Source organism: Talpa occidentalis, unplaced genomic scaffold, assembly GCF_014898055.3.
Source record: "Talpa occidentalis isolate TD23 unplaced genomic scaffold, MPIMG_talOcc4v2.1 talOcc4.3, whole genome shotgun sequence".
In the NCBI taxonomy this organism is placed as follows: domain Eukaryota; kingdom Metazoa; phylum Chordata; class Mammalia; order Eulipotyphla; family Talpidae; genus Talpa; species Talpa occidentalis.
In genome coordinates, this window is record NW_023603184.1 from 18,012,070 (window position 1) to 18,084,158 (window position 72,089).

The 72,089-nt window shown below is 38.8% G+C and overlaps 1 protein-coding gene across 1 annotated transcript; it reads right to left on the reverse strand.

The window, feature by feature from the left end:
• Window positions 1-10,758: 10,758 nt before the first annotated feature.
• On the reverse strand, window positions 10,759-11,147 carry LOC119254547 (acylphosphatase-2). Its single transcript, XM_037521659.2, is given in 2 exon segments — window positions 10,759-10,840; window positions 10,842-11,147. Coding segments are annotated over 2 exon segments (300 nt in total). The 5' UTR covers window positions 11,094-11,147; the 3' UTR covers window positions 10,759-10,792.
• Window positions 11,148-72,089: the final 60,942 nt, after the last annotated feature.

Sequence of the window (72,089 nt, forward strand, 5' to 3'; positions counted from 1 at the left end):
AGTGGCCACCAAACGTGAGAGTCCTCAAGCAAGAACTCAAAACCTCTCATGGAACAGAGACCACAAAACCTAGAAAGCAAACACTGCTGGTATTCCTCTTGATAGCAGATTGAATGGATTCTCAGACAGTTCAATGACTAGCCAGGTGATGTGGCCACCCAGAGACAGAGTTTGTGGTGCCAATCACGTCTTCTGATTCCTTGCAGTGTGTTTCCTTGCTTTATCCCACTCTTTGGTCACCTTTCCATCAGAGCCACAGATATTCAGGTTATTTGCAACAGAGTCTGGGAGCAGGCAGTTTACCAAAGTCACTGCTGCAGTCACTCCCTAGCAATGTCCTCCTCAAAGCTAATTATAGTCTGCTGAGCATCCACTTGTAGCTAGATCTCCCCACTGTGCTGAGTTATGAAAACAGCAACGTGACTTGCTTTCTTCCCAATACCAGCCACTGTGGGCTGAATGGCAAGTAAAGAGCAGGTTCTTGCCTCCGTCATCACTGTGAAATGCCAGCAGCAGGTGAAGCTGGAGTGAGGATTATCTCAATGATGCAATCTGACTAGAAGTTGAACTTCAGCTGCAGAGTGGTTATGAGAAATTAATTTCTCTATTGAGACATAAGAGAAACTTTTACAATACTGCATTACATCCCCAATCACAGCAGTCCTCTAAGTCAGAAAGCCAAAGTGAACAGAGGAGCTGACTTCCTTCAGGAACTTGAATACATCACCCTACATTCTTAAAATATCTAGAGAATCTTCCTAGACCACAGGAGGATAGCCAATGGGGGCTGAAGATGAGAGTGTGAATCGATTTCTTATACTAACTTTCAGGTAACTGCCAGGGAAGACTTTATAAACTAAAGTTATGTAGGAGGCTAAAGTGACCTTCACCCCACCCCTGTTAGTTCATGTCTGCCAAGAATCAGACTTCTAAATAGTCTTAGACCTAACAGAGATGTACTAGGAGAGAACACAAGAAGGTAGAAAGAGCCCTCAGCTCAGGAGGAAGATCAGCCCTTTCAGGAAAGGAAGAAGGAAGAGAACTAGGTAGAAAGAGTCTCAGATGCAGCACTGCTTTAGGAATGTTTCAGCCATGCCACTGGGGAGGTCTCTAGCTAAAGGTGCCCCACTTCTCTCTAGAATATTCCAGAACAGACCACAAGAAGGGTGCCTGAGAATCAGCACAGTGGTAAATGCAGATGAGGGTGTGTTACAGCTGTCAGTCATGCCCTTTTCAGGGGCTCATCTGCACGCACATAGTCCCACACGGCCGTCAGGGCTTGGAGTTCAAAAACCAACAATAATAACAGAAATCAACTTTGGCTAACTCAAGTTTAAAAAAGGAATTGATAGGAAGGTCTTGGGTAATTCACAGATTTATGAAAAAACTGCAGGAAATACTTGGGAAATTGTCAGGAATTAAATTTATGCCTCAGAAAAAGCCAGATCATGTTGGTGCTGTTGCTGTTGCCCCAACTGGACAACAGACTGCACACTGTGGGCTGCATAGTGACACCCTACACGAAATGCTGCTACTGTGACAAGACAAACTCATCTTCAGAATACAGTGAGGGAGCACCCAATGGCCAAACTTCAGTCACAGGTCCTGGCCCCCAGGTAGGGTTGCCAGATTCAGCCAATAAAAATATAAAATGTACAATTAATTTGGAATTTTAGATAAACTGAAATTTTTTAAAAGAAGTATATCCTTTGTAATAGGTAGTACGTTCTTATAATTAAAAAATTTCTGCTTGTTATCTGAAATTCAAACTTGCTGTGTGTTCTTTATTTTTTATTTTTTAAAGATTTATTTATTTATGCATACAAGAACTGGGGTACAGTCCAGAGGTGTGGGAAGAGGGTGAGAGGAGTCACCAGAGACAGAGTGGGGAACAGAACAAGCAGATTAACTGAAATACACTACTGAGGGGAGCAGCGGGAGAGTCAGGAGAGGTCTGCTGTGCCATGTGGAAAGCTCCCTGGTCGGGGAATTGAACTCGTGCTGCAGAGGCTGCGTATAGCTTCATAGCTTGTGTCTTAACCCCTTACGCCACCTGGGAGGTCCTGGGTATTCTTTAATTTATCTGCCAACCCTCCCTCCAGGGCCCAGAAAGAGGGGAGATTAGTCTGACTTTCAGAAGCAAGCACTTAAGGAATTCTACACAGTTTTCCACTCAAATCCATACAATGGTAAATTTTCAAAACGTAGGCAAGAGATTATTATGCTTACTGGCATTAACAGGAATAGCTGCTCTTCAGAGTAAAATTTATGTGGCATCCCTTGTCATAAACAATAATAATAAAACAAGACCCAGCTATTCTAACTACTGAGGGACACATTTTTAACACACATACTTCAAGGACAGAATGAGGTGGCAGAAATCCATGCTTATTCTTTCTTCTCACGTAAACTTGGTTTTTACAGATGTGTATCAAGTACAAAGCGTTGATATTCCGTGTATTTTTTTTAAATCCAAATTGGCTTCATCCGGAGACAATAGCATGCGAGGGGCATAGATCAGCGGGTTCTAGCCACATCTGCCAACTCCACTCTCAGACACGGGCTCTTTGAACAATGTCACAGATACAGAGGGTGCCTTGGGCAGGGGCTATTACCCCAGGGCTTCGAAGAGACAAGGTTGCAGCAATCACCACATGCTCCAGCATTTCAGCAGACCTGGCAGCAGCGTGGCCTCCAAGAACCCAGTCCTACTTCTTATAGAGAGGTGCTTTTCCTGCAACCCCGGAACTAGTCTATGCTGTGACACCTGGACAGGAGTTGTGCCTAGAGGAGAAAGGGCTAGGAGTCTTCTGAAATAGGGCCCCCATAAAGAGGAAGTATATTTTCCTTAAAAAACCCAGTTTCCAGATAACCAGAACCATGTGTCCCCAGCCTGTGGGGCTTTGTTCTCAGTGGGGTGTCAGACGCTGTCCAGCCTTGGAATGTGCTTTCTCCAGGCAACCAGTACCAGGTGCAGGGAAGGATCCTTGCTGAGCGAGTCCCTCCCCCAGGGATTCTCCAGCTTCAAAGTTCCCCCAGGGCAACCAAATCACTTCATCTCTGTCTTTTACACATCCTTCCATCAACCTTTTCCAAACAGCCAAGAGGAAAATGATGTTTTCACAGTGCTACCCCTTCCTCAGTGACACCTAGTCTAGACAGTTTCCAAAAGAGGCTCTTTTGTGTGCTGGGTGGGGAAAGGGAAAATGTTTACTGAAAGTCTCTCTGTGATTTTGCAAAAATGTCTAAGATTATTCTATTTTGTAACCTCTCCCTGCCCCTGGCGTCTACACTCAGACACATATCAGATTTTAAATCACTTGCTAACTCACTTTTATTCACAAATATTTATTAAGTATATTTATCATAAGTGCTTGGTATTCTGCTAAGCACTAGTGAAACAGAGATAAAAAGATAAAGTGATCCCTGCCATCAAGGAGTTTTCTTCTTTATATACCCCACAGAAAATCTTTGCCTATAGTTCATTTCAATTAAACTAGTATTTATTAAGTGAATTAGAATTCCCCAGAATAAAGTCTCTAGGAAAATAAAATCTTATTGAAAGTGTAGTGGCATGTTCTTTCATACAATAAAATTTTCCTGAAAGTTTATCATGTGCCAGATACTATGCCAGAGTCTGGGTGTCCAATTTTTGGGTTCTTGAGTTGTCCAGAAAATAGAAATAATGGAAACTCTAATTCTGCAGGTACCAAACAAGAATTTATTAAAGTGTATGCAATTTATCATAGAGGGAGTCAGTATCAGAGACTTGGTCTTCGTACTGCCCCTGAGAACAGGTGGAGGCTCTATTCAAAGTTTTAACCCAGCATAATTAAAGAGCTAGGGTCCTTTCTCTGCTCTTTTTTCCGTGAGGTCATTCTGTCTCATGATCTTCTCTTGCCTGTGACCTTGGCATGAAGGATTCCATACCATTAGGCTAGAGATTTGTAGCCTAAGGGGCTTGTTAGTGGTGGAAACTTTATTTCACCCAAAGTATGTATTGGAGAGGAGTTCCTTCTTAGAGATAGGGACATTCACTATCAGAGTGAGGGTAAGTGACCTTGCCTGAATCTCCAGTGTGAAAAATGCTACTTTCTACTTTATTACTTGGTGCTTTATGACATTGTACTTTCTACAATGACTTGGTCAGCCTCAGCCTGAGCTAATATCCAGTATCAAGTGTGGAATCTAAGTCATGTGATGTTCCGTGAATTATTGATTATTCCAATGGAAATCGTGCTGATATTTAGATTTTTTTAATTATTAACCATAATTCAAAGAAATAATATATTAACTATGATTTAATTTAGTTAACCTCATCCTGGAAGAGCTGGGAAGAGACTGAAATCTAGCAGGATGTCAGCATCATACACAATTGTGCCAGTAACTTTTTAAAAAAGAAAATGGCCCCAGACATTCCTAATCATGGTAAGTGTCATCAGACTTAGAGCATCCATATGTTGACACAATGATCTTCGTACATTCCTACTTCTCAGAGGACTATGCAGGAAAATGTGAAGTGAAGATAGAAATGTGCAGTCAAGATAGAATCAAAGGGTTTGGTGAACCTCAGATGGCAGAACAAAGGGAAGGTTGGCTTACTCCAGTCAACTTAACAAATACGACCTCTAGGATTTTCCAGGAGACAATGGACACATATATCTGTTTCCTCAGTATGGATAGAAATCTTAACCTTATCAATAACAACACCATCATTTTATAGGGGAGAAAAATCAGAACCCAGAGATAAAAGCATCTCACCCAAAGTCAAAGACCTGGTCTGTCATCAGATATGAAAATGTCCACCAGCATATGCCCTGTGATAGGCAGAATTTTAAGATGGCCCCACTGACTCTTGTCTCTGTATAGTCCTTTCCCATTTAACTGTAGGTGGGACCTGCAAATATGATATTACTCCTCTGTTTGTTACATTTTATAGCAAAAGGGAGATTATCCTGGGTGGGCCTGATGTAAGTAGATGAGCCCATTTAAAGACTGCTCTCTGGCTGGCTGAAAACAGGGAGTCATGTCTAGACGAAAACAAAGTACGTACTTTGAGAATTGTACCACATACTGTCCAATAGCTAACCAAATAATGGGAACCTCAGTCCTACAGCTGCAAGAAACTGAATTGCACTACCAATAAGTAAACTTAGCAGAGGACTCCACCCCTAATTGATAACTGAAGCTCCAGCCAACATCTTGATATCAGACTGGTAAGATATTGAACAGAAAATACAACTACATGATGTTCAGACTTCTGACAACAGAAACTCTAAGGTAATCAAAGGGTGATATTTTCAGCTGCTAAGATTATAGTTATTTTTACACAAAAAAAGAAAATTAATATGCTACCCCATAATTTATCTGGGTAGGATTTGATTGCAGTCAAACACTTTACCCCTCAGCTATAACTCATGTGAGGATCTTGTTTGATACCAAAAAGCCAAAACTTTATCAAACCAGCTTTAGTAGAATAGAATATGGCTGTGGGGGAGGGGAAGTTATACAGTTATAGAGACACAGAAATCTCCTAAGATCCAAAAAAAACAAAAGAGTAAACTGGTTTCTTGTAGAGTCTTCTATAACTGAACCAGTTGCCTCATCCCCTGACATTACTGTGGGCCTGATTGTACCAGTCATTTAAATATTCAGTTATTGAAACATGCTTACCTGTTTCTATGCATAATGCAATTAAGTTTTGTCTTGGGTGCTCCATCTGCTTGACTGGCCACATCCAGAAGGTTATATTAAGGAAGGTTTTGAGACTGATGTTTGGGATCAGCAAGGATAATAAACAAGGATAAAACAACAAGTAATGACTGACTGAACCAATGCGGGGGTGGTAAACTATGTACCATTTATTTTTTTACTCCATTCTTGCCATTGCTGATGTTGTCTATTCAACTCAAAATGACTCTTCCTTACCTATTCTTGCTACTCCTCATTCAAGGCTTCTCCAAGAAGTCTACCTTAATTTCTCCTTGCTCTTATTCATTCACAATTTAGAATTACCCTTTCCCTTCTTCTGACCCCAGAGTACATTCTTCTTTTCTCCGTTTTCAGATTTAATATTGCTATGGGTTTAACTGTGTCCTCCACAAAAACATATGAAATTCTAACACCTAGCACATCAAAACGTGAGCTTGTTTGGAAGTAGGGTTTTTGCAGATCTAATTAGTTAAGATGAGGGTATGCTAGAGTAGAATGCATCATTAACACAAAACAATTAGTATCTTTATAAGAGAAGAAACAGAGACACAGACACAGACACACTATGGAAAAATGGACACACAAAAAGACAGAGGCACAGATTGAAGCTGTACTTTTCAAAAGCAAAGAATGCCTGGGGTTAACTAAAACTGGAAGAGAACAGGAAGGATACACTCCCTGGAGACTTGGAAGGGAGCTGAAGTTGGAGCCCTGTTTAACACCTTAATTTTGGACTTTTAACCTCCAAAACTGTGAGAGAATAAATGTCTATCCATTTTGTGGCTCTTTGTTATGGTAGCCCCAGGGACACTAACAGATATTTGACTGGTTCTGTGAAAATTTCTGTCTTCCTCATTAAATTCCAAACTGCATTCCAGTCATCATTTTATATTTCCTAGCAGATATGTCAGTGATTTTTGGATGGATGGATGGACTGACTGATTGATTGATTAACCCATTTATTCATTCGGCAAATATACACTGAGCCTCTACTCAGTGTTCACTTGTCAGATACAATGCCAGGTCTTTGGGTGTATATCAGATAACATAATAAATTTTTAAATGCTTGACTTCAAGCTTATAATGAAAGATTAAAGATGGATGCATGGATAATGAACAACTGCCAAAAGGATTTTTAGCTCCTCCACTTTGGGTAGGACTGGTTTAGGCATCTGATCTAAAACAAATCTATGGAGTGATTTTAAGAAATTCCATCAATGAACCAAGACTCAGAATTTAAGTAACTTTCCCAAGACTGAACACCTAGTAAGTGGTAATAATAACATTAACTCAGGTCTGCACCCAAAGTTCCTTCCCCCAATTCGCAGTTGCTTTGTTCAGTAAAATCCCCTGCCTTGAAGTTGGAATTGAAGTTGAACTCCCAGGGATAAGGATATCAAATCCCAGTCAGACAAAGTGCTCCTGTGGCCATAGTTAAACTGTCAGGTACTTAAGAGAGCTTTGTAGGAAATATTGGCTTCATAGAGTAGGCAATCCAGTGGCAGGATGGAAACAAAAGCTGGGGGGGAAACTGAAAAAGCAGTGTGAAGATTGAAGATCTGACCCTCCACTATGCCTAAGAACTATGCCTAAGAACCAGATAGAAATATAGGTAATTAAAGGCAATTCTCCAATAATAGAGGAATTCCATAAACTAATGAAAGCATTGTTGCAGGGAAGGAAGAAAACCTGAAATGAAATCATGAGAAACAAAAGCTACAAATACAAAAGATGAACATAAGAAATAACTGAAGAGGGCCTCCCTGATGGCGCAAGGAGTTAAGCACTGCACTATGAAGAAATCCACAGCCTCTGCGGCAAGAGTTCAATCCCCAGCCAGCCAGTGAGATTCCCACATGGTGAGGCAGACCTCTCCTGTCTTGCCTGCTGCTCCCCTCAGCAGTGTACTTTGGCCAGTCTGCCTCTTCTGTTACCCACTCTGTCTCTGGTAAAGCCTCACACTCCCTGCACCTCTGGCCTGTACCCCAGCTTGTATGCATAAATAAATAAATAAATCTTTTTAAAAAATTACTGAAGAAAGATGTTGGAAATGCAGTTTATTTGTTTGTCCATTGAACGGGTATCTAAGTGCCTGTTTTGTACCAGGTACTATGTAAACACTGGATTATACATTGGGGAAAAAATAGATGCTGTCCCTGCTGTCTGAAGCTTAATCAAAATACTGTCCCACAAAAGAGGTGTGTGTGTGTATATGTGTGTGTGTGTACATATATTTAGTCTCAATTACATTTAGAGGCAGTAAGGAGAACAAGAGGCTATTATGCAATTTCTAGTGTCTGTGTATTTTCTTAAATTATGCATCCTGTGTCAGTCTCTTTACATGCTTTCTTCAAGGGTAACAGCATAATGATGATAATGATCTTTTTTCTTGTGTTCAAAAGATTGCTCAGCAACCTATGATGAGGCTTAAGGAGTTGGGGAAAAAAAGAAAAAGAGGGCTGTGTTTGGAGTAGCACATTACAGAAATTATCTGGGAGGATTAAGCTCTTCAGAAACAGAAAGACTCTTTTGAGAGTGACCTAGTTGAAATAATTTAAAATATATCATAGCACTCTAACAATATTATGGCATAATTTTCTTCTTACTCTTCTCATCCCCCTCCCACTGAGCACTTCATAACATGTAGCTTTAAAACAAGCAATGAAGGTAAATGACAGAATATTTGGGAGAGGTCTCTTGATAAATCTATGAAACAGGTAACCTTTTATCTTCCTTCATCTTGTCCATTCATACACAGTGCCAAGAAATGTGGGAGCACACAGTAAGTGCTCATTAAGTATTTGCTGAATGAATGAATGAATTTCTTTTCCTCCAGGTGCTCCTCCCATTTCTCCAGAACAGTCAGTATCTTACCACTTCTTTTTTTTTTAAAATAAATTTTATTTTTATATTCCCCATACAATTGCAACCCCCCCATTCTGACCCCAATCCCTCCCCTCCCGCCCCCCACCCCCAAAAAGTGTCTCTGGTTCATAGTTTTTGTTGATTTTGATTTTCACTTTCTTACAGTTATTCATTTTCCTGGTCCCTTATTTAAGTTTTCTAGATTCCTGCTATGAGTGAGACCATCCGGTATTTTTCTTTTTCTTTTTGGCTTATTTCGCTAAGCATGATCCCTTCCAGCGCCATCCATGTTGCTGCAAATTGCATGTGTTTATCTTTTTTAAATGCTGAGTAATATTCCATGGTGTATATGTACCACATCTTCTTGATCCAGTCATCTATTTTTGGGCATTTGGGCTGTTTCCAAAGCTTAGCTATTGTAAACAGTGCTGCTATAAACACTAATGATAAAGGACTGATCACAAAAATCTACAAAGAGCTGATAAGACTCAACAACAACAAAGAAAATAATCCAGTCAAAAAATGGGCAAAAGAGCTAAAAAGAAACTTCTCTGAAGAGGAAATGCAAATGGCCAACCGGCATATGAAAAAATGTTCAACATCACTTGTCATCAGGGAAATGCAAATCAAAGCTACCATGAGATACCATCTTACACCAGTGAGAATGGCACATATTAAAAAAACTAGCAACAACAAATGTTGGCGAGGGTGTGGAGAAAAAGGAACTCTTCTGCACTGTTGGTGGGAGTGCAAACTGGTCCAACCACTATGGAGAGCTGTGTGGAGATTTCTGGACCTACTAAACATAGAGCTTCCATATGATCCAGCAATTCCACTCCTAGGTACTTACCACTTCTTGATGACTGCAGGATCACCCTTGTAGCTCCTGATGCCAATCATCCAGTCATGTACTTTGTGAGTACTCACTGTGTCTGAGACATCACCAGAAACTTCATGATAGAGCATTATTATAAGTACTGATGTTATTGGGTTACTTAAGGTCTCTCCTAGGACTAGAGGTGCACTTTACAATGGGAGGCATCCATTGTATTTAATGTAATATCTTTCACCAAGAAATTCTTCCTACTAAAAGGCATAGAACTTCCTCATGAAAGAAATGGAATAGAGAATACATTCTGCCAAAAGAACATGTCCTATGGGTACCCCACACTTAAACTCAATTCCAGGAGACAACACAGGCTGATGCAACCCAGAAAGCTCTGGTAAAGAGAGACAGCATCTGTGAGGCCATCTGAACCATCCATCCTCAAGCTAGTAAGGAAAAAGTGCCATGTAGCACTTTTCTTGGTTAAAGGTCTAAAACCAAAGCTCATGATACAATATAATAAATACAATCACTGCATTCTTTTTTTATTGAGATAACAATATAGTATACAACACCAACACCATTCACACCTCTTTGGATATGTTACCACACTACACCCACCACCAAGGCACCCATAGTCCACTGCGCCCCTCCACATTTTGCACGTACTTCCATTACCTTCCCCTTCTAGTAGTTTATATAAATATTACAATTCAACTTCCAAGTTGAATTAAAAGTCCTACAACATTATGCTAGCAAATTCTTGACTCATGACTAGTCAAGGTATTTTCATGTGTAGGACAGAAAATAGGAGAGGAAGAAATCAAACAGGATTCAAACATCATTAACTAATAATTTTATCATCTTTAGAAGTTCCCATTAAGCTCTTTATGTAGATGTTACCTCTGGACTACTATAGAGAGACTTTTAGAGCTAGAATATAGAATGCTTTCTTTTATTTTTTTTCAATGCAGACAACATACCTAGCAATAATTTTTTAATTAATTAATCAATGACATACCCTTATTTTACATTCTTGTTTGTTTTTTCACAATATTAACTTTATCTTATGGCAAGCTAAATAACATACATGCTAAAATTTTCATTAGAACTCAAGATTTCATGAGACAAGCTTAAAATATTCAATGAATTATGTGGTAATGACAATTTTTATTTTAGAATACTGTTTTTTTCTTGTTAAAACATACTTAAATAAAACTATTTCATTATCAGGTATATTTTCAGTAACATATACAATGTAGCTTTCAGAATAGAAAATTCCTTTTTTTTTTTTTTTTACCCTACTCTGCTACTATGGTTCCAGTATATAGACTAAGGAATAATAGTGTATTTTCTACAGCCATAAGCATTCCAGTGTCAGTTTCTCTTCTAATACCGAATACTAAAATTAGAGTAATCAAGTTTAGAGATGGTTTTTTTCATTGGAAAAGTCCGCACGGTCAATTCGAGAATTGGGGCTCCCCACTTTGCTCAGCCAGGACTTCATGGAATTGACTTTCTCTTCCGGGCCTTGGACTTGGCCTGTCACAGTGCCTTTGCTGGTGTTCATCACCCAGCCGACCACGCCTATCTTCTTTGCCTCGCCTTCTGTGTACATTCTGAAGCAAACACCCTGCACTCGCCCAAACACCTCGTAGTCCGCGGATTTGAGAGGCCCGGCGGTAGACATTGCGGCAGCGAGCCCTCTGCCGAGGAGCCGGAGCGGGGTTCGGGGTGCGGCTACTGCGGCTGCCATGAGACTGGAATGCTTTCTTTTAAAAGATTTACTTTTGTTCCACATATTCCATAAGACACATAAGTTACAGAGATACCTAAGATTTTTTTTCCTGCTTCCAAGGAGGGGCTTAAAATCTGATAGATAAGAGATAAGAAAATTGAAGAATTGTGTTACAATATGCTAATATCTGAATGAATTGCTCTTGAAGCAGAAGTCACATTATCTTAGTGTGTTGTACTGTAGTGAGTGTTTTGAAGAATGAATAGGAGTTTGCTAATTAAAGAACCTAGGAGAGAGTTGGGGGAGAAGTTCTTGTGTGACTATCTGGTAGTTCTTGATGAATAATCACAGTCTTGGTAGCAACAGTTAACATTCTTGAGTTTGTTTTTTTTTTTCTCTCTCTCTTTTTTTTTAAAGATTTATTTATTTATTTATACATGCACTGGGTACAGTCAGAAGTGTGGGAGGGTGAGAGAATTCACCAGAGCCAGAGCGGGGAACAGAGCAGGCAGACTGACCAAGTACACTGCTGAGGAGAGCAGTGGGCGCCAGGAGAGGTCTGCTGCGCCATGTGGGATCCTCACCCAGCGGCCGGGGATCGAACCGGCACTGGAGAGGCTGCGGGCAGCTTCGCAACCCAGCGCTCAACCGCTGAGCCACCAGGGAGGTCCTCTTGAGTTTTTTTATATACATACATTGACTGAGAATGTATCCAGAAGAGTTTATTAAAGTATAGAGTCCCACTTTCTCAGGTCCTGTTGTCCTTTAAAATTATGTGATTAGCTAATGCTTAATAAAAGATAATAATTACCTTGCTATTTACTTGCTTCAAGGTCAATATTTTAATTTCTACTCAAAACCCTAGTCCTTTGTCAATAAGATAAATATTTTTAAGTATGGGTGGATTAGTCTATGGGAGAGTTTACTCTTTCTGAAATTATCCCACACAGATGGGTAGACGGGTTGTTAGGAGTTATCAATGGACAAAACATCTTACCAACACCTCAATTATTTTATGTTGTCAGTATACAGGACTATATGCAATTCTGTAAATGTCTATACACTGTTCACTTTCCCACTTGCAGCCAGATTCTATTCCCAAATTACCTCCTCTCTGAAGACATCACCAACTCTCCAAAGAGCCTGCAATCCATCCCTTTCTTAATTCTGTTCCCTTTTTGGTCTTCTCTAATAATACCTAATTCACTATACTGTAGTTTTGTATTTATCTTTCTTCCCTACCACACTATCAGCTCCTTGAATATAGAAATCATGGTGAATCACTCAACTTTGTATTTTCATAACCAACCACCATGTTTTAGACAACGGTGATGTGCAGTTTGGACACTGGAGAGAAATTCTTGAGCCAGAAAATTCTTGACTCACTATCAGGCAAGAGAAAATAGTTGTTTAAATAACAAATCTGGGACACAGGTAATCCTTTCTCCATCCGTACTGGACATCACATTCTAATACTGAAATTTCAAATGTACTAAGCCATTGTGTTTTAAACCTAATTATCAGCCAATTATGTACTCTGAACTCACAAATCTATACCTATTTCATTGTCTCCAAATTTAATGAATGTACCATGAGCCATGCAATTGCCCATACCAGTATATCAAACATGATATAAAGCAGGTGGCTACTATTTATTTCTCCAAATACTTTTTACTCTAAATTTGATAATCTGTTCCCCTTAAAAGAGCCTCAACTGGCCAACTGCCAGCCCAAGTGCTTTGGGAGAGTATGTGCGCATGGGTGGTTCAGTGGTAGAATTCTCGCCTGCCAAGTGCTTTGGGAGAGTAGTCTCTAGGGGAGGTGACAGGACACAGTCCAAGCAAAATCAGACTTTTTATTCCAATGGTCACAATGATTATTCTCAAGAAAGAGAGTGACATTGAATCAAAAGTGTGGGGGTCTCAGTTCCAAGGCTTGTTTGGCCCATTGAAAAGTGGAATTGTCTTTCATGGGACTGGGTGCTGGGATGATGCTAGTTCCTAGGAATAACACAATACACCTTAAAACGGAATCAACCCAGAGGAAACAGTGAGAGACTCTCTGGGGAAAGATAGTCCCCAAAGACAACATTTAAACCCTGAATGAAGTTACATCTGAAGATGGTTCAGTTTAAGCCAAATTGAGTTGGACATTCTGTTATTTGCCACAGAAATTTGCAGCACTAACATGGACTCCTCTCTTATCCATCCAGTCACAAAATCTAATCATTTGTATCTCTTCAATCTCTTGAATTTGTCCATTTTCCTCCACCCCTATACCCCAAAGCCCACCAAAAATTTTCAAACTTACCAGTTCTAAACTATTAGCTTTGTTCTGTCTTTCCTTTCCTCATTAAAGGTTCCAGCCTAAATCTTTGGCCAGCTTCTGTTTCTACTTCCTGGCCACCTGATGTTTTTTCAGGGTGACCCTGCACCCCAGCCATGCCTCCTGTCTCTAGGACCTGTGAGTACCATAAATTTTGTTTTCCCAAGCTCCTCCTCGGTGACCACTCTTGGCTGACCAGCTCATAAAAAAAATATGAGACACAAGTTCTCTACTTCTGTAACTTTAGAGCAACTGTTTTCTTATCTCTGCTCTTCTCTCCAGTCAAGCTGAATTACAGGCTATCCCATTAAAAGCTACCCAAAGGACACAGAATCATTAATTCAAAAGGGCACCTGCACCCCTATGTTTATAGCAGCACTATTTACAATAGCTAAGCTTTGGAAATGACCCAAATGCCCAAAAATAGATGTCTGGATCAAGAAGATGTGGTACATAATACACCATGGAATATTACTCAGCAATCAAGAAAGATAAACACATGCAGTTTGCAGCAACATGGATGGCGCTGGAAGGTATCATGCTCAGCGAAATAAGCCAGAAAGAAAAAGAAAAATGCCGGATGGTCTCACTCATAGCAGGAATCTAGAAAACCAGGTATCTAGAAAATGAAAAATCTAGAAAATAAGGGACCAGGAAAAAGACTAATTATAATAAAGTAAAAATCAAAATCAACAAGCAACTATAAACCAGAGACACACTAAGGGAGGGAGGGGACGAGGGATTAGGGTCAAAATAAGGGGGGTGGGAATTGTATGGAGAATACAACCAAGATGAAAATGCATACATTGTGCAAAAATGAAAACGATGTAAAAAATAAAAAGAAAGCACTATGGGGAGGGCCTTCCTCATGGCGCAAGGAGTTAAGCACAGCACTATGAAGGTATCCACAACCTCTGCAGCATGAGTTTGATCCCCACTCAGCCAGGGAGCTACCCCACATGGTGCAGCAGACCTCTCCTGTCTCACCCACTGCTCCCCTCAGCAGTTTATTTCAGTCAGTCCGCCTGTTCTATTCCCCACTCTGTCTCTGGTGAATCCTCTCTCCCCTCGCACCTCTGGCCTGTACCCAGTTCTTATATGCATAAATAAATAAATCTTTTTTAAAAAAAGCACTATGGCCACTCTTTTCTGATTTTTTTCCATGTGGTTACCTCATTGCGGAAGGATTTCCCTATTGCTTTATTTTTTCCTATCTAATACTACCTAGAATCTTCTACTTCAGCTTTAAATTCTGCTTAAACATTAGTGTATCTGGGAGACTTTCCTGTTGTACTTCCTCCATCTGGTTGAAGTACCATTCCTGGAAGTACGTAATAATTTTCTACATCTCTCAAAGAATTTATCACAGAATTATAATTGCCTGGATTAATTTTTCAATTTCTGGTGTATACAGGAAGTTTTGAGAAGGCAAGGATTGTGTCTTATTCAATGTCATATCCCCGGCATCTGACACCGGCTTGCATAAAATCAGTCTCTAAAAAGTATCTGCTGATTGCAGGAAAAGTGGTATAGTAATTTGAATTAAGAAAAACATTCCATATGAAAGTTGATAAATATTTTCTCTTAAAGATGGGAGTCAACCTTAGCTGTTACCTCCCCCAGAGCTGAGAGCAGGTCTCATTGCAGCAGAGGGAAAAAATAAGCAGGAACAGATGATGCGGCATATGCAGCTCCTTGCTCTTTTCCTGCAGCAAGATTCACTTTCACTTTCAGGTAGGCCCCGGCTGTTGTGCATTCTACTCCATGGCTTCCTCTGGAAGCCCCGAGGAAAGACAACTTGGCACCAAGTGAACGAACTGCATTCTAATTAAGCAGGGAGATATTTTCCCACATCATCAGTTGAGCCACACTACCAAGAGCCTGAATTTTGGGGGTTACTTGGAGAAAGAAGGAAGGCTAATAGACTAGCCCTACTCAGTGGTTCACTGCAGCTTTCAGGAAAGACAGAGAAGCAGATTTACCCTGACCACACACTACAAGGAGGGCAGTGGGGAAAGTGGAGTTAATCTTATCCCAGATCTGAGCAATATAAGCCTTCCTATGCAAATCTATTCAAAGGGTCCCCTTTCTGAGGACCTACCCTAAATCCATCATGTCCATGAGACCTTCCAAATCTCTGACACTCCTATTAGCACTTACTGACCATGCACCCTTAATGGGGCCAAGTCCTGATCAAGCGTCCATAAGCAGCTCTGGCAGAGTTGCCATGAGCGCCTGCATTTTATTCAATCTACAGAAGTAGGTCCTGTCCTACCTCTTCAAATGAACTGAAAGGTCAGGAACCACATTATGTATTTTGTATGTGTCCTTTATATAATCACAACACCAAGAACAGTGCAAAGTTTATGATCGAGATATCAAGACTCACTAAATAGATGAATAATTTTTCAACAGATGAAAATCAAGTCTGATTTATTCATTTATAGAAAGGCTTACACTATGGAGGATTGCTACAGAAGTCAGCTTCTCCTGACCTGAAAACAACAGAGTATCAGTAGCAGATCTTTGCTTTACTCTCAACCAAATGACACTGTATAGACTGGATCAGGTGCTGGAAAATATGAACTTCTCCATGGATCCTTTATCATATGCTACCTCCATTCTTTTATGTCAATAGTTCATTCATAATCTGCAATGCTATCCCCAGAGTTACTGGGGTGAGGGCTAAGTATTGCTGCTACTAGCCCCTATTTGGTTTAAATGGGATCAAATTAAAAGAATTTGGCCTCTGTTCAGTTTACAAGAGAAAACGGACCCACTCTCCTAAACCATGGGGCCCTTGATTAATATTAAAGATACCTACCACATTCAAGGGAAGATGCTAAGAACCCTTAGGGCTTCAATCTGATCAAGATATAAGTCACCACACTCAGAAAGGTTATAGTCTAGAGCTTGTGCTTAGCAAAGGGTTTGTTGACCAGACAATAATAATTCAGAAAAGGGAGCAAACATATCAAAGGAAAAGGACTTTGGTCAAGCCCCAGTAAATATTTGGGATTTAATTAGTGAAAAATTGGATATAAAGTTATTCCAGGCCAAGGAAATGCCAAGGTAGAAATGCAGGGATGAGATGTGCCAAACTTGTCAAGAAATAATATGAAAATCAATCCTTTACAATACAGATATAGAAAAATTTGCCATCGTGATCTCTAAGAAAAGTTGAAATCCATTATTACAGTTGTTTTAGGGAGTTGTTGGAAATGGGCATTCTGTCTCCCAGGTTTTGCAATATGAAGAGACACTGCATTAAGGACCAAGTGGTATAACAATGCTTGTTGGACTGTAATATGCGTATGAGTGATCTGAGGATCACATCAGCATGAAAATTCTGATTTTGTAGAAGCCTCATTTCAGATTAGACATTACTCTAGTTTGGCAAAGAACGGTGAGAGCTTCAAACTCACTGGAAGCAAAGCAAAAAAAAAAAAAAAAAAAAAAAAGAAAGAAAAAGAAAAGAAAAAATTTGAACTGTTCCAGAAAAGAGGCATTTGTCTGGGTGGTCTCCTTGCCTGCAGTGTTAGTCCCAGTTAGCGGATGATGGAGATCAAATGAAATCAGGAAGCACGCATGTTACGGAGGGATGGGGCAAAAGTAAAGTTCACTATGAGTCTGGTAGAAGAAAAAGTGGAGGTCTTCTGAGAGTCGAAGTATAAAATCAACAGAACTTGAATCAAAGTAAAAACATGAGAAGTCATGTCAAAGGTTCAGAAGAGCTCTTTCAGGCCTGTGAGACTTGACACCAACCCAGATGAAATTACTCGCACACTGAAGGCGGGAAACCGTGCCTGAGAACAGATAAGCTCTCAGCAACAGAAGCTGAGGGGGAAAGGCGTGGGGGTTAACACTGGTGCTGCCTATCTTTGCCCAAGTAAGACAAGAGGGTCTACGAGACAAGAGGCTCAGCTCCTCTCTTTCTAGGGATTTCTTTCTCCCTCTCTTCCTCTCTTCTCATTTTCTCTTTCCTATTCTCCCATATACTCTCTCATTACCTCTCTCTTATCTTCCCTCTCTCTTTTCCACAAACATGCATGAACTATCAGTTGGGAATCAGGCCCAATGTGGTAGGGGGTAGGAATACAATGCTTAAAAAATTTGTTTGTTCATCAGGAAGTTTAGATGTCTAGAACTGAAGACAGTCATTAATAAAATAATAGCACATATAAATATATAACTGCTATTAGTAATAACATGATAAATACTACAAAGCAATAGAAAAAGCATATTCTGACCCAGGAACTTTGCACTTTCTGTTCCTCCTATTTGGAGCCACTTTTCCCAGATATCCTTAAAGCCCTCTACTCACTCCTCTACTCACTCCTTTCTCTGTTCAAACATCATTTTATCAGTGGCACCTTCCCTGATAACCTTGTATATAAAACAACAACTTGCTCCTCACCCACCTCCTGTAGGCCATTTTATGTCTTCCCCATCACATTTACCATCTTCAGATATTGCATCTATATTTAAATATGTGTGTACATATGTGTGCTGTGTGTGTATAATGTTATATTTTCTTTTGGTTTTGCTCCCCATCGAAGTCTAGAATGTACACTCCGTAAGGACACAGGTCTTGGTTTGTTCACTGCCCCACTAAATCCCTAGTCCTATAGAAGACAAGAATACATGTCTATTAAAAATGAATAAAACTATGAATGATATACGAGCATATATTATACATTTTTACAGAACAGTGGAAGTTAACTAGACTAAGGCAGTAAAAAGCTACTGCAGGAATAGGGGACTGGGTAAGAGAGCCTCATGGAGGAAAAACAAGTCAAAAGGCTGAGTGAGCATAAAGCAAAATCATGTTGGACTTTATGGAACAAGTTACTTTTCCCCCATTTAATCCAAGAGCAGTTTGAAACCACTGAGGGTTTTAAGCTGAGCGATGATATGTCCTGATTTGCATTTTTAAAATGTCATCCAGGATACCCATTGGATAGTGCTACCAGTGAGATGCCAGAGAACACTTGCGCAAACTCCCTGTAGGGTAAGGAAAAATGTCAGGCTTTTCTGCCCTCCTGCCATCAGGATAGATGATGGATCCTTGCGGTCCTGAATGCATGCCTGATGGCGGGCACCTGGAGTAGGGTGTGGGCATAGGTAGATGGGATTCACCTGGGTTGAGACTGTGCTTTTTAAGGGCGGCGTCACAGGGATGTTAGCAGAAGCTGATGAAGAAGCCAAGAATGAGCAGAAGCCGAGAGAGAAGCAGAAGCCGAGAGAAGGCCGGAGAGCCCACAGAGTGAAGACCTGCCGGGGGCTGGGAGGCCTGCCAGCCTCCCGGCCCCCCAGCACCCCTGCCTGCCATACGCCTGGTGAACTCCAATAAAAACCTGCAAAACCACTGAGGACTCTGACTCCTCCTTTACCCGGTCTGCATGGGATCAGAAAACCTGCACTATGTCCTTCCTGCCCCTACATTCCCCTTTAATGGATTCCATGCACACCAAACTCTTTCTGATAAGGATTTGACTATCTAGAATTTGAGAGAGAACATGACATGCATTTTCTAATGTACATGAGAGCTGCATGAATCAGTATAAAGTGATGAATGCACTGTCTGTGTTTTCCATCTGAGAGATGGATACAGCCTCCCTGAGCTGACAACCCGGTTTCTAAGGCAACAAAGTTGGGGATCTGACCCCTGGACCTTAGCCACTTGACCAATTTTACGCTCACCCATTGTGTCCCACCAGCAGATCTGTCCTGATAAGTCCCTACACTCCAACCCTGTGCTCCTCTCAAATCTTTGGACTGCTTGGCAGAAAATCATATAATTCTGAACCAGGCCTTTGAGGGCTTACATAAAGCTCTGGGCCACTGTAACACTCAGTGTCCTGGAGGCAGACCTCAGAAGATGAAGTCATGTTGAAGGAAATGTGATGTTTCTGCAATTCTGGATTTTCTTGGGGGAATCCCCAATGAACACTTTTAAAGAGCATTCTGGTGGGTGATAACAAAGGTAATCAGTGAGGCGTTTGTGTGAAAACAGATTAAATTGATCACCTTGAGGCTCAGCTGAGCTTATTCGAAATTTGTTTGCTGAAAATGTGAAACAAAGACAATGAACTAACCACACACGCAAAAACACCACAGGAAAGGAATCTGCCAAACAGCAAAGTACTAATGACAATTTCCAAAAAGTAAATAATTTATTCTCTGAATTCAGCTCCAGTTCACCAGGTTTTTCTTGCCTGGACACCTACAGAGGACAGTCGCTGCACAACTCTAAATCTTCTAACACTCTTTCAAATGTGACTGAACTGAAGCTCTCCAGGACAACCGTGTGGTCTGCTCCACCTAAGTTCTTGGCCCATACTGCCCACAACACCCATATCTGTGGGTTCTGCCTTGTAGTTTCTAATGAAAAAAGTCATTTCCTCTCATTTTAACAGCCATTTCCTGGCTGTTAAAAGACATAGTGCTACTCCCAGCTTTGCTACTGACTGGCTAGGGCACCTTGAAAAAAGAGCTGAGCTGTAGTACAAGATATTCATTTGTTTATTCACCCCGAAGCCTTTGATTCCTTACACAATGTCGGGCCCCATGCTATGTTCTTAGGAAATAGAGATGAATAAGAGAAATCCTTCCCCTCAAGTTGCTCCAAGTTCCTTTGGGGAGAAAGGCAAAGAAAGCAAGTGTAACAAGAGCAGCATAATAAACTCTATACCAGAAATATGTACTGGGTATTAAGTGGGCTTAAAGACCAATGCAGCGCTGCCCGAGGGAGGCTGGGAATGCATCCAAGAGGAAGTGGCAGCTGAACTGAGATTTGAAAGAATTGAAGTTCATGAGGGCAGGAGGGTGGGCCTTAGGGAGTGGAGGATATTCTACACCAAGGCACAGCTTGGGCATGGTGTGGAGGTAAAAAAACAAGCATGTTGTTGAGGGATGCTGCAAAAGTTCTGGAAAACCAGGGTGTGGTGTGTTGTACCTGGTGATGAACAAGGTGCAGAAGGTGAAGGATTGAACCTTTCACTGACAGGCGTCTGACCCTGTCTCATTAGCACTTACTGTGTCTGTGCACACTGACTGCTTTCCTACCAACACTGTGACTCTGCCTGGGGGCCTTTTCTGCTTTTAGGAGCATGTGCTGCTCATGTGCAACGCGGACTTAAGTACTGAGGCATTAAAGCCACCAGGCATAGCACATACCACAGTGACACATTATGGTAACTGGCTGATAAATGCCAACAAACTCAGCTTCTGAGAGTTTCTCCACAGTGCCCTGTGGTCTCCAGTGTGCTCATAAGACATATATTAACATCCATCCCTTCCCTGCTTCATGCTACCACTTGCCTATAAATATCGCTTTTTGGGACCACTTCCCTAATAAATATATTACTTGCACTGAAATCTTTGCTTACTTTCGGTTTCCCCCAAAGACTTCAGTGTGTCATTTATCTGGTGATACCCACAGCATTACAGCTTCCCAGTTACTGAATATTCACCTCCGGAGTGTTGGGATAGAATACAAGTGAAAGGGTACACAATAGTGCCAGAATTTTAAAGATATGAAGGCAATATTAATTATAAAGATGGTGATATTGGTTGGCTAGTTTTATTAGAAACAGAACTTTAATGAAAGGATGACAGATCACTCAGCTATCAGCCCAGGGGTACACGTGAAAGGTGGAAGGTCCTCAATGCTGCATTTAAAGGGATGTAATTTCTTGCAGCTGGAAGGCAGGTTATGCTGAGGATCAGGCCCCAGACTTGATTGTAAGAATGACAATGTTATAAAGAAGGCTGAATTTATAGCTCCTGCGTGACTCCTATGTGAAGGTCAGGGCCCCAGAGGGAAGAAGTGAATGGAGTTATTTTGGTGGATATATTTGGGGGCAGTCAAATCTCAGAGTCCCATCAGCCCTGGGGCAAGCAAAGGAAGCTGCTTCCCCACAGAGAAGAGCATCTTCCATCACCTGGAAACATCGCCAAGTCCCCATTTGAGGTGGGCTCATCACAAAATGATACTTACCCTCCTCAGGATCTGTCTTTGTATTTGCCCAATTAGAGGATTTATTTTTGGATTACTTTTTAGCTTATTTGTGTTTCTTACTCTGTACAGTTAAAAAAAAAATCTTTTTTTTAGTATTTTGTATGAATTCACTGGGTTTTAAAATAGATTGTCTTCTAAAGTTTTACAATCCTGTGTTTTATTACACAATGAAGGTGGAAAAAGGGCAAAGATAAGCACAGAATTAATGGGTTTATTTGTCAAATAACTAATGCAATTATGTCAAGATACATAGAACATTTTGCATTACAGAAAATTCACTGGATAGCACTGGCCTATGGTTTCTAGGATATATAGAATCAAGTCTCAGTATGGTCAAGCAGATACTTATTGAAATGAGAAGCAAGACAAAAATTGCAAATGGTAGTCACTTGAGATTTAAGGCAATTACTTATTGACCATAAATGTTCCAGAGGTAGGTAGATAGGCAGCTAACAAGGATACTCTTTGAGTTTTTTAACGAAAATATAAAAATAAAAATATAACTCTCAAAGCTCAAATAATAATTTTCCAATATAACCAATAAAAAATGGACAAAATATTTGGACAGATGTTTTGCCAAAGAAGATATATGGATGGCAAAGAAGTACCCAAAAATATGATCATCCTTGGTCATTAAGAAATGTATATTGACCAAAGGACACAGAAACATTAATTCCAAAGAGCATCTGCACCCCTATGTTTATAGCAGCACTATTTGCAATAGCTAAGATTTGGAAACAACCCAAATGCCCAAAAATAGATGACTGGATCAAGAAGATGTGGTACATATACACAATGGAATATTACTCAGCATTCAAAAAAGATAAACACATGCAATTTGCAGCAACATGGATGGCACTGGAAGGGATCATGCTCAGCGAAATAAGCAAGAAAAAAAAAAAATACCGGATGGTCTCACTCAGAGCAGGAATCTAGAAAACCTAAATAAGGACCAGGAAAAAGAATAACTATAAGAAAGAAAAAACCAAAATCAACAAACAACTATGAACCAGAGACACACTATTGGGTGGGGGGGCGGGGAAAGGAGGGATGGGGGTCAAAATAAGGGAGTTGCAATTGTATGGGGAATATAAAAATAAAAAAAATTGGAACAACAACAAAAAAAGAAATGTATATTGAAACCCTAAGAATATACTACTGCAGACTTATCCAAATAGCTAAAATTAAAAAGACAGATCATAACACATGTTGGAAAAGATGTGAGAGAACTTGGACTTTCATGAAGAGTTGGTTCTTTCTTTAAAAATGAAATACATATCATGCCATGTAATCATATTCCCAGGAAGAAAGAAAGCATATATCCATGCAAAGACTGGTATATTCATTTTTTTATTTTATATATTTTTACACCATTTTTTTTCATTTTTGTACAATGTATGCATTTTCATCTTGGTTATATTCCCATGCAATTCCCACCCCCCCTTGTTTTGATCCTACGCTCCCCCGCCCCCCACAGTGTATCTCTGGTTTATGGTTGCTGGTTGATTTTGATCTTTACTTTATTATTAGTTTTTTTCCTGATCCCTTATTTGGGTCTTCTACATTCCTTCTATATGTGAGACCATCCATATGATGCAGCAATTGCACTCCTCGGTATCTACTCAAAGGACACACACACATTAATTCAAAAGCACAACTGCACCCCTATGTTTACTGGTGAATTCATTTTTAAAGCAATTTCATTTGTGAGAAACAAAACTGGAAACAGCTTAAATTGTCCAAAAACATGTGAAAGGACATATATTTTAAAATGTGACATATCTTTATACTGGAATATTATTCAGCAATTATAAGGTATGAACTATAGATGTACATTGCAACACAGATGAATTTTAAAACAAGCACATTGAGTAAATGAAATGAAGCTATGTCTTTCCCCAAAGAGTTGTCTTGCTTTTTCTTGCTACAAAATATCAAATTACCCATATGTTCTTCAGTTGTGTGGCAAGCCCACTATGTGTCTATTTCCCTCCACATCATTCCCATGGGAACTGAGTAGCATAGTGGCTGGGACAGAGGCTGTACCTGGACTTAAGAGCATGGTGTCCACTCACCATGGCTGATGTAATTCTCTCCCCTACAGAATATTTCACTGCTGGCATCAGATACCAACACTGAACACCTTCCCACAAGATCAACAAACCATTTGTTGGTAAGCAAATTATATCACACTGCATTTTAGAAAGGGCAGTGATCTAATTCTAACTGAAATTGAAACACACTCTGGATACGGATTTTCCTTCCCTACCTAAAGTGGCTTGGCAAGCATCATAATTGTATAGCCCACGGAATGTCTATTTTACTGACCTATGATCTTATATCATCTCAGACTCAGTTTAAGACAAACAAAATCTGAAAATATATCACATGACAGTGAAATCAGCTTTTACTACATTTATTGCTTTACCCAGAAACTGCTATCCTCATACAATATTGGACTAGCCTCTAAAGATGTGGCTAATGTTCAAACTTGGGGGATACCCTCTCCAAAATTGGGATGTTATTTTTCAAAAGGTAGCATATATTTTGAACCAGTGGTGACTATACTGCATTTTTATCTGCTACAATACAATAATTTGGGAACTCAAGGGTGGGAACAAGGGTCTGGGAATAATTACTTCCAATGCTTCTCATTCAATAATTCTAGATTCTGCTGGGTGGAGAAGTTCTTCTATCAGCAAACACAGTAAGACCCTTCTGCCTTTGTTGGCAGTTTCTATACTGTCAAGAGTAATTAACTCTAATTATTATAAGAAGATAAGATTGAGCTCCATATTTGGGATAGTAAGGAGAATATATAAAACTCAGAACATTCACTGTGGTGTCTTGTTATTTTCAGACTGTTGGTAAACACTGAACCATTAATTTCAGCAACCACAGACAGACAAGGACTCAGTAATAAGGAACTTAAACCTTGCAGGGATGATGATCTGGGACACCCTATAAGGCAATCAACCTGAACAAGCAGAATTGCTGATTGAGGATAAGGAGTGTCTGAATGAATGGTAGAGGAAGGAGATGGTAATTGTCAGTAGTAGCTTCAGAACCACCCACAATAGTGGGAACTAGAGCTTATGCCGCTTTATTTTCTTTTTATCTTGTTAAGAAATTGTAATCCACCACACTGAAGACTAGTTATGAGAACTGAACACATTAGTAGAGGGCATTAGGCAATTAGGGACGGGGAAAAGGTGGTCTATAGCAAATGTTATTCACCTCCTATACATATACCTACGACATACATTTTTCACAGGCATGCAGTAGCTTTTTACTGAAATATCTTATGATTTTACCTGAGAGTTTTTTTCTGTATATAGTAACATGCCCAACAACACATAAGTTAGAGTAGAGTTGCTTGAGAATAAACCCCCAGGCACAGACATACCATTGACAAAATGGACAGCAAAATATCTTAGTTTTCTGACTGCTACCAATGTATCAGATCTGAAGCAACTCCAACTGGTCTCCCAGAGGTCCTCTGCGGGACTGGGGGTCAATTGCCAATAGGGGTAACTTTTTATTAGTTAGTTATTTTATTGTCTTCCTTTCCCTCCTATCTTTCTTCCCACTTGATAAGGAAAACAAAAGATGGTACAAAGGATGTAGAACTATATTCCCTTCTATTCTAAAATTCTACGGCTTGAAGATGAAATCCAGGACTCCACCCTTTCAGAACATTTTCCTTCATGAGCTCCTTATCAAATTCAGTAGACCTTAGTTGTCCTGTTTTCTCAATACTGCCAATGTGGATTACTTTAATACAGACTTATTTTGCTTTCCTGTTGTTTTAGAAATGCTTGTCTGGTCTCCCCAACTAGACACCTCTCAAACCATATCATCTTAAGTAGTGAGTTTCCAAGTATTTTATCCTCAAGGCAGTAATAATAACTTCACCCAAGTACTCACAACAATCCCATGAAGTAGGCTCTATTATTATTGTCCTATCTGTAGAAGCATGAGCTAAGACTCAGGGATATTAAGCCATTTCCCCAAGGGCACTCAGCCAGTAAGTGGACGTGGTCAGGCTTTGAACTCAGGCGTGCTGTCTTCTTAACGATTATCCCCTACTACCTCTTGAGGACTATTTTTAATCTTTTTTTTTCTGTCACAAGAAAACTTACTTTGATACATTTGTCTATGTAAACTAATTAGCTACAAACTACTCAATTTTATTAGGTAATTTATTAATTTGATTTTTTTGATTAACCAAAGATATATAGAATTCCCAACCATACAGTTAAGAGTGCAATAACTAAATTTTAAAGTATATGAAAGTAATTTGTTGAATAATAAATAAGTTTATCTTATATAATGTAGGGCATAATGAAACACACTTGATGTTTAAGTTTCTATGTTGTCAGCAGTAATTAACTTATTGCGAGGAGATAAGATTGTTTTATATAATTGGGGTTATAAAGGCAGTGTGGAGTTAGTTTTAGGTTAGGCCAAAATCAAATAGCAAAAACACATTTAAGGATCCCCATTATCTCCTGTGGACTCTAAATCCAAGGATTCAAAATGGTAAAATAATTCTTCATTGGCTATATTTTTCTGTGTAGGCGGGGGAGGGATTCTCATGATATTTTGTGTTTTTAATCCCTTATTCTATTAGAGAGTCTTAGGTTTCTTTGCAAAGGACAAAGGAGATTCCTCAGGAATATTTGGGCCTCAGTGATAAAGAAAAGGGAGCACTAAATCTCACTTGGACTACTCCTTATATAACTGATTTCTCGGATTTCCTGCTTGCCCCAGTGTACCACAAGCATAATGATCACATAAAAATATAAATCAGGGCCTCCCTGGTGGCACAAGGGGTTAAGACACAACCTATGAAGCTGTCTGCAGCCTCTGCAGCACAAGGTCGATCCCTGGCCGGCCACATATGGCGCAGTAGACCTCTCCTGACTTGCCCGCTGTACCCCTCAGCAGTGTATTTCAGTCAGTCTGCCTGTTCTGTTCCCTAGTCAGTCTCTGGTGAATCTTCTCACCCCCCACACCTCTGGCCTGTACCCCAGCTCTTGTGTGCTTAAATAAATAATCTTTAAATATATATATATATATATATATATAAATCAGGCATTATGTCTTTGTAACATAAAACCTCCATGGAGTTGGCCATTATGCATAAAATTAAACCTAAATTCTTTGTCATGGGATATGATATGTTTTCCAGACATAATAATAGGTGATTTTCCCCCCTTGGAAAACTGAACAATTCCCCAGAAAATCCATGACAGTGTGTCTTCAATCAAGAGTATTCCTTCACCATTCAGTCACTTGACAATAGGCCACCAATACATTCCTTAGACATAGAACTTGATTGGTCTCCTAGTGCCTCACCTTAGAACATGAACTAATGGTTAGGATTAGCAGGCATTTTAGGTAAGCATCCAACATGTAAGCAAAAATTCAAACAGGCAAACAAATAGGAAAAAATGAACCTATTTTAATATCACCACAATTAAGAAAAAATATTGATGATTTTGCCTCCAGTAAACAAGAGGATGCCATGATAAAAGGAACAATGCACTCAAGGCGATTAAGAATCGTCAACACAGGGCCTCCCCTGTGGCGCAGCGGTTGAGCGCTGGGTTGCGAAGCTGCCCGCAGCCTCTGCAGCGCCGGTTCGATCCCCAGCTGCTCCCTGGCCACCGGAGGAGGGTCCCACATGGCGCGCAGACCTCTCCTGCTGCCCGCTGCTCCCCTCAGGAGTGTACTTCGGTCCTTCTGCCTGCTCTGCTCCCCGCTCTGGCTCTGGTGAATTCTCTCACCCTCCCGCGCTTCTGACTGTACCCAGTGCATGTATAAACAAAACAAACAAACAAATAAATAAATAAATAAACATGCCTCTATTAAAAAAAAAAAAAAGAATAGTCAACACAAAACATTCAATAGGAGGTGTAGAAGGAAGAATCAAGGAAATCTCAACAAAGTTCAAAAAGGAACAAAGACAAACTAGGAAAGAAGAAAGAAAAACAAACAAGTAGAAAGTCAATACAGAAGGTTCAATATCTCACTAATGTGGACAACAGGGAGATCTGAGAAACAGAGAAATGATGAATCCGTGGACAGATAGAAATTTTTTCAGAGCTGAAAAACACAAAACACCTAAAAGAGAAGAGGGAAGCATATGAGAGTTAAATCTTTGCTCAGTTTCAGACAGTCAGTTAATTGTTACTGTCTAAAATTAACAAGCCAAGAAACAGCAGTATAAGCATGTTATTTAGAAATTTGGAGGTAAATACCAAAAGAAATGCATATGAGAGTTGAGATGAATTCCTCTGAAAAGTAGGTGTGAAGGTTATCTGGAAGGGTATGTATGTGTATGTGTGTGTGTCCATGTAATATACATGCATATTTTAAGACAGCTTAGAGAGTATAAACACACACATACACACACACATGCACACATGAGTATATTTGATATCTTAACATATGCATATGTATTACTTTAGTCTAAAAATAAAGATAAGATATAGTAGATAAACTATCTTTAATGGCATTTTTCCAAGCATAATTTCTCTCCCCTTGGCCTATTGACCTTTCTGTGGAATCTTTTGGGAGCATTTACATCATAATATTCCTTTGGATGTGATAAATATAACCTGGGTATATTCCTGATGTGACTATTATGGAAGTGACCTAAGAGCCATGCTTTGGGAACTGGTCTGTTCCAAAGAATTCCCTGCAACTACAAGCATTGCAGCCTAACCAGATGTACTGGTTGAGTATTCATGTCCCTGGGTACCATCATTTCTTCTGTCTATCCCTTGTAAATATGACTGACATTATCCAACACAGCAGCTTTCTCAGTATTAGCAGCTTAGAATGTACCCAAGAGGTACTTATGAAAAAAGATAAAAAAAAAAGGGGGGGGGGATAAGGAACAGGACAGAAAACAGGAATATGAGGGAAACCACCAACATTTTATGTCTGAGATGCTGTGAAATCAATAATAATCCACTAGATAGAGTTTGAGTCTACATATAGAAAATAGTCTGATTGTTTTGACTTTAATAATAGACCCTCCATCTGTAGTTATTATCTAAGTGGTGTCCAGTGTCAGATGCAAAAAAAAAAAAAAAAAACAAGCAATGACAAATACCCTTAAGTACTTTAAATTTTTCTGGAACACAAAGTTGACAAACATGAAACAAATAACAAACAATTGTGTCATCACCATACAATGCCATACAGGCAACAAGTGCAAAAGGAACTGGATGTTAAACAGGTTAGAAATTAATGGAGAAAAACCATCAAGAAAGGGGCTTGATGATAATAAAAATATCTACTGTATATATGAAGCATTTTACATGGATTCTTTGACAGAGTATTCACAACTACCTTATAAGTATCATCGCCTCCATATTTAAAAGAAAGACTCAGAGAAGTTAATCGCCCTGCTCCCTCTACTTAACAGGACAGCAATGGAACTGGGTTGTCTGATTCTATACTTTCCACATTTGCTCATTTTATTGCATATACTTCTGAAGAGTGGATAAAACTCAGAGAGATGAAGAGGCAGTTTTTGTAAGTGAGAAAAACCAACCTGAAGTGAGATAAAAAACAGCAGAGCCAGCACAGAGGATTGATTGGGAGGGCGCCTGGACTAGTTAAGAAAGTGTGGCTGTTGAAGCCCACAGAGATCACTTACGGCACTTAAGGGCACTTGTGTACGGAAGGTATGGGAGGGGGGTGAAATTCCCAGCCTCTGCTTACTCATCTGTCTCCAAGAATTGTTTGATTATCTCCAAGATTTGTTGGGAAAGAGCACAATGGACTACAGTAAAGGACCATGGGTACCTGGGTGGTGGGTATGTTATGGAGACTACACCTGTAGGGAGAGATCCTATACTTCCAAATACTAACAACCATGTAAACCAGAGGTATGCTAATAAAAATATATATTTTTAAAAAATTGTGAAGTTTTGATGGCACAAGTTATATTTTTTGAAGTGCACCTGGCATAAATTCTTCTTTCTCTTTTCCTGATTGGAGCATAGTATTCCTGATAGTGGAAAATAATGGGAACTTATTGGTCACAGGCACCTGGTCTAATCCATCAGTCCAAACAAACACCTGAACAAGCAGGGCTGTACATTATTCATTGGGTTCTGACAAATTCTTCCATTGTTTTATTTTGACCAGCTCGAGTCAGTACAAACAGTTTGTGCAGCTCTAGGAAATAGGCTGAGTTTGTGCATTTTGGCATCCTGGACCACAAGATCATGGTGGGAGGAGGATGGAAAAGTACCCGGCAGTGCCACCTGACTCCAACATCCTGCTGGTGATATCCACCTCTTGCTAACTCTGAGTCACCAACAGCATGCCTTCCCTCCCCTGCGGCCCAGCTGCCCATTAGGCCCAGCAGCTCTCCTCCGATGCTGACTTCCCTTGCCTGCTCTCTCCCACATGTGTGCTCAAGGTGGAGGCAACCCTAATGAGGAAGCAAGGCAGCTGGTGTAGCACGTGTTTCTTCCTAGGCCAGCAAAGAGGCCTGCAGCAGCCTCACCTGCAGAGCCTGCCTGGATCCACTGCCCTGCAGGGCCCCCCTCAAACAGAGGCTGCCCCTACCCCTGCAACCCAGAACCCTTCCAGAGGATGGGGAGCCATATGAACTCCAATCTGGACTCTCAGAAGCTAAGAGCACCAGGACAGCCTCACAGGTTGGGAAGGAAACTTGCTGAGGATATGTCCCGTGTACCGTCACAGAGAGAAACCTGAAAGTCGTGAGGTGAATAAGCAACAGGAATTTGTTCACCACAAACTCTCCTTGAAATTATTATTTCTCAGGCTGATATTGAGGTTCTCCATAGTCTGCTTTTTCAGTCCAGTTTCCAAAATGTCCCTCTGTTCCTGCTCACTGTTTATTTAGAACTTGCTTAATCAATCAAAAGGCTGCCTGGAACCCTTAATAGTACAGAGACTCCAGGTTTCATCAGATTGGGGTGGACTTTAAGGGGTATCCATATAAGAACACATTGGTGTTGTTACTGACCAGGCGCCTGGGGCCATGATGCCAGCCCACTGGTTTTCAGTGTGTGTGACAGGCAGTCCAAAGTCTCAGTGAGAGAGGTAATTAATTGCAGCAAAGGAAACTCAGAAGATCAAGACACTTCTCTGTGGTGTGTTAGAGTATGTCCCCTGGAAAAATAGGTTGGAGTCCTAACCCTAGTGAATGTGATCTTACTTGGGAATAATAGAGTATTTGTAGATATTTCTTGAGATGTTATCCCTAAATCCTATATGTCCCAGGTCCTATTAGAAGAGGTCATGGAGGTTTGGAAACATGAGAAAGAATGCCTTATAAGGACACAGAGATTGGAATTATGAGGTTTCACACCAAGGAGCACCAAAGATTAACAGCAACCACTAGAAACTTGGAAGAGTAGTCAAGGATTCTCCCAAGAATCTTCAGAGGGGTTTGGCTCTGCTATTTAAGCCTCTCGAACTGTGACAGGATAAATGTTTACCACCACATTGTGGTTATTTGGACATTAACCCACCCTCTCTGGTTGACCTCTCTCACAAACACACATCTACACACATACAGTTTGTCTAGAACAGCTTAGTTATTTTGATTTCTGTTATATTTTGGCATAATCTATTATTTGGAGGAAAAAAAAGAAATTTTACTGCTAACCAAAGTTTGGAAGTCTACGACTTTGCCAAACTGATGCATAAACTATTTCCCAGACACACACTGATATTGTTTGATGCCATATTTTTACTGATGGTTTTGTTAATATGTGGATACTTCTCAGAATTTTCACCTGTTAAAATATTATCCAACAATGAAGCTCGGCTTGAACATGATCTCCCCTCTTCAAGGCCATGCCTGATAGATCTTCAGATTTCCTCTGCTTCTGGAACCAGCTGAATGTTTGCATCTTCTCTCATAAAATCTCCTTACTTGATATTGTCTTCCCACCATGGGAAAAATGCTTTAGTTCTCAACTGGACAGTGTCCGGGACTCCATGTTTTATCCATTTTTTATCTGCTCCCTACCCCGTACCCAGTGCCTTATACTGTGTTGTTCACAGGTTATTTGGTAATAAATAAGCATTTATTTCATAGAATCTGGTGGTAATTTTACTTAAAAAGGCTCTATTTCAGTTCAATGTGCTGCTTAGGTGCGAACGTTTTCTGGTATCCTATATACAGGAAAATGTTATCCATTATTTTGTGAAAACCTAGGGTTTTAAAAAAATCCATATCAATAGGAAAATGAGCCAAGTGTGGATTTCATAAAACAAAGTAGAGGCCCAAAGCCCCGTTATTTGACTGAGTGAAAATAAATACCGAAAGTAAAGAGGGAGGGAAGAAAATATAAAATAGAAGTTTCTCTAACTCTGTAGTCTGCTTTATTAGGAAATTTAAAGGGAGAAAGGAAAATGGAGTCCTATGAAACTATGGTGTGTTAGTCTTCATGCAATATGTCCCACCAATCAAATATAATTCAAAAGTAGCAATTCCAGTGCTTAAAATTTAAGGAAATCACTTGGTGCAATGCAAAGACATTAACAACTACAACTTATTCCATGAGAAAATAAGACTTTTGGTATATTTCCCAAAGGATATTAATCTCAAATTCCCAAACATCTCAAAAACTTTCCCTTGGCCCATTTTCTATGCTAAAATATTTTGTTTTTCTTATTAAAAAATGTTGATTCCATCCTAATAATCCAAGACAATGCATTTTCTGCATTGGAGTCAAGCAAATAATGAAAAAAAAAAAGAATCTAAAGAATGATAAATTGAATTTGATACTAACTTTATTATATTTTAATATCCGCTAAGTTTAACCAACACAAATCTGGCTAACTAGAGCTTCAATATGACATATTTTGTTATCCATATTTAGGAACTGAAGTCTGATGATTCCAAAAAATCTTCTTTTAGGATTCTTAGGTTAGCTTCCAGAATCTGCTGGTTTCAACCTATAGTCATCTCAATATATTTCAGCTTCAATGGTTACCTCTGCTGTTCTGTAAGAACAGGACCCTGATTTAAATCATCCACGTTCACAATAAGTCCTAGTACATTATAATTGCTTGGTGAAAACCTATTGAATGGATCAAGGATTTATTAATCAAAAGAAATTCTGTGCCCCAGCAGGGTATTTGATCATCCATTAGGCTGATAGATAGGAAATTTGTCATTTGTGAAAGAAGACAAACAAATTACTAGAAAGTAGAATTGCTCAGAACCTTCCCATCTTCAAACATTCTGGTTAACTGAGATTTTCTATTACTTGAAGATAATGAAGGAAACTCAAAAAGCCCTCTCGATATGGAGACGTTTCACACCAAAGTGGTGCAGAGGAAGGGGAGGGGGGATTCGATTCTGTTTAATTGGCTAATAGCACCTTCCTTCAGGTATCAAAAATATTATCTATTTAAGTCATCGAATGATCTCCATCAAGTTACCACATCCTGGTGCTATTCTATTTTCGAAAGTGTCCCTCGTCACCAACACATTTCCATCCTTCTTAATATTTCCAATGGCATCGCTTCACTCCACTAACGTAAAAAACAAGCAATCTAAAAATTCCCCTCTGCTGTTTCCCACTCATCCACAGAGAATGAAGTTGCCATTTATGGACACTGGCTGTTGCCATGTTTTTCAGAAAGTTTGCCATTCCACAAGCTGTTTTTAGCCCCCATACCCACGACACTTCTACAGGCATTTAGTATTTCTTTATCTGATGCTTTTCCAAGGCGATTCCTCCGCCTCCTCATTGAATCATGCGGGCTGTCTCGTAATCAAATGATATTTTTTGAAGTGTTTCCTCACTGGAGCCCACAAGGTTGTTTCTCATGTTTCCCCCCACACCTGCTTTGTACACAACCTAAGGAGAACTACTTACGCAGTTTATTGTCCTTATTGGAACAGAAATATGATATTTGTCATTTCCCCATTCTCCACAATCTGGCCCAACTGTTGAAAATACCTAAAAATATCAGCTAATACTTATTTTTCTTGCTCCCCAGAAAATGATATTTTTTTCTCTATTTGTATCTGGTGTTCCACCAAAGATTGGCCAGATTCAAAACTATGTGGTACAGTAAAAACAGCTTGAAAGCTAGCAACAGAAAGATGGGTTCATCTCCCAATTATTAGACATGTGACTTTGAACATAAAAATATCTGAGCCTCAATTTTCTAGCCACAAAAATGGGAAAACAAGAATTTACCTAAGAGAGATGCGTAAGAGTTAAATGAGATATTGCACTTCAGGTTACACAGTGTGATGATGTCTAGGGGTGGGAGCTCTGGGAGGTAATTGGGCTTAGATGAAGTTATAAGAATCAGGTCCTTATCACAAGAGTAGTGCCCTCACACAAAGAGACACCAGGGTTTGCTCTCTCTTCCACTGTGCACATGCTAAGGAAAGCAAGTGAGCATGTGAGCTCAAGTAAGATGGGAGTCATCAACAAGCCAAGGAGAGTGTCCTCACCAGAGTCTGACCCTATTTAGCACCTTGATGTAGGACTTCCAAACTCCAGAACAGTAAAAAAAAAAAAAAAGTCACTCAGTCTATGGCATTTTGGTTGGTAGCCCAAGCACGCTAGGAAATATGACTGAAGCAACTATCCAATTTTGTCACTGTAGTAGGAAAACAGACAATATGTAAACAAATAGGTGTGATTATATGCCAATAAAACTTTATTTACATAAACAAGTGGTTGGTTAGATTTGGCCCATGGACAATAGTTCACAGCTGTGTTAGACCAAGGGTCAACAAATTATCACACAGATCAAATCCAGTAAGCTGCAAGCCAAGAAAGGATTGTGTATTTTTAAATTATTGAATGTTAAATGATTATATAAGTACCTTAATAATGTTCAACATTTTTATAATATACAAAAAGGTATTACAGAGAAAATATTCCAAGAGGCAAAATAAGGGGAAAGATATCTCTGGTAAGGTCATCGGAAAGAGAAAAATTTAAAATTAAGATTCAATCAAAGCACTTTAAAGGAATGCTCAAGTCAGAGTCAAGAGGAAACTATCAAAGTATTAAGTCTAAGATACAGGGCGGGTTCAAGTGGGAACCAGACAGGGAAAGTGAGGGGAGTCTTGAAAATTCCAAAAAGTTCTCTCAAACATCCTTGGCTCACCTCAGTCACTGGCGTGTGTGTGGGCCCTGGGAACGTCAGACTGGCTGAAATAGAGATTCAGGGTCCAAATGTTCCATTTAAATTTCCAGATTGCAGAGTAACATGCAAAACTAATTTCGTTTTGTTGAAAGAGCCCACTCTATTCAGGGAAAGTGCACTATTGAAAGAGTGATGACAGGCTAGAGCTGAGAGGGGGAAATTCCCTGTCAGCTAATATGAATTGAGTCAAAGGGAGCTGAAATGGTTCAGTGAGGACTTTGGATTAGTTAAGTAGAAAGTTATTATATACTGCAATATAGAGGAGCTTCAAAGAGCCAAATGAATGCAAATTTCTAGTTTTTTGCAGAGTTAATATGAGATGAAACAGGATGAAAGTGCTAGAAACTGGCATCTCAGAAAAACCAAGGGCCCTAGAGAGACCTCAACCTTGGGAAGCCATAGTGAGTGTCTATACACTCATGTGTGCAGACACTCTTGATGGAAGAAAGAGAAACTATCCCAAATGGGTATCCCTGTCTACTGTCCCCCAGTGTATCTCAATGGGTGGATGCTACGTCACCAGTTCAACCAATAGAACACAACTAGTAAAGTCTGTATGATAGGAATAGGTAAGATGGCATTTGGGAGCATAATTTAATTTGGTCTCATATTCATAAGAGTCTCAAGTCAACACCAGTGGAATTAACCCTCCATGGTGCTGTTTTTCATGTGTATCAACAAATGAATGTATTTAGTATAAATATTATAAATGTAAAATATAATATTGTAATGTCAAATAACACCATCTTGGCTCTTTTCCCTTATAATATTTTAGGCACATCCAAATCAGAAATGGTTCAGATTTCTCTTAACCACTAAGAATTGATGGTTTCCTACCACATACATGGTCCAAAAGGAGGAAGTAATTTTTCTGTTGTGTATAATATTGGATTAGATGTCTAAGATTCCACCCAACATTGAATTTCATTGATTCTAAATTCTCTAAACTGTATTTCCTTTGTCTGTAAATGAAGGAGGTTGGACTAACTCAGCATTCCTCAAGGTGGATTCTGAAACTACCTACTTATTCCTGTACTGCTCTCTGCCCTCTTCCAACCTGAACCCCATACAAAGCAAATTAGATCAGTCTCTTTTTTCTGGTTTTAATTTGAATGCAATTCCTCAGAGTAAACTTTCCTGGTTTTTCAGAGTAGTTTAAAACCTCTGTTACACATACACCAACCTCACTTAAATTCCATGAAGGGTTAAAAAACACCCTATTATCATGCTAATGTCTGGCACACAGCACAGAACTTTGCCAAAAACAGAGGCTCAAGGAATAGTTATTACATAAATAAACAAATTACTTGGAATATTTAAAGGTGATAAATGAAATAAGCTTTCATGGTCAAATTCATTTGCAAAATACTGAATTAAATATTCTTAACAGAATTCCTTATTACGTTTTTTCAGAATCTCAATATGTGAACAACTACAGAAAAGGTATATACATTGTATTTGCTTAGTTCTAAGATGCGCTTTTAAAAACTTTACATTTCTTAAATTCTTGTGTTTCCCAGAGTATTGTATTTAATATATTAATGCATTCTCCACCCTACCTACAGCTCCAACCAAATCTGTTATTAAATCTTAATATCACAATCTTACAATTAATGGTGTCATAGAATTAGGGGAATCCATTAGTGAAAGTGTTTTTCAATGTGGTTGATTATGGAATTCTTATTTACAGAGCTTCTCTTGGGATTAGTGCTCTATGGTGTATTGTTGGGAAACATTGGAATAGAAGGCCACTTCTAAATTTACTAAGCTTTCAGTCAGTTGGTCAGAATTAGGAAACAATATATCTATATGTGTTTGTGTGTGTATATATATATATATATATAGGTATATAGTTTACATATATATATAGTATATATATATACATATATACACACACACAATGACTACTAAGATTTGAATATTCTAGTAACTAGCAATCCAGAGCAAGTCACTTAAACTCTGACTCTCAAAAATTTTATCAGTAAAAGAGGGACAATGATATATTTCCTGCTTACCTCACAGGACTATTATTAGACAATAACAGGAAAGTTAAATGTAGAGAGGTCAGATTCTGGTGAATGATATTATAATGATCAAACAGTTTATGTTCTTCTATTCCCAAAAATACACTGAAATGGCAGTAAAGTGATCTTTTAAAAAGGGCTAAGCTCACACACAAAAAAAAAATTTAAAAGAGAAAATGCAACATTTTGAAGCTGGAAGGCAGATGGATGAGTGATGACTGATTCAGCAGATCCTAAAATGTTGAACTTAAAGAAAAAAGCAGATCAGTAACTTCATTTGTACCCCTTAACCTTAGGATATATTTGGAGGAATATAGTGAAGAGTAATCTAGAGCAAAAACAGGATTTAAAGTTCTTCCCACTGGAGGAGAAAGGAAGAGGAAGATCATCCCAGGGAAATACTATGTACTCTTTTATAGTTAATTTCTGTCCTCACCCTTAGTCACAGGCAACCATTAATGTGCTTTTCACCGTTGTAAATTTTTCCCAGTTCCTCCATTTTTTTGCCACCCAAGTAAGTAAACCCTACACTTCTTCTCAAATCCATCCTGCGTCCTTCATCCTCTCCAGTCTTGGGGACAATGGTATCATAGAGATGGCTCTTAATATCTCATTGAGAGTCTTAATTTTTTAGTATTTGCAAACTTTGCAGCTCTTGTTAAATGCAGGTAACTTAAAAATGGCCCAAGTGGAGTATTTATGCTAAAACAAACACTACAAATAAGTTATGTATTGCTCTAAATTTTTGGAGAACTTTTTTTCAGCACACCATCACTTGGCTTTCTATTATTGCTAATCTTTGGGCAACCATCTGTGTATCCAACTTCGAAGAGGTCTCCCAAGCAAACATACTTGCCTCTTGTCATTCACATTTTTTTTTTGTGGGACCCTCGCTGGCGGCCAGGAAATGAACCAGCGCTGCAGAGGCTGCGGGCAGCCTCGCAGCCCAGCGCTCAACCTCTGCGCCACCAGGGGAGGCCCTCATTCACATTCTTTTTTTTTTTTTAAATTTAAATTTTATTGTTATATTCCCCATGCAATTACAACCCCCTTATTTTGACCTCACTCCCTCCTTTCCCCCCCCTCTGGTCCTTTTCCTCAATGAATAGGGTTGATCTACAGCCTCTGTTGTGGCCTCTGTTAGTCTCAGTGCTATCACCACTAGATCCCTGGCCAGGGAGCTAACCATTATGGTGCAGCAGACCTCTCCTGTCTCACCTGCTGCTCCCCCAAGGAGTATATTTCAGTAGATCTGCCTGTTCTGCTCCCCACTGTCTCTGGTGAATCTTCTCACACCTGCACCTCTGGTCTACACCCCAGTTCTTCTATACAGAAATAATTTTTTTTTTTTTTTAAGTAGGGTTGATCTAATGTGTGACCATTAGCTTACTGGAGAAATAATGATGTATGATCACGAAGTCAGGCCAGAAAAGGCACTGTGACTTCTGCCTTATCCCTCAGGGCAAAGTCAGCTGCTCCATCAGGAGTCTCAAGTATCCTTATGGACAAGTCCATATAGTAAAGAAGTAAAACCAAAGTCAAAGCTAAGAGTTAAGCTGGTCCTGGATTCCTGACATAAAGAACCTCTATGAACTGATGATTTTTGTTTAAGTCACTAAGTTTTAGAGTAATTGGCTATGCAGTGACAAGTAACTAATACGGGTGTTGGTGCTGAGATTGGGGTGTTACCATAACATGTGAGAGTGGTTTTAAAAATGGGCAGTGGTCAGAAACTGGAAGGACTTTGAGGAAAATGTCAGTCCAAGGCTGTAAAGTCTTAGGAGTATATTAGTAGAAGTGTTGTTGAGGCTGCAAGTGTGGGAAATGAAGGAAAAGAACACAATATTACATAGACCTGAGGAAAGGGATCCTTGTATGTAATGGCAGAAAATTTAGCAACACTGTCCCCTTTGAAAGTTTGAGAATTAGGAGCTGCTCCTAATAACCCAGTGATCTCACTAAGGAAATTTCCAGGTGGAGTGCTGAAGGGGCTGCCGACTTCTGCTGCAACTTTTGGATAAGTACAAGCAGAGAGAAAAAGACAAGGGAAAGCCCAATAAAACAGAGCCAGGAATTGTTATGTTTAGAAATCCCCAGCCTTTCTAGGCAACCTCTGATACTAAAATTAAGAAATAGGTTCTGAGCAAAGATTAAATCTACGACACTTTCAGGAAAACATCATCTAAAAATGAAGCCAAAGTTGCGGCCTCAGGAAGATTCAATCCAGTACCTCAAAGAAACACTCTGCCAAATAATAGAGCTTTTAAGTAGAGTAAGGGTGCTAACCCTCAACCATCTCAACAGAAACCCACGGAAGAGAAACCCTTATCTCAGAGAAACTTGCAGATGATGCTTTTATCTATTTTATACATCAGAAAGGACAGACAAAAGGTGGTCAAGCCCTTGTTCCTGTAGCAGAGCTTACATCACCCCTGACTCCAAATGCTGATCTGGAGACTTTTCAATTCCTGCAGGTACTTTCATCTCAGGACAACTGTATCCTGCTGGCCCTGAGTAACTGCAATGAGCCGCTGGCCCAGGACAATCACAGTACCATAGTCCACATTTGTTACTCACTCACTCATGTTTACAGGAATTATTTTCTTTTCTTGTAATGACAGCCTAAATTCACTGGCAGAGGGACTTATTCTAATCATTGAGCCCCATTTGCACAGTAAGGAGAAAGGACCCAGCTAATATGGGGAAAGTTTCATCTCCATATGACCACAACATTTTACTTGCACACAAAAATAAACTGACAACTACAAATTCCCAGGACTAACAGAGGTTATGGAATAGGAGTGATAAGAGGGAAGAGGATAGGTTAGGGGTTCTTAAAACTTAAAAATAAGTCATCATGACCTTCACCCCTAGTATCCCTCCCACATACATTAGGAGTCCATAGGAAAATCAATCTTGTGTGTAAGAGTCAAGAGATCACCCAAGGCAGTTTGAAACTCACGGGAAAAGAAGTTCCTCGAGGATGTGGAGCAAAGAGAAGGACACATTGTGTTGTCCTAGCAAATCATTGCACACAATGAAAAGTCTTCCTCAAATACCACAGTAGAAGGCTATGGCTTGTAGAGTCAGTAAATTACCTCAGTTGTGTCTGTACAATAGAACAGGTGTCAAAAACTATTACTTGAATAAAACAGTAACTTAAAAATGTAGTTGCACATGCAAGGTTCTCTCTTTTAGGTATTAGTGTAAATGAGAATTTCTCAAAGTAACAAATATCTTCACCCAAATCTAGTTTCTCTAAGGAAAGAGCATCTTGTCTACAAGAACATGAATCATCGTCATCAACTTGAGACCTCCATAGTTTTCTCAATTAAATTTGCAGAAGTTTAAATTGCCCAAAGTTAACTTTATTTATTTTATTTTAATTGTTTTAAGATTTTTTTTAATTTATGTATACAAGAACTGGGGTTTAAGCCAGAGGTGGGGTGAGGGGTGAGAGGATTCATCAGAGACATAGTGGGAAACAGAACAGGCAGATTGCTGAGGCGAGCAGTGTCGAGTCAGGAGAGGTCTGATGCACCATGTGTGTAGCTCCCTGGTGGGGGATCGAACTCGTGCTGCAGTGGCTGCGGATAGTTTCATAGGTTGCGTCGTAACCCCTTGCACCACCAGGGAGGCCCCCAAAGTTAACTTTAAATAAGAATTGTGGCCCATAGAACAGGTGATGCCCATAATGTGAGACCATAAAAGAGGATATCCCTGGTGGCTCAGACTATTTTTCATGGTCACTATTTAAGCATTTGGGAAAGAATTTCCAATGTTCAAATTCATTGATTTTCTATAGACAATAACAATAATAATGATAATAGTTAACATTTATTGAATGCTGGATATGTACAAAGTCCATGTACCTATCGTCAGTCCTCACAACCACCAGTGAGCTAAGTGCTATAAAGATTCCCAGCTCACACATAGGAAGAAACTGAGAAGTTAAGCAACCAGCCTGACACATGGTCACTAAAATGGTCAATTAGGCAATGACCTTATGTCCTTGCTCTGAACCATAACAGGCATAAATAAACAAAACTAAACTTTGAACAATGATAAGTAGAAATAGCAAACTAGTCTATAAATAAAAATTAAGGTTTTGATATAAGAAGGCTCAAAGCAGTATGGTTTGAACTGAAGATAGCACTCTATCATTTTCATAATTATTCAATATAAATTTTTATGTTCCTGGTGTATAAATAAGTTACATTCCTGGTGTAGCTGCAGATTAGCATGGGTTTCATTCCAACATGTAGATCCATTCATTTATACACAAACTATGTTGCTGTCCTTACAAGTCCTGAGTTGAAATTCAAAAATCACTGGTTATTTTTATTAATTTTATATCTAAAATGGATGAAATAACTAAGATGACTGCATTACTTTCACAGTTGAGATCATGATAACCAGATGGGTAGAAAAGAAAACAAAACAAGAAACAAGTTACCCCTTTCAGGCTGCTGTTTCAACAAAGTTTAGTTTTGTTTCCAAATGTAAAGACAGTGCAATTTAATCCGGTGTGACCAAAATAAAGTGCTTTGCTCTCTAAGTTCATTTAATTGAACATGCTTGTAACAGTCACACAAAATATCCTAGCTTTACTAATTAATTCCACTAGTGACATTTACTAAAGTTTAGCATGAAATCTGAAAAGGTCTATATAAATTTCAAAACTATTTAGCTATCTTTTAAATTCATGACTCTATGATTCTAATTTATTACATCTCTAAAGAAAACTTCCACACAAGTGAGACTGGTCTCCTAAATATATCTCACACAGTCTTAACAGTGTTCTTTTGTGCATGCCCTCTCTGACCCTGAAAGTCATACCATTTCCCCTTAGAATTGGATTGTTGCAGGAACAACACACTTTCCTAATGAATCATTCTCAAGAGTTGTCTTCTGCTTCCCAACTCTAAGTGATAAAGTTCAAATAGTAGCTATTACAGTGGTGGAGAATTTTGAAGGAAATTTTTCATGCTGAAAAGGGGGCTAACTGCTGAAATCATTTCCATCCCATCCACTCTACGCTGGTAAAAAAAGCAAAAGTGGTACCTGATCTAATGGGGTGGTACAGATATTTTGTCACTGGGAGGAATAATCAAAAATTGAATGCAGATTCTAGTGAATTATTTAAACTCCCTAAAAGGATATCTGAGATAAAATAAACACAAGACTGTAGATCTTGATTCCTGTTTTGTAAACTACTATAGCTATAATGCTCCAAAATTTATAAAACCAGACATCTCATTCTTTCAGGAGAGCAAAGGAGCATTGTGGGGATGTTCATTATGAGGTGTTGAACTAGGTGCTGAGGGTTGACAGTCTGTAGACAGTGAGAGCTTTAAGGATAAGGACTATGTCTAATATACTAAGTGTGTACTAATGGTTCTCAAATGTCCAATGAATCAATAAAATAGATTAAATCTCTAAGTTTTAAAACATCTACTTACAAATTTTGTTATTGTTTCTAAATATCAGGTGGGATACAGCTTTTTTTTTTTTTTCAGACGGGCCTTAATTGGATCTGGAATCCTTTGACATAAGAAAGGAGAATCTAAAAAGTTGACAAGATTGGCCACAGTAAGATAAAAACCTTCAGGCATCTTCAGGTGGATCAGATTCTCTTTTATTTTACTTGAAAAAACAAGTGCTTAAAAGAATGTAGGCTTGGGAGGTTGCTAGTAGGACATGAAAGTCCAAATCAGGAGGTTGATTCTTGAGAGCACAGGTAGAACAAGCACATCCTGCTTTGCCTCCCCCGACAGCCGATGTCCCATTGGTTGCCCAGCTATCAGGGAAACCATTGGATTGGTGATGGCCAAGCCAAGAAACCTCACCTAGAATTGAGAAAGTATGGAAGGCATTTGTGTGAATTTTTGTGGAAGTAGAGAAGAAAAGCAAATGTTTATGATTTTCAAAAGTGGCAGGGTAGGGGGGCAACTGAAAGAAATAAGTGGTCAAGCATTAAATTATTCTGGAATGTGGCAAGTTTTTGTAAGGGAGTAAAGCTTTATTGTAAAGCCACTCACTACACAATGTATTCAATTTTCTGTCCATCAGGTTGAATCCTGAAAGGATACAGAATTGAATATACCCCATGTGGTTGTTCACCAGACACAGAAAACCTGAATCATAAAACAACCTTGTCCTAAGTATAGTTATTTTTATATTTAAGATGTATTTTCTATTGATTACAAAAGGACTTACTAGCTAACATAGTGTTGCTTAAAGCAAACCAGAGATGCCTCCGAACGAAGAACATTCTCAATGCAAAGATGCTCCTGTGCATTTTGAATGGGCTGAACAAAATTTGGGCTGGGCAAAATTTGGCTCTAAACATTCTGATAAATCTGAAAAAATGCAAAACTTTTGAGTTATAGCAGTCCCATTTCCTATCATAGGCAAGGTTTTAAATCCAGATCGTCAAACTTCCCCTGGAATTAGAATGAAGAGGAGTTTAGCATGTTAAACTTGCAAAAAGGATGCTGTATTACAACAGTTAGGTGCTATCTTTCACCCGGTTCTTCAAAAGACAGAGAAAGTTTGCTTAAATGAACAATTTCCTACATCATATCTAAACAGAATCAGAGAATGTCACAAACTAAAGTTATTTAGGGCACTGCTGCAGAATAATATATAAGTTATGTCATTTAAATACTTTGCTTGATTTAACAGGGATAGAATGTCAAGTCTCCAGTCCACAGGTAATTGACATGCTTATTTAAATATCAGCTATCTTAGGAGATCTCTTAGCTGGCACTAAATTTATGATTACATTCCCTAGTAATTGTCAGTGGTATAAAAAAATTTGTAGTACTTATTAAAGAGAGTGGTAACTAATGAGTATAGAGGATATTTTGTTCAGTTTACCAAGCACTTTTTACATTCATTGTCATATTAAATTGTTCCTAAGCCCTATAACCCAGGCAGGTATCACATCGACCTTCTTTTAGGGACAAAAAAAGGAAGGTTTGGAATTGTTATAAAAGTGTATCAGGTAAGGTGTAGTCAGTTATAGTGTATCAGGTAAGGAATAGTCAGAACTCAAACTGAGGTTTTAAGTTCGAACTCTTTCATGTCCCTAAAATCATATGTCCTTTCATGACATATTTTCTAGTCATCGTTAGTTAAAAATTAACCAAATTACAATAGTCTTATGAAAGAGAGAATTGTGTGGGGGACCATATGAAAGTCTTACGTCAGCCAGCTTTACTCAACATGGTAAAGGTAGACAAGGAAAAAGGAAAGAACATAGACCTAAAAATTAGTTTGTTCAGCTGTGAACCGGATACTACCAGCATTGTAGACTACTGCAAGAAAAAAAATTCATTTTCCCAATCTTTTATACTAAACATTGAGAAGCCAGTTTGGTATCAGACTACAATGAAAATATTTCCTTAAAATTGCTTAAGGAAGATATTAAAACCATCCATTTTTCATTTAAGAACTTCATCAGCACTTATAAAATACTTTTTATTGCTGTCAGAACCTCCTTTTGAGCGCAATTGCTGGAAAGTCCTCTTGGGACAGAAATAATTTTCTAATTCTTTTCCATTGGTCAGGGGCAAAGGGAGGTTCTGCCAAGTGATGAACTCTCCACTAATCTAATTCTGTCCGTAATCTAATTCTGGCCAGGAAACCAGTGGTATTTATTCCTCCAATAGACTTTTAGAGATGGAAGCACAATTAAATATTCCATAACCTGACTATAGAAAATAGAATATTCATTCTTACTTAATTTTTACTTTTTGCCCTAAATTTAAACATTCTTCCTTTCATTTGTTCACTCAGTTTTGCTGTTAGGCAGACTAGGGTGAGTTAAACCCAAAAGGAAGCACCAAATATGCAATTCTTGAAGAGACAACAGCTACTGATAAACTGCACTTTAATGCCTATTCTTCCTATAAATAATAAAATCACTTTACCAGTGTCAAAGAACCTAGTCTCATTCTCTCAGTGTATGTATGTGCCAGACCCACTGTGTGCCCTGATGCTATCAGTACCAGAAGATTAAGGATTGACGCATGCATGGTGAATAGTGTTGTATTTCCTGGCCTCCAGACCATATATATAGACAAGCTACATTTTTTTTTTTTTACTTTTGCAAGGCAACTAATAGAAATGAGATGCTTTAAAGACAAGAAATTTTATGAAAATCCTCTCTGATAGAATACAATAAAGAGTTCATGCATGCTTCTGAGGAATCTTTAAGTCATTTAGAATGACTGAAATTTTCCAAGTGTAAACCAATGATATTAAGATTATTTTGCCACAACTTGCTGGTGCTAAGGCATATGACTATTATTTACCTAGTTGAGAAAACTCCTGATTAACCTGATAGTACAAGAGTACTAACATGAAGGTTAGAAATAGGTCACATTGGAAGAAACCACTGCAAGATGCAGAGAGCAATCAAATAAGTATGTGGTCAAATAAGAATGCATTGAATGAGTGGCTACTAAGTAGAACAGCCAATCTCAAGTGTTAGGAATATAGCAGTGAACCAGACAAATGAGCTCTTCATTTGTGTTGAGCCTACAGTCTACTAGGGCAGACAGACACACAGAAGAATCACCTCCCACTCAGTTGTGTATTTAGTGTGTGTTTTAATGAAAAATTAGAAATGGATATTAACAGATGTAACCCAATCCTCAAGACATAATTTAGGCTGAGTGTCTGGGTAATTGAGGGACCAACAGAGAACCCCTTCAGAAATTCCTTTAGAGGACAATCCCAAAAGAATAAGGAGGAGTAAACTGGGTAAAGAATGCTGAGTTGTGTGTCCATGACAGTCAGGGATGCATGGGGGAGGAAAGGAGATGAATATTCCAGAAAGAGGGGACAGTGATGTTTGATGACACAAGGAAGTAAAGAAGAAATTTTTCTGAGCTGTGGTATCATGACTTAGTGACCAAGGGAAAAGAATCTGGAGAATGGGATATTGACCAGATCCTGACAGCCTTGTAGGTTATTGTAAGAATAATGGACTTCAACCTAAAAGTAAGAGAAAACCTTCTATTTGTGGTTTTTAACAAATCACTCTGGCTAGAGACTGAATTGAGAAAGCCAAGAGTAAATGCAAGGAGATCAGTCAGAGGCTATTACTGGAGCCCATGCAAGAGTTTATTGCAGTTTGACTTGAAGTTGTGGGAGTGCAGACGGAGAAAAGTATATACACAATACGGTACCTAGGTAAATAAGACTTCTAGGTTTTGAATATGAGTGAATTTAACAGCAAAAAAAAGCAAAAACATATAACTATAGAAATATTACAATTTTTAGAAAAGTTTTATCTTCGTAATCTCAATACAGTTGGTCAATTTCTTGTGGGGAAATTTAATGATAAGCTAAAAACCCAACAAAATTACTAAAGTCTGTAATACTATAACTAAAGTACCTTCCTAAAACTTGGGAAAAATGAGTAATTTGAGGACAAATTAAAGATTCTACTTGACACAGTAGATAGCAAACTTACCAAACCAAAAAATACTTTCTCCAAAGAAATAGCCCTAGCCAATATTTATTTAAAAGGCTGAAATAGATTGAAAGATGACATATCTATAGTCATCTTAAGGGAAACCCAGGATTTTGAGAGCAAGATCCTTAACATTAGTGGTAGATGCCAAAGAAGATTAAAAACCTGCTCTCCCACAGCACAGCTGTTGGTGCCTCTATCATCGAAAGTTCTAGGCTAGATGGACAAAAGGTCTGCTCCAAATTGGTAATCCTTATGTTCTGATTATGCATGTTTCATCACTGTGTTCTAGAAGAAGAAAGACCATCACCACCAACCAACATCTTCTCATTTTGGTGTCGTCTAAAAATACCTGCAGACAGTATTACCCTGCGATTACCTCACACTCCTGCCCATCAGCCATAGCCACCTCCTACCTCCCGCTCACTAATAGCACAGTCCTGTATCACCTCCCACTCAGCCAAGCAACACTACTGTAGCTGCTTTAGATACACTCATATCTATATATATAGTCTCATATATAAATATATATTCAGGCATATACTCGTGCATGCAAAAATGCTTTTATAAAAGAAAAGGGAAGCTAGTCATATGAAAGTCACTGTACTTTGGAAAATTAGTGTGATATCCTTTTGGAAAATAGATCCTGTTTGTTTAGGTGTCCATCTAAATGCCCACAGAGAGGAATTTACTAATCCCAAACACGAGAAGTATTGGTTTTATTAACTCCAACCCTTGAGCAATTGTACCCTCCATTTTCGAAATTTATTGCATCTGACCTTATATTTTTCCCTTTTAAATGTTACAATATTATATTATAAACTTAATATTTATAACATCACAATATAATTTTGGACTAACCTGGTACAGTTTCTACTTTAAAGTTATTTTACAGGTACTGTACACAGCATTCAATAAATACATATTTTATTGATTTACTTTTTTCCTTTAATCACCATTATTTTGTAAACCTCTAAGGTATGAATGTCACTGAGAGACAGACAGAGGTGACTAAAATGGAAAGGACTCTGGAGCAGAAGCAAGAAGCAAGAGGGGGAGAGGCTTGTTCTCTGAGAGCAGCAGCAGGCAAACCCACTATTAACATCATCAAAGCAACCACGGTTTGCAGAACTGAAGCCTGGAGCAGAGATCCTGTGACTCCTTAACTCACCCGCACCTAGCAACAAGCCCAAATGAGCACCATGGAGTAGCACCTAGGGCTGTGAGGAGTAACTGAGATCACAGTTGGGGAAGCACTTTGAGGGTGAAAAATCTATCATCCTGCAAGGGAAGTTTCCATTATTGCCTCCTCATGTCATCTCTACTGATCAGGAAGCAGACAGGAGAGTCAGCACTGGGGAGAGAGGGCTGGGCCAGTTATTCAAAACCTGTGATTCAAATCCTGACTGACACCAACATGCTCAGTGACATGGAGCAAATCTCTTCAAATACCTGAGCCTTAATTTTTCCCAACTGGGCAAGAGCTACGTCCCCCATCCACCCTAAAAAGCCATTTGTAAACATTAAATTAGAATTAATCTGTGAATAGTATAGCATAGACTATGACTGGATGTTGGTGACTGACTGAATAACTCTGCCTGGACACCATCCATATCTCAAGCTAAAATAGGTAGAATAAGTATCTTCAACCTCATCAAGCCCCATCTTCCTGATCTCAATTAATGATATTTTATCAGCGGAATGTAAGCTCCATGGGGGCAGGTGTTTGGAACAATGCCAATGCAGTAAATATTTACTGCATAGATAAATGAATTTACTCCATAGCCCCCATGAGAGCAGGCTCTGTGATGCATTCTAGTCCTTCATTCTAACACATCTAATGAATCACCTCCAGGTAGTCCTGACACCCATCAGCCTCAGTCTCTTCTACTGAGTGTAAATGTTAGGGAAATGTTTCTGACATCTGCCAAATTTTTTTGGTGTTGATATTCCCAACATGGTCAATTTCAAGAAACCAACCTCATGATACACAGGGTTGCGAAGAGAGGCCACAGTCAGCTCTCAGGGCTGGTCCAGTTGTCGTGCACCACAGCTTCCATCTCTCCCCTTGTAGTCAAGATCCTCCTCCCCGAGCAGCCACACTTGACTTCCTGGATGCTCCTCCTTGTGACCCTTCATCCACACTTCCCTCAGCAGGATCCTTCAAATGCATACATCTGAGCATGTTTTCCTTCTTAAAAACCTTCACTGGGGCTCTCTTGCTTACATAATAAATGTCCAGGATGTTCTATGGCAGACAAGGCACATCCTAATCTGAAGCCGTTTCGGCCCTGTGTGGATTCCAGCCACACTAAACTCAGTTTCTTGAACACGTTACACTGCTTATTCTGCTCTGCTTTTTATTATGGTTTTCCCACCACCTAGAAGGGTGCTTCCTATCCTCTCCACCTGGCTAACCATTTATACATTCAAATCAAAGATCACTTTCTGATCAAACCTTTTTCTAATTATCACTGATTTCTTCTTTACCCTGTACTTACCAATCAGTCCATATTGAAGGAGTCTCTCATTCATTTGCATCTGTATATCATTGTATGCAGATTCCCATGATGATAACAACCTATCATTATTTACTAATTTCAGTCTCTCCTGCTGTCTTTAAGCTGGACCTGGTACTTTACAAACTATCCACAGATACTGAATCACCTAGTTAAGATTTTTCCAAACTCCTACTCCAAGAGGTCTGTGGACCAGTACCATAAACTTCACCTGGGGCCCTGTTAGAAAAGGAGAATCTCAAGCCCTACCCAGACTTACTAAATCAGAATTTGCATTTTAAAAAGATTTCCTTGTGATTCATTAGCACATTAAAGTTTAAAATGCCACATTAAAGTTTGAAAAGGTCCAAAGAAATATAACTAGGGGCAATTATTGACGAACTTGACAGCTAGTCAAAAATAGTAAATTCTTTAGGAAATATAAATCTATTGACAGTTCTTAAATTGAGGAACTATCATACCAAGAGCACTATTTATAGGGAATTAATATCTTAGCTTAGGTAAAATTGTTTAAAAATAGAAGACTAGCACAGTAGTTCTTGACTGAGGACAATTTGTCTCTTCTACCCCCGCAAGGAAATATTTGCTAATGTCTGGAGACACATTCAGTTGGCATCTGGTTGGCATCTAGTTTGTAGAGGGTGAGGATAATACTTCACATCCCACAATGACCCTCACAATGAAGAATCCTCCAGACCAAAATGTTAATAGTGCAAAGGTTGGAAAGCTTGGAACAAAGGAAGGAAAAACAGGAAGCTAATGAAATAATAGGAGCAAGTGGTGATGAACCATCACTGATGTCAGGGTGGTGCTAGGTCAGCTCGCAGGAAGAGGAAGAATCAGAATTGCTTCAAAGTGAATTAACAGAATTTAGTGACAAAGTCTGAAAGACTGGGAAGTAGAAGATGGTTCGCATTTTCCCCTTGGGGTAAAAGGAGCAGTGACAGAAACCGCAATAGTAAAAGCAACTGCAGGATAATAGAAGCCTTAGTACATAGAGCAGTACCTGACTACAAGTCTTTTATTTGTTGAACAAAAGAAATGCCTGGAAGAAAGATGCAGAAGGAATTAGGCAAGTGACAGGGGGGAGATCCTAAACTTATTTATTAGGTACCTTCTAAGTTACTAGAGCTGTGCCTTTTCACATGTTTGACCTCATTTAATCCTCCAGCCACCCTTAGGGTAAATATTGGCAGCTATTCTTTTCAAAGAAGCTGGGGTTCAGAGAAGTTACCTAATTTGCTAAAGAGTAAAGCTTCAAACCCACAACTTTTATATCTCTGCTAAACTATGACTTGTTTTAAATCAGGGGAAATTTTTGACTCATTTTGTAGCCTTAGCTCATAGAGCAGGTCCTGACTCCCAGCTGGTACTCAATGAATGCTTGTTGAATTCAATTACTATAACATCAGTCCCAGCAAATGAATGCTTCAGGTTGACCTTTTCCTGCATCTTTTGCTCCTTTCAATGTCCAATGTCTTCCTCAGCTGTGTACATTGATGTGTAATATAAAGAGAGATGGGTATCTAGCTTCTTTCAATTATCTTGATATATCCATATTTATTTCATTGCAGAATGTATCATTTCACTTCTCTTCATAGCTGGATATTTCATTGTTTAGATATATCCCATTTTGTTTATCCATTCGTGTATTGATGGACATTTTATTTATTTCCACCATTTGGTTATTATGAATAGAGCTATTATGAATATTCAAGTACTAATGTTTGCTTGAACACCTAATTTCATTTTTATGAAATATTCAGAATAGGCAAATCCATCGAGGCATAAGAAGATTAGTGGTTGCCAGGGGCTGCATGGTAGGAGAAATGAGGAATGACTGCTTAATGGGTATGAGGATTCTATTTGAGATGATGAAGAAGTTCTGGAAATAGTGGTTTTGGTTATATAATATGACTAACTTAATGCCATTGATTGTGTACTTTAAAATTGTTAAAATGGTACACTTTGTGAATATTTCCCACCATAAAAATATGTTTAAGAGATGGCCAGACAATGCATTTGGAACAGGATTAGCAACCAGGAGCAAGATTCTTTTGTTCAAGAAAAACATCCCAATTGCACTCCTACAATTCCCCTAAGTTTGCATTAAAAAATCTGATACGCTATTTACAATATTGATGAAACCCTTATCTCTTGCTGCTTTTGATATCAATGCAGTGGTTTTTTTTACTCTTTTGTAAGGCAGCAATTTTTATGGTTTTATAATATATGTCAGGAAGCAGAACAGTGTTAATGCCATTTAAACTTAGAATACTTCAATATTTCATTTTAAAGAAATTTATTATCACAAGAATAATGAAACTATGTGTGTGAAAATACTTAATATAAAGACACCCCTTGCTCTTCAAAAGTGTGTTGTTTGCTTCACTTTTATGAAGGAACTAAATTGTAGTACCTGTTTTTGCAAACCAAAAGAAGTCCAAAGAGGATTCTTGCTATTGATATTACAATAAAAGGTGAAAAGCAAAAATAACATTTAGCATTTGTTTTGTAGCAGACCTTCTAGAGACAGCACTTACCCTAGAGAGCAAAAGTGACATTGCTAAGCAGCCCCTGGGAATAATTTTATACAGACTATGTGTTTAACACATCGTAGGGTAAGGTAGAAAGTATCAGGCTTTTCTGCCCTCCCACCATTAAGATAGATGACGGAACCCTGCGGTCCTGAATGCATGCCTGATGGCGGGCACCTGGAATAGGGTGTGGGCATAGGTAGATGGGATTCACCTGGGCTGAGAGTGGGCTTTTAAGGGCAGCATCGCGGGGACACCAGCAGAAGCCGAGAGAGAAGCAGAACCATGAGAAGAGCAGAAAGAACGTGAGAGAAGGCCGGAGAGCCCAGAGTGAAGACTTGCTGGGGGCTGGGAGGCCTGCCAGCCTCCCGGCCCCCCAGCACCCCTGCCTACCGTGTACATGGTAAATCCCAATAAAAGCCTGCAAAGCCACCAAGGACTCTCCAGGACTCCTCCTTCACTCGTCTGCTGGAGTCATTGAAAACCTGCTCAGTGGGCCTGTCCTGCCTTTACACACATCATTCCTGCTTTTTACATTGATGATAATATTTTATAGTTTACATGTTATTTGCTATGATTTGATAAGTTATTTTTGTGTGTCTGAGAATAACCAAACAATTCCATATATTAAAAGAATTAAACAAGGAAATGGGACGATATCCATTCTCATGGATAGGGAGAAACAATATAATTAAAATGACAAACCTGGGGCCTCCCTGGTGGTGCAAGAGGATAAGACGCAATTTATGAAGCTATTAGCAGCCACTGCAGCATAAGTTCAATCCCTGGCCAGGGAACAAACCACATTGTGCAGCAAACCTCTCCTGACTATCCCACTACTCCCCTCAGCAGTGTATTTCAGTCAATCTGCCTGTTCTACTCCCCACTCTGTCTCTGGTGAATCCTCTCACCCCCCACACCTCTGGCCTGAACCCCAGTTCTTGATTGCATAAATAAATAAATCTTTAAAAAAAAACCTACCTAAAGCAACGTATAAATTTAATGTAACTTCCATCAAAATGCCAGCAATTCCTGGGCCTCCCAGGTGGCGCAGGAGTTAAAGTCTCAGTGCTATTAAGCTATTACCAGCCACAGCAGCAGGAGTTTGAGCCCCAGCCAGGGAGATAACCTACCTGGTGCAGCAGACCTCTCCTGTCCAACCCACTGCTCCCTTTAGCAGTATATTTCAGTAGATCTGCCTGTTTTGCTCCCCACTCTATCTCTGGTGAATCCTCTCACCCCCACACCTCTGGCCTACACCCCATTTCTTATATGCATAAATAAATAAAAATAAATCTTAAAAAAACCAACAATTTCTTTAAAGAAATTGAACAAGACCTGTTGAAATTTACATGAAACCATAAAAAGGGCCTCTAACAGAAGATCAATGCTGATAAAAAAGAGAAATAGAGGCACTGCTATATTATAAAGCAACAGTACTAAAAACAATGTGGCATTGTCATAAAAATAAACCCATGAATCAATGGAATAGAACTGAAATCCAAGAAATAAATCCATGTACATATCAATGCTAATATAATACAGCTACAACCATGCAATGGGGAAAACAGTATCTTTAGTAAATGTTGCTGAGAGAACAAAATGTAAAAAAATGAAGTTGGATTACTCCGTAAGCCTATGCACAGAAATAAGTTCCAAATACATTTAAGATTTAAAGATAAGAAACAAAATATATAGAAAATATCGGTATGTGTACCATGACATCAATGATAAAGATGTAAACTCCTATGGCAAAGGAAATAGCAAAATAAACAATTGAGACTACATCAAATTAAAAAGTTTTTATATAGTGAAAGAAAACAACAGTAAATTAAAACACATCTTACTTAAGGGGAGGAAATATTTACAATTACCTGTCAGGGATATATTAAATAAAATTATCTATATATTAGATAAAATATATATTATGCTAACTGTATATCTAAGATAAGATATATACCTCATATATACATAGCTAAGATATACTAGAAAAATCACACAATTTGCAATGGAAATAACAAACTCAATTCATAAATGAGAAACAGATATGGACATGATATGAATAGATATTTCACCAAAGAGGATATATGGAAGGCCAACAGACACATGGAAAAAATGCTTATCGTTGCTACCAACAAGAGAAATGTAGGTTACAAGCACATTGAGATACCATCTCATGCTCATGAAAATGACACATATTAAAAACACCTTAAACAAAGAGTTTTGGAAAGGATATGGTGAAAAGGGAATCCTATTACTCTGTTGGTGGGAATGTAAACTGATGAAAGCATTACAGAAAATGCTTTGGATTTAGCTTAAAAATGAATATGCAAATTCTTTATGACAATCCTCTCTTGGGTATCTATCCAAAGAACCTAAAACATATCTGTAGACTGTAGAACCATCAAACATACTCTCTATAATGTTTATTGCATTATTATTTATAATAGCTAGAACATGAAAACAACCTAAGTGTCCACTGACAGAAGACTGGATTAAGAAGATAAGGAATATCCACAAATTGGAATTTTATTCAGCCACAAATAAAAATTTACTTCAGGTTGAATTCCTTTCAACATTCTTTGTAAGGCTAGTTTAAGTATGACAATCTCCCTCAGATTTTGTGTATATTTATCTGTCCTTCATTTCTGAAGGACAGGTTCTCAGAGTATAGCATTCTTGACTGATAGGTTTTCCCCTTCCCATTCAGCACGTTGAATATATCATCCCACTCTCTCCTGGACTGCAAGGTTTCTGCTGAGAAATCTGCCAGATTTCTCAGTGGGTTCCTTTGTATGTAGCTAGTTACTTTTCTCATGATACTTTGACTTTTGATAATTTGGTTATAATGTGGCTTAGTGAAGAACTCTCTGTTCAGTCTAAGTGGGATTTTTCAGATGTCATAGATCTGCATGCTGATAAAAAAGCATCCCCAAATTTGGACATTATTTCTTCAAATGAACTTTCTATTCCTTTCTCTTTCTTGACCCTTCTGTGGAATAGTTTTAGCATGTAAGATAAACAAGTCCTGGTGATCTATTATACAACATTGTATTAACAATACTGTATTTTTTAAGAGGGTAGATCTCAAGTATTCTTATCACACACACAAAATAATGATAGTAATAATGTAAGGCATTAGAAAACTTTTGGAGTTGATAGATATATTTATAGTCTTGACAGTGGTGATGATTTCACAGATATATACTTATTTCCAAACTCAATGAACTGCATATATTAAATATATACAGTTTTTCACATGTTGATCAGGTCTCAATAAAGTGACTGAAAAAGAACTAAAAGAAAGAATCTTATACAAAAAGCCAATATGATTTCAACCCCAAATGTCACTCAAGCTACATTAGCACTTGGGAAATTACTCTTCAGATGGTGACTATAATCATCTTTTTTGCTCTGCCACCAGGTCTAAATGTAAAGGCTTAAATATTCCCAATATCTTTTTTAAAGGCCAGCCCCTTAATTGCTGTCCCTACTCTTCCCTGAAGCCCCTACAATTCCCTCTGTTAGTGTCCAACTGATTGAATTACAGAGGAGCCAGATTTATCATCACAATTGCTCTCACTGTAATCACATTTGGACCCAAATCTGACTAGAATGAAAGTGTGAGTATTGAGTCTCTTTTACTAATGATGTGGAATGCTTTGGGCAATTTCTAGTTTAAAGAAGAAATTCTGACTGTTGATTGCCAAGAAATAAAAGGAGTTCTACAATATAAGAATGATAAAGGGTGGTTGTGATGGTGATGGCAATGGACAACACTCAAAACACTGCTGCTTGAACCACAACAGCTCCTCATGAGATAAGCAGCCATAAAGAGAGAGGCAGGAACTAGGAGGAAAAAAAAAAAAAAAAAAAACAGTTCTAGACCTCTGGGTAGAATCTGAGAACAAGTCATCATCAACTTCAATAAGATATGTCAAAGCAGGGAATCAAATACATACTATTCACACCCATAACAAATATAGGACCCAAAAAGGCACTGAGACACAAAGTCTAATCCAAAAATCTTTAAAGGATAAGAGAGATGTAGTAGAAAATTAAAAGAAAATAAGAAAAGGAGGTGGAGAGTAATGCAAAGGAGGGAAGGGAAGCAAAGAGGGGAGTTTTTTCCTTTCTTTTCAAACTGGCTAGTAACTTTAACAGCAGAGAACTCTCTGTTTCTCATCCAGCCTGTTTCCTCCTCTGTAAAATGGAAGTGATATTTATGACTACTTCACAGGATTGCTGTTAGAGAATTAAATAGCATAGGAAAAGTACCCAGCAGGTAGTAGTCTTTCATCAGAGGTTGGTTTTCTGTCTTCCCCAATAACCACGATTGCTCCAGCAGCAGCCTAGGAATTTTTGGTTGCTATTTTTATTGAGCCACTTAAGCCACATGTCTGGTATGTTCGCTATAAGATTTTTGCCAAAAGCATTTTCGCCACAAATATTTTCATCATATAACTAATTGGCCATAAGGCAATTTTGTCTTAAAAGATAAAATAGCTACTTGACAGTTTGGTTTGACAGTTTCAAGTCTTGGTTTCAACTGACACAGTACTCCCATTTTTATATTTTATAAATCATAGGCTTCCTAGTGGTCTATAGAGTGATGAGTAGATGTGATGATCTTAAAATAGTGGATGACAACTATGTATATCGTCTTGATAGAAATACAGAGATAAAACTTACTTGAAGTGTGAAGTTAGAGCACACAAAGCCAGATTGCATACTATATTAGAAAATGATAAAATATCAGTTTGCAAATCCTTTAGTGAGCATAGTCATTCCTCCCACCCATCAAAACTGAACGTTTATCAAGCGATTGCAAACATAAAAAGGCCAACTAGCAATTCACAACAATCGTCAAAAGCCTTAAGTATCAATTTTTTTTTAGCTAATTTAGATACCACTGTTTGTTCTCTAATGTTATCTTTACCAAATTTATCAAGCAATAATAGAAGTTAGAGGCAAAAGAAGAATCAATCATCTCCGATAATGTCAAAAAAGAAATGGTTAAGTGATTCCTTAAGAGTTTCTTAGAAGGACAAGATCTTTTGCTATTTGATAGTAGAGTTATTTTTTTCACATTTGATTATGCCTTTTGTAATTAGTCTTTTTTTATTTTATCATTTATTTCTATGGAAAAAATGATTTTTGCATGCTAATGTAGCTTCAGTTGTGCAGCAAAAATATTTGTGGCAAATATTATAACAAAACTACCTAGAAACACCAGGCTTAACAATTGGGCCACCTAGAAAGCCAAACTTTTAATTTTAGATTAACACAGATAAGGAATTTACTCTAGTGGCTTCAAAAACCTAATGATCTCTTCAATTATCTGCCCCTATGACTCTCTACTCTTCTCAGCTAAAACCACTTACTCCTCCACTGTCAGTTCCACAGTGCCACAGGCTACTGGAGCAAGTCTACCCTTATTTAAAGTCATCTGAAGGATCTTTGGATACACATATAGCACTGAGGTTTGCCTTTATATTACTCCAATGATCAATGATCCAGTGCTCTTTGACTGTTTCCTAGTTCTACTCCTCTAAGCCTAGGTTTCATAGGCTCATAGATAAATAAGAAGTCTATAAATTTTCTCAATATCCATTCTTACTTAGAGAAGTGCCCAAACTATAGCCTTGAATTACTCATACTCATACCATGTTACCTCATTCCTTGATCACAGATGACTGAACCAGTTACAAACACCTGCTCCAAACTGGCCAATCATATTTCTTCTTTTATACATTTGCATGTGAAAACTAAAAGGTTACTACACTTTGTGGCAAGTGAAGCAGAGAGGTCATACAGAACAAAGACTGTCAACTGGGGTTGATATAAATTAATTGCAGAGAATGAGTAAAAAGTTCATTCTACTGAAAGAGAAGGGCTAAAAAATCTGCCTAGAGAAGGGGAGATGAGAGCCAGTGTGCTTCCAGAAACAGAGCAGGGACAGAGAGAGTATGTGACAGATGATTTTCCAAATCATGGGAGGCTTAGCTGTAATTCCATCATTTTATTTATGGACAGTTTTCCTAGGACTGCACAATGTACTCCCTTTTCTATTCTTTAAGATTTATTTATTTATACATACAAGAACTGGGGTACAGGCCAGAGGTGTGGGGGTTGAGAGGACTCACCAGAGACAGAGCGGGGAGCAGAATAGGCAGATTGACTGAAATACACTGCTGAGGGGAGCAGTGGGCGAGACAGGAGAGGTCTGCTGCACCATGAGTGTAGCTCCCTTGCTGGGGATTGAACTCATGCTGCAGTGGCTGTGGATAGCTTCACAGTAGCAGCACTGTGCCACCCCTTGTGCCACCAGGGAGGCCCCTCCCTTGTTCTTAATTTATATGAATATATCCCATTTTTTGTTTTATTTTCATGCCCAATATATCAGGCCAAGTGTCCTACGGGTGATGCAAGGTCTTGGGGTAGACTGTCATCTGCCAGACTATCTTAATTTCACTTCCCACCTGCCTGCAATAGTTTCCTTCCAAAGGAAGCCTGTGGCCTCCAGCTTAGCTGTTTGCATTAGTCCCAAGACATTTATTGACAGAAAGGGCCCATCCCCTATATTTACTACTGTTGTCCACTGTATCATTCATTCTCTCAAAAAGAGATGGAGGAAGCTCCATCTGGATAACAAAGGGTGGAGCCAAATTTTCAAAATAAAATGGAAACTCCTGAGTACTTTCAGAATATGGAAAGAAAAGAAATATAATCACATAATATGAATATACTGTTTGGGAAGAAAATGCTAAGAATTCCAAGACAGTTGCTTTAGTTTTAACCTTAACTCTGCTGGATCCAAAATAATGTGACTTCGGATGATTATAACCTAGCAAAATTCTGACTCTTAACCTTAAAAACTGGGCTATTGGCCATCCTTCACATGTTATGGCAAGAATTAAATGCAAAAAGGAATATGAAAGTATTCCCTGACGGCATCAGCACACTCTACCTGATTTTCCAAGTTTAATGGAAAAGGCAATGTATTCTGGAGCTAACATTATCTGGATTTAAACCCAAGCTGTGTGAAATTGGGCAAGTTACTTACACACACCTTGCCTGAGTTAGTAAACCACTCTGTGCCTTGTATGGCAAATGGTGACTATAGCGGTGGTATAGATCTCAAAGGGTTGTTATGAAGGTTGAATGAGTTAAGAGCACATGTAAAGGGCTTGACACATTATCTGATTCCTTATATTATTATGTTTCTATTCAAACAATCTACAGTGGAAATTTGGGTAACTGCAAGTAGTCCAATTTATTTCTATAGTACAAATGAAGAAAGTAGAAGGTAAAAGATAAAAACCAACCTAGGGAGGGCCGTGGAACTCAGGCTTTTATCTAAAGGCAATTAAGACCATTGAAAGATTAGAAAATAGGCATTGATTATATGTGCATTTTAGAAAGCTCATTATAGCAGGTAGAGTATCATTTACAAGGGATGAAAAACTGGAAGCCAGCTAACGTAATTAGGTGGTTGAAGCAATAGTTACATGGGGCAATAGTGGGGTTTGAAAGAAGGGTATGGATTCAAAGCCACTCAAAAATAGAGTAATAGCACATCGTGGTCAGATATAGAGTTGAGGAGCATTGCAACCTGTTGGTTAAAAATGTGAGCTCCTGGACCTCCCTGGTGACACAGGGTTAAAGACATCGCTATCAAGTTATTGCCAGCCACTACAGCATAAGTTTAATCCCCACCCAGCCAGGGAGCTAATCCACGTAGTGCAGCAGACCCCTCTTGTCTCACCTGCTGCTCTCCTCAGCAGTGTATTTCAGTACATCTACCTGTTCTGCTCCCCACTGTCTCTAGTGAATCCTCTCACCCACACACCTCTGCCTTACACCCCAGTTCTTGTATGTATAAATAAATAAATCTTTAAAAACATGTAAGCTCCTTCCCCTGGGATCATAGACCAGTTATTTACACACTCTGTGCCTCAGTTTACTAAATTGTAAAATAAAGATATTGATAGTACTTACCAGCATGTGTGAATATTAAAGTTTTTTAGTTAACTATTAAGTGTGGGTTATGATGTGTATGTTCAGTTTCCCCAAAAGGTTCACGTCAGCTCTTTCCAAAGTGTCCAGAGTAGGATTTTTCCAATACATTTCATCTTGGTATGTGTTGCTAAGGTCAATTAAGCCCTGGTGGACTTTAGAAGAAACTATTATCAATACCATGCAAATTACCTTGATTTAGGGGCATCTCCATAAAGAACTTTTTTATTGGAGAAATTTATCTGGAGGCAAGGCAAATATCTAAAGGCAAGGTTTTGTTATATGAAGTCTCTCATCCTTGTCATGTGAAACCTCCTCCTCTCTCCTTGACACCCCAGTTTCCTTAGCACAATATAAACCCCTAAGTTTGCCGTATGTTATTAAATTTGGTCTTATCCCCTCCTAATCTGTCTCATGTTAAATTGTCTATTCTTCCAGCCTCAGAAGAACAGAGAGGGGTGGGGGAATTCTCCCCTATCCTCTGTTAGTGACACAACATTCATGTCACAAAGTACTTACAACTGATTATGACACATTGGAGTACTACAGGAACAAGGTGACCCTAGGATACATCTTAGATTGTTTACTTGGGTGAGTAGGTGGGTGGCAATGTGGATAACTGGGAGAGCAAAGGAGCAGGTATTTCGAGATCATGAGTTTGAGATGCTTGCGTTGTCCAAAAATATAAGTTCAGCATAGATACAGTGTGTCTGTGTATGCCGTGTGCAGACTCACACATGCATGTTCATTAGTGTCACATGTGATCAATTTTTTGCCTATATCATCTTATTTACAGAAGAGGTCGCTATTACTTAAATAGCAATTACTGTTAATACATTCTACAAATGAATTTAAAACTTTGAGCAAACTAAACCATATCAGCTTCCTAAAGTTGACATAGTGGTTGAATTAGAAAACATATATGTAATATTTGCCCAATGGCCCAGTACTCTGTAAACAATGGCCCAGTACTCTGTAAAAACTCAGGAAATGCTAATTATTAACACTGTTAGTGTAGTTGTCTTATTGCTAATGTGCTTCCCTAAGTTTAGACAGATTTTGAGTAGCAGGACAAGGCTTTAAATCTAGGCTTGTCCCACTGCAAAGCAGACTCCTAAAACACTACTAGTGTGTACATCTGTGGTCTCTACAATGTGGATGGTGAGCATACAAAGACCTTCCAACCTTACAGTTACAGCAGGACAAAAAGGAAAGAATTGCTCCCCTCAGCAGTGTATTTCAGTCAATCTGCCTGTTCTGTTGCCCACTCTGTCTCTGGTGAATCCTCTCACCCACCATACCTCTGGCCTGTACCTCAGTTCTTGTATGCATAAATAAATAAATCTTTAAAAAATTCTAATAAAAAATTATTTAAAAAAAAAAAGAATGAATTCAATGAGGGGTAATGATTGCCTTGACCTCTATAGAACAATGCATCTGTAAGGGTCAGGAAGACCACAGTGCAGGTTTTCTGATCCAGCAGACCAGGTAAAGGAGTCAGAGTCCTCAGTGGTTTTTGCAGGTTTTTTATTGGGGTTCAACAGGCATATGGCAGGCAGGGGTGCTGGGGGGCCGGGAGGCTGGCAGTCCTCCCAGCCCCCAGCAAATCCTCACTCTATCTGGGCTCTCCAGTGATCTCTGCTTCTGCTTCTCAGCTTCTCTCTCGGCTTCTGTTCTCGGCTTCTGCTGGCGTCCCCGTGACGCCGCCCTTAAATGCCCAGTCTTAGCCCAGGTGAATCCCATCAACCTATGCCCACACCCTACTCCAGGTGCCCGCCATCAGGCATGCATTCAGGACCACTAGGATCCATCATCTATCCTGATGGCGGGAGGGCAGAAAAGCCTGACACTTTTCCTTATACAGCATCTTAAACTAGGTTTTAACATTCAACTGGGAAGGGGAATAGGGCGAGCGCCCCAGGCCCGAGAATCAGTGTGAGCTGAGTCCTGGAGGTGTGGACAAACATAATGAGAGATGTAGGTGATACAGAGAAGCTGGACTAGAAAGTATCAGATCTCCAATCACACAATTACAGACAGGTTGGTTGCTAACCTAGCCAATTCAGCTTTCAAATGCCCTTAGACTAAGCCCAAGAATTGCCTCTAGATTTGATTTGAAATGAAAGTTGTCAAAAGGAAAGCAGCCAGAGCTGTGTTTGCTTGGTGCTGCTTACAGGAGTTACGCTCGTAAGAAATCGTGGGAGGTGCACGTGGAACTCCCCACCCACTGCGGTTGATAATCTGAGCTAATTGTACACATTTCCAAAGCCTCCCGTGTGAGAAGGAAAAAATAAAAATGTTCTCTCAACATTTTTGAAGTTCATAAATGTGGCAAATGTTCAATAACTATATTTAACTTCCATTGCCTATTCCCTGGCTTTTGAAATATACTAAACCAAAGATTTCATGCATTTGACAGGAAAGACATACTTTCCTACTCCTTTTTCTTTCCCCTTTCTGGGGACTGTCCATGTCACCACTACCTCAAAGGTCTCAAGATTTATGTCTTTCCAAAAGTTTTCCCTGGCTAATTGTTTCTCACTGATCTCTTCCTTCCTTTGCTTAACATTTTGGTGTTGCACATGAGGTCCTGGGGGCAGTGAGGAGCGGGGTACAAGAATTGCTCAAAAAGGTGCAGAGTTCCCAGCATCCACAGAGCAAATATTCAGAGGTGGATAGTCAGTCAGTATCTGCTGCCCTTGTATTTTCTCCCCTTGCACCTTATAACATTGCTTTGGGTCCTTCTTCCTTAAGTTTGATCCAATATCCTCATGAACACCTGGGTAGTGATAAAAAAAAAAAAAATGCAGACAGGTCATGCCCAGACCTACCGAATCAAAATCTTCATTTTTACAAGCTGCTCCAGGTGATCCTTAAGCACATTGAGATCCTAGCTCCTCTGTGCTAATAAACGTAACTCACATTATTACAGTTATTTGTTTCCTTGAAGGTATCTCCCTATGCTGTTCCAAGGAGGACAGTGTCTTATGGATTTCTGGAGTCCAGCACCTAGTCTGGGGTCCAGTAAGGAGAAATAAAATAACTATCACTTATTCTGTGCTTATTATTGGCCAGGTGCTTGCATAAGCATTTTCAATCATTTCATCTTTACAACGAGCCTGTGAGAGGGTCGCTGTGATTTCCATTTTTTCAGATAAAAGATATCAGGACTTGTGCCCATAAGTAACTCATCTACAGTCACACAAATAGAAAGCAATAGAACTAGCGTTCAGATGGCTCCCAGTCAGATGACACAAGATGTACTCTGAACCACTATTTTCTACTACTTTCCTAGTTGCTTAACAAATATTTGTGGAATTAAACACAATTTGCAGTGCATAATAACGGCTGGGTTTTTTCTTCTTCCTGTCATGTGTGGTGAAATTAGGGCTGCAGTTTTAATTTGACCTGCAGTTTGCAACGTGCAGAAGCATCATGTCTGCCTTCACAGAAATGGCCTGTAACTATACTAGGAATTCCACATCCCCCACCCCTCTCCTCTTGCAAGTATTAGTAAGCCTGCAGACAAGCAATCCGTCAGGCAGAAGGCAGCCCAGAGCCCTTAAATAAAACATTCTCTCAGCCTTCCGTGGAGAGCTTGGAGACAAATACCGCGGATGTGAAAGGTGTCGCTGGGATTACCAATGACGTGCTAATGGCTGCTCAGGCAATCTCCGTGCCTCCTGCGCTCTGAGTCACCAGCTCCCTTTGGAGCCTGCGCTCACGTCATTAAGGGACCAAGAGCTATTCACAGATCACTGACTAAAGGCAAGCTGAGCCTGGCCTGCACCCCCTGGTCCTCTCCAAAAGACTAAGGTCATGGGCAGGAGGCCCTGGAGCTTTTTATCACGGCCACAATGAAGAGAGAAGGAAAGACAAAGCTTTCTCCCTGCCTCCCATCCATTCCTTTAGTTGTACTTTTGCAAATGTGAACTTTACTCTTGTTTTAGAATATGCTGGAAACTCTTTGCAGGGAGCAAGCAGAATCTTGAGGAGAGCAATATACTTGATAGTTTATGATTATTCTAAAAAAAACTTACTGTTATTTTAATTCCACAGATTTTTCATTACTAATCAACCCCAAAGCTTCAGTTTCTAGAATACATACACACATTTCCTTTTTTCAGGTTCTTGATGTGACTGCTGGGTTGAATTTATTATAATTTCATTTGCTTGTTTGTTCTTGCCAAAATGGGAGCATCGAAAAACTAGAAAATATAAGTGTAATATTTCCGGACACCACATTTTCCACTACTGTGACTAAATCCTTTGAAGTAGAACATCACTTGGTTTTTCCACTAGGCACTTCTGCTTGAAAGAAAGTCATAGGCCTGCTGTGGTCATTCTGTCACTAGCTGCAATCCTTAGATATTTCCAAGTCAACTTTCAGGGAGTTACACTTGGCAAGCCGAAAAAGTACTATATTTAACAGCAATAGGGGAGTAATTTGGGAATGAAAATTGAATCTGAAAAAGCAGAATGGGGTGTGGTATCTTGGGGTCAGGGGAACAGCTAGTAACTACAGTATCCTTTTTCCTGAAATAACCAGGCTCTACTTGTTGGTTGGCCATTTTGATCCTCAGAAGCAATCCAATGATTTATACAAGTTTGAGTTCTTCAAGGTTAATCACAGGTTTTATCCTCAAAGATGATTTTCCCAATTGGCTAAAATGAAGCTTTTCTTATGTAAGTAAAGCAAATTGGTTGGTGATACAGTTTAGTTCAATTTGCTTATATCAAAACTTATGGAGGTAAGCACTTTGTTAGTGAAGGAAATATTATACTGAAATCATTAAGGTCAGTCTTCAAAATGAAAAGGAATTTTTCTCAGACTTCTTGAGCTCTGATAACCAGTTTGAGAATGGAGTTCTCCGAATCAATGTATTATTCAGCAAAGAATTGACTATAAACCAAAAAAAAAAAGTGCAACATGTTCCCCCTTTCTATTAAACTAAGAGTCATATTTAATTTAGACGTATTTCCTCTAGATGCAGTCCAGACTATCTCCTTTAAGTGAAGTCATTTGGAGAAAGTAAGACAAATATTTGAATAAATCAAATTTTAATTTATAAAAACCTTTTTTTTTTATAGAGGCATGTTTTTTTTTTTTAATTTATTTATTTGTTTGTTTGTTTATACATGCACTGGGTATAGTCAGAAGCGCGGGAGGGTGAGAGAATTCACCAGAGCCAGAGCAGGGAGCAGAGCAGGCAGAAGGACCGAAGTACACTGCTGAGGGGAGCAGCGGGTGGCAGGAGAGGTCTGCGCGCCATGTGGGACCCTCCTCTGGTGGCCGGGGAGCAGCTGGGGATCGAACCGGCGCGGCAGAGAGCGCGGGCAGCTTCGCAAGCCAGCGCTCAACAGCTGCGCCACCGGGGAAGCCCAATTTATAAAAACCTTTACAAGGATAAAATGGGGTCCACTCCATGACCATGGAAAATGATCCATTTATTTAAAGAATTTGAGAATCCTGTTACATTGGCAAGTCATAGGGCATTTCTTGATTATATGCACCCAAATTTTGGATTCTTAGGTTTGTTTAAAAAACACAAATATGTATATGCTGAAATTGTAAATTATAATTGTTTTAGAGTTATGTACATTGCAGAGGTAATGTACAATTCTGATTTCTTCAATGGTGGATCCTTATGTTAATATACAACTTCAAACTGTTCTCAGGATGATGTTCAAGTGGTTGGAGTTGGTGAGGAGAGAGCAATTTTACACAGCTCATGGGCTGACAATGAACTGATTTCAAGAGGTTCCTTGGAAATCCAGTTGGATGGTGGGAAAATGGAATATCTACAAACTTATATTGGTGTGTGACAAGAAGGCACTGCTACTAGAAAGTCACGACACTTGTTTTCTCTAAAGATATGAGAAGGAATTCACCACTGAGTATTTACAACATGCCAAGCACTATTTTATACACTTCTCCCCCATCAATTTGTTCACTCTTTCCACTAATCCAGTGAGGCAAGATTATCATTTCAGAGTTACTCAAGAGTTTAGAAAATTTTAGTAATTCACAAGTCATATGTAATCAACATTTCAAATCTAATTTGGGGAATGTGCATGCTTGTGTTTATGTATATGTAAATGATTAAGGACAGGTTACAGGACCTTCTGGAACCCCTTGTATATTTCTTTTGAAAAGAAACCAAATTTCTTACAGTAGTCATGTGGGGTATTCTTTAAACTTATTTTAAATACATTCACTAAGAAGAGGAATTTTCTTGCTGCTTCATTGTTATAACAAAGAACTGAAATTTATCTTCTATTTTACCACTTACCATATTCTCTACATATTTTCAATCTACTCTTAAGTAGAGAAGTGCCTGGATAAGGAAATACTTATGTAGCTAGCCAAAGTCCCAATAAATAAATATTAGATGCAGAAGCTACAAAGAATTGAGACTGGAATAAGGCAGACCTAGGTCCTCTGTCAACTCTGCAACTTATAGCTTAGTGTTCCTGCTGGATTTTTTCATCTCCCTGTGGACTAGTCTCCCCATCTATAAAATGAGTAAAACCATTATTCTGCTGCATGGAGTTATCATAAGTATAAATTGAGAAAAAGATATACTTTAAAATACCTGACATAATGCTATCCTTGGCAAATGTCAATTCTCATCTCTATTTCATGTTTCCCAGACACCCCACCACTACCACCAACACCACACCCACTCCGGGTCTCTCAGAGTTCCCTGGACATCTGAAAAATAGGAAAAATTCATACCAGAGCAATTCTGATAGATACACACCTAATTCTACCTTAGCTGAGCCTGAAACTAAAATTCAATCCCAAGAGAGCAGAAAGCCCTGGAGATTTGGAAATTCATAACATAAATTCTTGTTTCTGCAAACCTATAATAACATCTTGAAATTTATATGAACCTCTTTAGGTGGTTTGATAAGTTTTAGAGATTAAATCATCGGAAATAATTTTGTCAAAGGTTTAACCCTTTACCACATGGGTTGTGAATATTAATCCTCTTTTTTATATTACTATTATAATATTATAATAATAGTAATAATAATGAAGTTAACTGGGCAAAAAGAGCATTTGTCCTCATAATCTGAAATTGATGTTCCTTTATGGTCTAAAGATAGTCCTTCCATTTCTAAAGAGAGAGATAGTGTCATGGATGATTCAACTATCAGTTTTTCATTGTCTACTTCCACATTATAAATTGATATTTTGGGCCAACACAAGAGTCTTTATTTAAATATACTGAGAACTTCATCATTGCTATTTTTAAGTGTGGACATGCTCATTGGTCAAGCAGAGAGGCTATGGAAATAAAAACTCATGATAAATTAAGATTGACCACATTTTCCTAAGTAACAACTAAGTTCCTGAAATGTAGAGAACCATTCATTTATTCTTACAGTAAATCAATTAGGTAAGAATAAACACCTACCACATTTCAGGCCTTTATTAGAGATTCTAAGACAAGAAATTTCTTAACCTCAGTAAGCTGACATTCTAGAGGGCCTCCCTTTAAATCAGGGTTTTCCAAAAGCGGTACAGTTGCCATTTTAGGCCAGGTGATTCCTTGTTGTAGGGGTTATCCTGTGCACTGTAGGATATTTAGAAGTATCCCTGGTCTCAACCATTAATGCCTGTGCTACCACACTTGTCACTTTTGACAACCATAAATATCTCCAAACACTGATAAATGTCCCCTGAAAGGAAATTGGGGACAAAATTTTTTTTTGATTAAAGACCAATTGTCTAGACTATATGCCAATAAGTAACTGTAGTTAGTAGAAGCTCCCTGTACTGTTCTTTGTCCAGGTCACTGAAATTTCCTGGTTCAGAAATGAGTTCTAGGCTATTTTTGGTTTCCTGGAAAAGTTTATGATACAACACATCAATAGAATTCAGATGAAGTTACACTCATACTTTATGAAATTCAAACATTTCCCAGGCAAGTTACTATTTCAGGAGGAAAATAAAGAGTATTAAATTCAACAGCCTGTGAAGCTTTGATATCTATCAGATCCAATAATGAACACAGTTTAGGGGGCATTGCTGAATACAATATGACTTTTTCAGGAGTCATTATAGATGAGCTAGTATTTTGTGACCACATCCAACTCTATGATGATCTATACATATCTTTCACTTTGGTTCAAGAAGTTTAAATAAATTAAAATGCATTATCAGTCACCTGAAACTAAAACAAACAAAACAAAATAGAATAAAACACCTTAGTGGAATTCCTTCATCATTTAGGATCATTTGGATGTGATGTACAGCAAGTAGATATTCTTTAAAGTTTCAAGTCACACCAGTTGGTAATGTCTGGGGTAGTGGCCTGGGAAAAGTTCTAAGATGACACCTGTTAGTGAGAAAGAATTTTGTGTTTGATTAGTGATATTTATTCTGTTCATGGAGTGGAGGAAAAGTGCATGTACCTGATATTTGCCGTCCTTGATCCAGATACCACTTTCAGTGATTGTGATCATTATTTGTGTAGACTAGGTAACTCCATAGATGAAGTAGATGAATGGACTTGCAATATCCAGTTTCATCTAGCTCTTCAATATTATAAATGTTATCTTACTTGTTTCTACTGAACAATTTGTAGAACTGTGTTTTTCTTTCTAATAGGTTATATGAGGAACAAGTAAAACTAAAGTTCATGTCTCAAGAAAATGATAAAGAGTAATATAAGAACTTCTCCTAGGATTTATTGATCCTTCTTCCATTTTTCATTTTAGAGACAGGTATAACCTAGGGGCATGAACATATACTATCAATATTATTTCTACATTCTTATGCCTTGGTAGTGTTTTATTGAAGTCTGTTTATCTCTCCCTTCATTAAATACTTACCTGTTCATTTATTTATTAAGTATTTATTTAAGACTATCAATGTGAAAGAGGCCAAATGATTTATTCAGATGTGAACTGTCTGCCAGGGACCCTAAAATCTAGCAGAGAAGATGAGAAGTACAAACACTGAAATGTTTCAAAACACAAAATGACAAATGCCATTTCAGAAATTAAAAAGAAAAAGAAAGGAATTGCTAGAAGACTTGAGAGATAGGGATTCCTTTCCAGGAAGAAGAACAGCAAGGATATTACCATCGAATAGGGCTTTAAGTATTGGTAGTTACTGGCAAAGACAGAAAGCAAGCATTCCAGGCAGCAAAGAAAGCATTAGTAAAAGCAAAAAAGGTGGGTGTTTGGGGGTGTAGCAATTGACTCTGTGTCCATGGAACACAATATCTAAAAGGAAGTAGCATGAAATAAATTTACAAAGACAGAATAGATTTAGACCTATATAGAGTCTAAAATCAGAAAAGATAGCGATGATATTGTAACAGTTTAAATTTTTAGTTATACTTAATGGAAGAAAGATTGGGTCATAATCCCTTTCTTGTTTCACTTACATTTCATGGGATGATTCAGTCATTAGAAGGATGGCCAGCTTGCCCTCGTACCAAAGAAAACTAGGAATCCTCCTCCATGATACCAAGTTTTATATAAACTGGGGGTGGCCTTAAGAAAAGAATTCTTTGGGCTAATTATCATAGACATCGTTTGATAATATATTATACAAAAATAAAAATTATTTTACTTGGAATTCAGGCTTGCATTCTAAAAGCAGACTTAAATGTTGACTAAAAAATCTTACACAAGTTTTTCAGCTAACCTGAGGACATTTATAGTCAGCTTTTGCAAAATGGTAGAATCCATTTGAATATTCTGTAAAATATACTGAGGTGATTTTACAAGTGAAAAAATGCAATATTTAACTACTATGTGAGCCTACTATGTGACAGATATTGTGCAAATATTAATGGAACACTTCGTATATAGAAGAAGTGCTGCTAAGGATGGGAGATAGAATGGGCAGCAGAGACACACAGATTTCCACTCTCAAAGAGCTTAGAGTTCACTTGGGTGAATTAACGAAATGATGACAGTGACAATGTATAGTTACAAATTGACAGCAGAGCTATAAAGAGACAATAGCAAGGACTTCATAAACACATTAACACATGGCAGGTTGTGAGGTAAAGAAACACGGAATCATGAAGGTCACTAAAATTGAAGTGGGAAGGGTAGAGGGAAAAAAATTCAAAAGGAATACAAAATCTCTGAAGCAGTTGGGAATGTGGCATGCTTAAAGAATTTAAAGAAAGCCAGAGAATTAGAAAACAGAAAAAGTGGGCAGGGTAAGCAGGGGGGAATACATGATGAGAGATAAAGTGAGATAAAGTATAGGTTTGGATATCTTTCTATGAACAAAGAGAAAACGGCAAAAGATTTAAAGTTTGGAGAGTATTGAAGACGGGAATCTGATCATATTTTCATTTTAAAAACATTACTTTCACTGCAGTATGGCAATGGAGAGAAAGAAGACCAAGAAGCACCTGTGAATTCTCCTTTGAAGGTTATGTACTGTAGCCCTGGCAAGAGCAGAGGGCCAGTCTTCACTAAGGATGGTATAAGAGACATAAAGGAAAAAGAAGGTGTGATAAATGGCTCTCCTAGGTAGGTGGTGACACTGACAGGTTCTAGGGTTGGGGAAGATGAAGGAGGCGAGAGAAGTGTTTAAGGGTAGGGGCAGTTTCTAGAATACAGAAGTGAATGTACTGTGGCACCAGTCATCCCCAAGTCTAGTTTCAGAAGGAGCAACTATCTTTTCCTAAGTTCCCTATAATTCAGTGTGATTGTCAAGTCCATTTCACAGATGAGGAATCCTAGAGTTACATCAGGGAAGTGCCTTTACTTTCCCTTTTTAATGGACACAGGGTCAAGATTGGAGCCAAGATTGAGGTGGCTCTAGTCTTGAGGTTTTGGCTTTGGATTAAAATAGAGTCATATACTTTATGGCACAGATAACTGCTTGTCTAAATTTTAGATGACTTTTCTAAATTCTTATGCAGACAAAAATTTCTTCCAGAAGGAGAAAGAGCAGAGTTGGAAAAATCTAGAGTTGGGGAGAAAGCAGAGCAAATGAGGTAGTTAGAAGAGAAGCAAAGTGGTGTCCTGGAGATGTTTCTCAAATGCTGATGATAACAAAAGGAAGGACTAGTCTTAATTCAAATTTTAAGTGCCATTTTTCTCCATTTTTTTTTCACCAGTTTATAGAGAATCAATTCCAAAGTCCTCATCTGGCAGACTGATCCAGATTTTATCCACAAATATATTATGTTTGGCCAGCTCAGGCTTTGTTTAAAAAAAATTGAATTTGAAAGCCTGTACTGTATGTTGACCGTGTGCTCTGTAGTTACCCAAAGGTCTGATTAAAACAGGTCTAGTAGGCACTTAATGGTATCAAACACACACACACATATTGGAAAAAGAGAGACTTGGAGTAACAACACACACCACCATCACAGTAATTACTGCACTTACACTTACCTCCTTAGTCATATTGTAGGAAATTCAAAGGCACATCCTTTAGAATTTCTCATTCTGCCTAGTTTTGTGTCTGTGGCAGAGAGAATTATGGTCTCCAAGTGTTTTTTTTTTTTTTTCTGTCCTAATCTTAGCATTTTGAATATGTGTCCTTACTTGGCAAAACGAACTTTACTGATGTGATTAAGGTTAATTGATTGACCTTAAAATAGGGAGCTAGTTTGGATTATAAGTGGGCACAGTGTAATCACATGAGCAAACACAAACAGAGGAGGAGAGCAGAAGAAGAAGAGACTCAAAGTATGAGAAGAATTTGCTCTTGCTAGCTGAAAGGTGGAGAGGGCCACATGTAAACAAAAAAACTGTTCTGTCAACAGTCTGAATGAACTTGGCAGCAGGTGGTTTCTCCAGAGTCTCCAGGAAGGAAAGCAGCCCGGATAACACTGATTCCAGCCTTTGAGACCCTGAGCAGAAATTTCAAGCAGGTCACTGAACTTCTGGTTTCCAGAACTGTGAGACAATAACTGAATGTTCTTTTCAGTTGCTAAGTGTACGGTAATTTGTTACAGCAGCCATAGACAACTACTACAGTGTCCTTAATAAAATATTCATATTGTAGTGTATCCATGGTTACCTCAAATCTCTCTTCTTCCAGAAAAATTTCCTAGATCATTCTTTCTGATTTTCATCCTCTACTTCAGAGTATTTTCTTGCACCATCTAGCACACACCTATTGTTTGTCTTGGCTATTTTTCAAGTAATTTCACTTTTTATGTGCATGTTTATACTTTTATTAAATAAACAATATTTGAATGGGGCCTCCCCGGTGGCACAGCAGTTGAGCATTGGGCTGCAAAGCTGCCCACAACCTCGACAGCGCCGGTTCGATCCCCAGCCATCGGCGACGGTCCCACATGGTGTGCAGACCTCTCCTTCTGCACCCGCTGCCCCCTCAGCAGTGTACTTTGTCGGTCTGCCTGTTCTGCTTCCCGCTCTAGCGCTGGTGAATTCTCTCACCCTCCTGTGCTTCTGACTGTACCCAGTGCTTGTATAAATAAATAAATAAATCTTAAAAAAAATTTAAAAAAAATTTGAAGGTAGGTACTGGATATTGTATCCTCAAAATCAATTTCTAAAAATCTGAGCTTGTTAGGTCTTGGTACTACTTATACTACTACCATCAGCATAAACAAAGTTTTGTAGTCATGATCCAGCAAAGGGGAGAGCATGATCTGGGCTCCTCTCACTTCTCATAAGACATCATGGCACTTTCCTGATGGGTCTCCAGTCATAATGGCTTAGTCTCAGTCCTCCTTACTGGCTATGCTCACTCCTGCTCCAGAGTCTTTGCATATGTTCTTCCTTCTGTCTGAAAGTCTTTTCTCATTCTGTGTGGGATAAATCCCAACAGCATGTATGGATCTCAACTCACTTGTCACTACTTCCC